Source organism: Colias philodice, chromosome 14 (genome assembly GCF_061535455.1).
Source record: "Colias philodice isolate Cphi_HAF_F1 chromosome 14, ilColPhil1 Martin Lab GWU primary, whole genome shotgun sequence".
Taxonomy (NCBI): domain Eukaryota; kingdom Metazoa; phylum Arthropoda; class Insecta; order Lepidoptera; family Pieridae; genus Colias; species Colias philodice.
Genome location: NC_143099.1, coordinates 2712164 through 2783726, shown reverse-complemented (window position 1 = coordinate 2783726; position 71563 = coordinate 2712164). Strand labels below are relative to the sequence as shown.

Genomic DNA, 71563 nt, shown 5'->3' with positions numbered 1-71563 from the left:
AACTATTTAGATAACTAATTTCAATAAATATTATCAGTAGTCAAGTGTTGAGGCAAAATCTTTTCATATTATTATGTAATTAATAATTGTTGTTGATATCAACTATAGTTGGATTTTTTTATTAGACGAAGCTATCTGACAGCAGCTAATGTCACTTTGTAAAATAATGTTGCCATATTTAAAGTAATAGTGATGAATCCAGTTCTCATTCAATCAGATGAATGAACAATGAGTGTTAATAGTTAATCATAAATAATAATAATATACGGTCATTTCTCCGCAACTCGACGTCAAGCGCCTATTTTGCGTGAGAGAGGGAGGTGGGGGAAACCAGCTAAAACTGAAACCACCGTAGTTAATCATTTCAAACAATAAAATAACATTATTTCTATTTATATTTATAATATATGTATAAAGCTATATAAGATATAAGTTACTAGTAGAATGTAATTACAATCAGTTTTTTATTATTATTGTTACACTGTTTAGTTATAGTTTTTGTATATTTTTTCATTAATTGTAACGAATTACGTTGTAATTGTTGTCATTGTTGTGTTTATTTGATGTTATATTGTTACACACTAAATATTCACTTGACGATTGAGGCAATTTAATTCATTCCGGATTTTTCAATCATTCACTTTGTGACAACGCTATTTTCATTTCATCATAAACTGACAACACAGTAACCGTCAGCTGGCTTTGTTTAATTAAAAATCCGAGTATGTGTGAGCTCTCCGGAAAACAAACATTAGAATTACTCACATCTGGGTAACAATTACTTTTTATTTAAAGATAAATTAACCTTTGAGATAAATGTGTTTATATTCCAATATGAATCTGCTAATATATGATGACATTTATTAACTAATATGAATAGAGATTGAGTTCCACTGAGGTCTTACCTGTAAAATCTGTGCAATATCAGATGGGATGTGGGATGAGGTGCAATTCTTTTGACGTAGCAGGCCAGCAGGCGTGAGCCTGGCTCCCTTTCTTGTTTTTACGCATTCTGCCAAAAGTAATCTAAATCGCCATAGAATTCAATCATCTTGCTCAGAAATCGAGTGTCCATTTTTCAATCGCCGTGGGCCGTGTGATAGTATCGATCCTCGAAATGCCGCCTTACTAATAATACATGCTTATTTCTTTGGCCTATTCTTTGCTAGTGTTTCGTAGTTTTGTACAAGGCAGCGGTCCTCTCTTCTAACAAACTTTGTACAATCGCATTGTCACTAGCGATCAACGAATGACGCACTTCGTGCACCCCTTTACTTCTGAAACATAAACGTGAACAGTTTTATTTACAATGATGTCACGTGTTGTTTTGTTACAATTATCATTATGACTTGCAAGGGCACAAAGAGTTTCATGGAAATCCATACCCGCCCCGCCGCGCTAAATGGGTCGATGGCGCCAAATAAACGTCATTCATGCGAGGGTGAGAACCAAGAAATTCATTCACTGCATTACTACGAAACTACAAGATGACGTTTCATTATTGTTCTAGGCTAATATTTTCCGCGAGAAACGTGCAGATTAAAGATCTACGTGCATTGACATTAATCATTATCTACCTGCGAACTCAACAAACGATGCAATTTCACAAGAAGGCGACAGTATTACATGATACACTTTCACTGGGAATGCGCGATGAACTTCCGGATCCAAAACTTAAACAGTAAATAATCAAAACAATACACAAACTTACCCGTAGTAGTTTATATGGGGAAATTATCATGATAATTTCTATACACACACACCCCGCATGAAAAAAAACATGGCAGCCGCGATGAGTGAGAGTCAAAAATTATAATTTGCGCAACGCCGTCAAAAGATTAGGATGACGTCTCTTCATTGACCAATGATGTGGCTTCGATTTTCGAATATATCAAAGATGGCCGGCTGAGAGCCCGTGATTTTATGATTACATTTTTTCCTCAACGTCATTCGTCGATATGTATGTCTTTGATTCTATTGGGTGACACTTTGAACTGAGTAGCCAATAAAATTCTACACTCGGCGTTTAGCGTAACGATTTTCGCGCTTTTATTGAACCGCCAAATTTAAAAATGAACCTATAAGCAAGTCACTACAATCACTGCTACAATTTACAAATTACAATCTATTACAATAATTAACTATGATCATATTGTACCTTTGTATATCTGAATGCGATCAATTAAAAAATTACCGACCCCTATCATCCATATTATTGGAAAGTTTACAAATGGCAAATAGGTATGTATGCAAGAAATAACCTATAAATACTAGCCCTACTCCTGATTCCTGTGTTCGCTGGCTCGATATGATACGATCAATACTTGAATGTACATTGTACCAATGTCAGTTTTATATTATTTTAATGATCTACATCAAAATTCGCGATATAGGCCTATCGCTCGAAGCACAGTCTCCTATAAATCATATTTATATTATAATAGGTACTGCACAGTAGTAACTCGGGCCCCGGAACCACAGAAACAATAGAAAATCTATTGTGTCTAGGACCGATCGGGCCGCTTGGCGCTCAATGGGGTAGCAAGCAAGCACAGTATTATATATTTTGTATTATTATAATACTGTGTTCGGGGTTTGCTCATTTCCGTATTAATTAGGTAGGTAACCAAACAGGTAGGTACCACAGGTAGGTACATGTTGTTATTTCTCTGTCTATTCATTTCTTGAACGTTTAGTGTTTTAATTCTATTCTACACAAATTATACAAATAAAGGTTTTTTTACAATTTTTTTCTAACTGTCCATTTGATCTCTGGAACGCTTGGACCGATTTAGACGGAACGTTCACTGAAAGATGGCTGACGTCATAACTAATAACGAGTAAATTTAGCTAGGTACTTTTTTGGTGTTACCACAGGAATACTAGGAATTAAAGGAAAATCTCATTGACGCTCATGAAACAGCAGGACTTACTTAGTTTATTCATAAAATTAATCAAGTATGCTTAGATTAAGGATTGGTCTCCGCGCGCGCGCTACGACTAGATACCGCCCCACCTAAAAACAATAGCTCTGTGAGTGCGGCAACTCATTTCTGTAGTGTGTGTTAGGCAATTTGTAAAGACGCTAGTGTGTGTGAAGAATTGGGCTGCCAGCTACATAAATTTTACCTCATAAATGGGAAATCTGGCATCTTGGAAAGAAGTTTGAAAAATATTTTTTTCATCCTGACCTGGCCGGGAATCGAATCCATGAACATGTGACTCAAATCCGCTTGCGACGCTACTATACTACAGTCACAAAGGTTGTTTAACCTTTTGAACGCCAATGACATCTATAGATGTCATGCGCAATCGTGCCCTGTGCGCCAACGACACCTATACATGCCAAGAAACAGATCATAGATAAATACAAAATAAACATATTAAACCTTTACTTTTACGTGTTTTATTTATACAGTTTATGAACTGAATCCCCAGTTACTACATAATTGTACACAGTAAACAAAATTGCCAAGTAGTTATTCAAATATTTGATGACAAAAAATAACTTAATTAATGGCTAAAAAAGCATGTTCTCTCGCGCCAATGACATGTATACGTGCCTACTAGTGATGTAGTGTAATATTCAAGTAACTTCATTAATTTTAAATTATCTATATAAAATATTATAGATTGTTGATTTTTTATTAAGTATTTTTTATTTTCATGTGATATTTCACAAATAAGTACAAGGCTATTAATGAGCATAATAATTATATAGATAGGTAGGTAAATACAAGGCTGTTAATGAACATAATGATTAGATATATATACTTACAATTGTTGATTTTTTATTATTTTTTATTTTATCGTCACAAACACAATGTATGCGTTCTAGCATAATATTTATTGTCCATGTAATGATAAAAATTCGCTTAGGTCCAAAATGTATAAATATCTCTAAAAATCTGTAGGTACTTACCTATTTAGCAGTTTTCAAAATTTATTACCTAATAAGTCTAATCAGTGCCTTTATTAGAATATTCTTATGATACAAATTGTCGCTATGTCATATCAAAATATGGTAATTGACCTAAATAGGTACCTACATATAATTAGTATTTGTAATAACTCAAGTATTAAACTAAATGATTGGAAAATAAATATGTAGTTTTAATGCAATTCCCTTTATTTAAAGGTAATAGTTGTTTTGATATTTACAAATAAACACTCCACAATAATACCTATAGTTCATATAAAATTAATAAATAAACTCGATAAGTTATAATAATATACAGCTACACATCCCTAATCAGAAGCGAGAGATTATAAAAAAAAGGATGGTTGCCCGCGCCATTGGCATGTATACATGCCAATGGGGCGTAACTGATAGAGAATAGTGCTGTAACTTGCTGCAATTTTATATGTATTTTTGTATCTCAAAAGGTTGATTTTTTTTGTTGATAGTTGCTATAAATGTGGTCTTAAGTTTTTACAGTAGGAGATGAGGTTAAATTAATATTATTTTTGTGTTATAAGCTGTTTATTCAAATATTCAGACGTGAATTATTATGTTTATCGATAACATTTTGGACTCCCTACTATTTTCAAGGTTATCTCATTGAATTTGTGGCTTGGCGTGGAGGGCACGGCGATGCGTTTTTGCTCTGGCGGTCAAAAGGTTAAAAGTAAAAAAGCGGAAATAAAAAAAAACATATTATATGAGTCAGTTAAACATGGTTAAACAGAAATAAATTATTGTATTATACTTTTTTATACATGTGTTAGTAATAGTATTGAAAAAAAAAAGTTCAAATTATTGCTAAAATATTTCCTCAACCACGTGTATTTTTTTGGATATGCAATACGGCAACACTGAATGGCGTCGTATTTTCGTAGAAAAATTTTTCGAAGTAAAGGAGAAATTTCGAATAATACGATACTTAGTGATGGTACGTGATCCCAGTGTCTTTCATATTTTTTGTTGTATTATTTTTAAATAGTTTTATGACACAAATAGGCATTTTACTTCAGATTTTGTTCAAAATCTTTATAAATTATCAGTTCACCCTCTCCACACAATGCTTGTGACACGACTGGCTTGGGTACGCCGAATTCGGCGTACTATAAGTTGCCGCATTTTTCAAGTACGCCGGCGGTATCTAGTCGTAGCGCGCGCGCGGAGACCAATCCATAATCTAAGCAAGTATGTATGTATTGTTTGAATTTAAATAGATCTTTCAATAACTCAGGCCCCGGAATCACAGACACAATAGAAAATCTATTGTGTCGTGGACCGATCGGGCCGTTCGGGGCTCAATGGGTTAAACATTGTTTCATATAATTCTGACCATCCATTGAAGGCATGATTAGGTGCCTACCTCGTTATTATCGACCAGTGAAAATTATGCGACAGTTTCTAAACTTAATTAGAACAATAGGAATAGGAAATTAATACATTGAAATAAAACAGACTATTACGTAATCTTACGACATCTTTATTTTCTCATAGATTATAGCTATTCAGCAAGACAATGGTTTAATAACGTATTTTAATTTCACAAATGTTTTCAATAAATACATGTTCAATTAACATTCTCCCTATATATATTACATTGTTTCGATTCTTTTAAAGAACTTGCATTATATGCAAAGTATTATTAGCCCAATGAATGGATCATTGTAATTCATACATTTCAATATTTTTATATCACAACTTAGCATAATAATACTTCACACATCCTATAACATCCGCCCTGTTAATGGTTAAGTGGGACACAGGATTATGAAGATTTTGTGCTAATACTAAAGCATCTACTGAAAAGCGATCACAGATACAAAACAACAAAATAAAAATCTCTGAACCAACGTAAAGAACGAAACATACACTAAAAATAAAATAAAGTTTGTACGGAGTGGAATAGTTATTTACATCAACGCGATTGATAATAATTACATTAACGAGAAATGCTTATTGTCATTAGATTAGGGTAATACATTGAAAACTCTCCTATAAATTGTCGTAAGACATTCACGATACGTAATATTCCTTTATTCTGGAATAAATATAAAAAATACCGATCATATACAAACGACATCCTTGCTAATTTGTCGCAGCAAACCGGCAGGAAAGCGCAAAGCCGTAAAAGGGGAATAGCTTTAACCCTCGCACCCATATAATATTATATAATTATTAAAACGTCCATCTTCTAAAACAACCACAGTATCTAATAAATAGGACAATATATCGAACTGTCAAGATTATTTTTTATCTATGTAAACTTCTAAAAATGACAACACAACTATCTGTCAAAATTATTTTTTATCTTTATTCTTACACTGAACTTCGATGTGCAGTGCAAACTGTTCCCCCAAACGTGACTAATCTAGATAAGACAGCACTTCGCTTCCCATTCATCGTTGAACGGCTATAGCATGAACCAAGAAGCTTATATCTAATACACTGGAGATTGCACTATGACCATTAACTTGTAACAAGAAAATATGACGTTGAATGACGCCTGTATGTTTTTTTATCCCTTTCACACCTAACTAACTACCTAGGTGTGAATGGGATAAAAAAACATACAGGCGTCATTCAACGTCATATTTTCTTGTTACAAGTTCATACTGAAATCTCCAGTGTATTAGATATAAGCTTCTTGGCATGAACAATTAGTCTACAAGTGTACACGAGTACGTTGTATTTACACATTATCTATGGTATCGTTATCAATGGCTCTCAGGCCGTTTACTGCTTTCCTCCGGTTTGACTTCACTCTTTGGTATTGGCTGTTCTCCTAACTTCTCGACGGCTTTTTTCATCTCCCGCCGCTTTTGCGCTTCCCGTATCAAGTCGAAGAGGCTCTGTAAATGTAAATCGTACTTTTTTACTGTTGCATACACAGCTTTTCTATTATTTTTGAACACACAGCCGTAAAAAAGAATAGATAATAATATATGCATGCATAAAAAATTCTTTGTGGAAATTCACAGTCTTTTGTCCGTCTCAATCTACCAATTATGTTATTAAAAAAATTGGATTTTACGGGGTGATACATAAAGTAAACACCTCCTTTCCCTATACATATACATAATAAATACTTGTACACTTGACTGCAACCATTTCACGAAATGATCAATCATTTCATGAAATGAGCAAATCTACGATATGGCCACGATATATCTACAATCATCCTATGGACCTATACATACTATTATTGCACCCACCTTTCCCTCCGATTCACTGGACTTATCCTGTTCCTTAGCAGCGCTGGCCGCTTTGTCCAAAGCCTTCTGTATTTTGCTCTCAACCTCCAATATCTCCTCCTTATCTAACAACTCGATAAGTTCCGCCATTTGCTTTTCAGATAGATTCACGTTCTCGTTGCCTATTATCTCTAGCATCTGAAATTTTTGTAAAATAAATTGTTTAGTTAGAAGTTTGTTCTGGTTAGAACAAACAAAGAAGAACAGAGTGCGATACTAGATGTCAGTTTAAGCCATTGTTGAACCCAACTGGCTGGCTTAAACAGACATCACATAAAATAATAATAATTATTTTAGGGAATATTTTTAGTGGCATCCAAACCAATAACAAATAAATTAACAAACAAACAGATTCTAGTCAGAGTATATGTTTAGAGCCATCTATTAATATATCATGACAAATATAATATTAATATTTCATAACAAAACAAACAGAAAGCATTGGAGCTAAATAAAGGATACAAATTACAACTAAATACATATATTATTTTTCAATAGCTAGGTATAAACAGTTGTAGATTACATATTATATTAGCATATTATTTGATAAAAAACGTCGTAAACGATTTCAGCATGCATTCTTTTCTTTTACAATGATTACTATAGTAATCAGTTCCGTATTAAATCGCAAATATACCTCAATATACAATATAATGTATGATAAGGATACATTATATAAATATATTGTCACGTGAGTCATGCAGTTTGCGTGACCTTGCCGTGATCGAATACACACAAATTTGTTTACCGTGTAGACGGCGCGTCGCGATAACACGCTCGATGCGATTATTATTATCTGTCCATAATATATCTTTGGCCTACATAAGTTTGTTGTAGTGTATTTAAATTTCCTGTAAACTTTTTCTTTATAGTAGTCTCTAAATATAGACTAATTTTAATTAAATTAGTTATCAAAAAATTACTACATAAGTTGTAAAGGTGATATCTGAAGTATGTAATCTATTTAAACATGATTTCAATGTGCATGATAACTTAATAAATTTCCAATTTATATGTAAACTATGTATTATTTATTAATTATTAACATTGAATATATTAATATAATCATAAAAATTTGCTAACATAGATACTGATAGTGACATTATAATATTCAGAGTATAGTTAAGGAAATGCAATCACAACAAAATCAAGTCAATTAAAAAGTAGTTATCTTCATGATATTTCCAATCAATATCAATTATTTCATCATTTTTCGGCGTTAATCACCTGATCTTTGCCTATTATCTTAGCATAAGAAAATTTTAAAAATTATTTTTTTATATCATAACAATAAAAAAATTACTCAGCAAAAATCATCTGATAAATTTCTAAAGATTATTTTCCATCTCCACATTTCTATCTACCTATAGATAACTGAAGCACATTTCTGTCAAAAAAAGATTTGATATCAAGATCCTTAATATGATAATAATGATAATATGATTATGCCTTTTGGGCAAATGCTTTTGTATTACTACTTCTTTTAGCAAACTAATGTTTTTTTCTCATATTCTGTTCAATAAAGAATTATAAATAAATAAATAAATAATTTTGATAAAGACATATAAATAATCATTCCCAAGGATTTGCAATTTCCAGAAAATTACCCATTACAATTTTGTTTCAGAAAAAAAATCGATATTAAAAGCGAGCCAGTATTACCTTCAAAACATCATCAATCTTCAATTGCCCGTCGAAGTCATCGTCCAACCTTCCTAGTACATCTTGAATCAACTTAAGTTTAGCCTCATCGGGCACTTTCTGTAGACTCTTTATGGAATGCATCAGTTCGTCGATCTGAATCAACTGTTCCTTTGCCTTTTGCGGCTCGGTTTTCGTTTGTTCGAGCGTTGTTTTGAGTGTTTTCTCTTTGTCCTCTAGTTCAACTAACGCGGCATCCAATTTGCTGATCATGTTGTTCACTGCACGGTATAATCTGAAATTTTCAATTTAAATCTTTTTTCGTACTCATAGATAATACTATGTTAAAAAATAAGTTATCGGTTTAATACCTATGTCATGATTAAGACATAAATTGCACGCCTCATAAGCGAAGCGTTGAGGTGGGTACTACTGTCACTTCGCGCAAAACATCTGATTTTTCAAACTTAAAATGTCTTTATGTATCATACATTGCACTTGTAAGATAATACATACACACACATATTAAGAAAAAACACTATTTTTAACGTTCATGATATTTTTGATGTCATTTTTGTTATTTAAACTAGTTAAAAAACAGTTTAAAAAAGTTCTGTCTTGGACGTCCGTGTGTCTGTATGTGCGGATCCTTTTTCTTGTTAACACGATAGCGACCGAAATACTTTACTAATCGAGTCTTTTTTTTTCTCTTACGCTTGAGTATGCTCAGGAATAGAACCCTTTCATTTTTCAGGGTCTGATTCGATGTGGTTTAATTGTTATTAAATAAACAAAAATAATAATTAATAAATATTTATTAAAAAAAAATTATGAGGCGTGCACTTTTGGATTTTCCAAATTATTTAATCTAATCTTTTTATAATTTAATCTTTTTATAATTCCGTAGTTTTCTTTAAATTAAAATTTAAATAAAGCTGAATTTTAATACACGTTTTCTTATATACTATAATAAACTTATTATTCACATAATATATTATTTAAAAAAAGTGGGCATTCACAAAAATAAAACAAATTTGATTATTTAAAGTGTGAAGGGACTTATATAGAAATATAATATTTGGGCAGTTAATATTTTGTTTCATCATAGCATTGACAATTTGTTTACCATGGTGAGTCATAATACAACCAAATAAGAATAGATTATCTTTATTATCAAATAGGAAATCTTGTTATGGTTGGAAAATTTTTCATTTTCTGTTTTGTATCATACTGATTGGATCAAATTATTTAATTTCTTAGAATAAGTCAAAATAAAAGTGGAAAGTATTTTTATATTTCTCATTATGTTTATCAGGGATAAAAAATCTTATGCAATAAATATGAAATTCACTATATGTTTGAAATGATGAAAACTATATTGTTTGAAACTTTACTTAGCAAAGCTAATAAAATATCTGTCCCCATACAATTAAATCTATTATGCTGTAAACACAAGACTCGAAGAGGGTGAAATATTTGACCACTATATATGTTAAACTAGTTGTGCCCCGCGGTTTTTCTTGCATTTATGGCTCCTGTTGGTCTTATTATAGCCTTCCTCGATAAATGGGCTATCTAATACATATTTAAAAATAATTTCAAATTGGGCCAGTAGTTCCTGAGATTAGCGCATTCAAACAAACTCTTCAGCTTTATAATATGAGTATAATATAGATAAATTTTCCCATAATTTTTGTGAAAGTTTTTTAAGCTAGCTTAAATTTAAATTTCATATTCTCACCTTCTAGCACCCTTAGTTAGTTTAATATCCGCATGTTTCGTCTTAACAATCTCATTCATTTCCTTGACATCTTCACTGTAGTCAGACAGTTCCCCTTTGAGTTCTTGAATACTTTCCTTTTCCAGTAGCAATGATTTCTTTTGTTCAGCTGTAAATTTCAAAATACAAGTTCACATTTTTAATATTCCTTATAAAGATCTCAGTATAATTTATTAATTATCATCTAAATGAAATTTTATGAGAATAAATTGTTTTTCATGTTTTCCTGCTTGTTTAGTCTTTTGTCACAAAAACGAATGTTACTGACCTCATTTCTAAGAACAAACATGTGCGACACTAGTCAACACTATTTATGAAAACAATTCATTAACATTTGTACTGCCTTGACCGCTAGTAAAATATGGATAATTGCCAAGTTACCTAATTTCTCTAAAGCGTCTTCAATAACCTCAATGTCTTTTGTTGATAGGCCTTCGTCGTCTTTTGGTTTGGGAGCGTCAACTGCGATAACTGGTGCAGGATCAACTAACACTGAACCGATATCTTCGAGAATGGGCGCTTTGTCTTTAAGTTCCTCCTTTTGGCGTTTCTTAGCCTCCAACATTTGTTTCTCTCTTTCTGCTTCTTGCATTTCTTTATTCTCTTCTTTAATTTTCAGTTCTTCTAACTTAATAACTTCCATTTTAGCCTGTAAACATGATGAGAATTGTTTTCATACTTATGCAATCAGATAATCTTATTAGTATGCACATATACAATTAATGGGAAACTGTGATTTTGTTATCAATTTATTTATCTATTCAGTACATCAAAAGAAACATAAAATTTAGAACATAAATTATATGAAACATAAATGTGTTATTTAAAAAGTACAAATATTCTATCTGAAAAGTGACAAAGTTGTATTTACCTTGAAATCAACTTTACCCTCCTTCTCTCCAATGGCAGCTTTAGTTTGCATGGCAACTTGTTCTGGTAGAGCCGAAATGGTTGCTTTCAACTTGTATGTCGTTGGCACATGCTCTGGCACCATCAGAGCTCTAGAGAGCAACAGTAGAGATGGAGGTACCTTCTCGTTCAAAGACAAGTCCAACCAATTCCTCAATTCCTTCCTTAACCTCTCCTCGGAAACACCATAGGCACGCATACCTCTCGCCCGACAAGCTTGTTGTAGCTCGCTGAAATTTAAACTGTCGACACCCTCCTTGGCAATCATTTTGTCATCTGCCGCCAATGACCGCAACTTCATCTTAAGATTAAACCTTAACATGGCACCAGTGCCAATCGTTGATACATTAAGTACTTTACAGAGAGCTACTAAATGTGGCCGCCCCAGTGAATCTAGTGTTATTTCATCTTCAAATAGCTTGGAGAACTTCATAATTTCTTCACTGGTCGCCACATCACCAGATGTCCTTACTTTATTAAAGAATGTAGAGAATTCCTTAGCCAACTCAGAATGTCTGTTGCTCGCTTGGGGAGCCATCTGATCAAGGGTTTCTTGGAAGAACTTTGCCATTTCAAGTTTAACTTTCAAATGTTGCTTTAATTTGGCCTCTTTCTGACTGCTGCTCTCGAATGTAGATGGTAACATATTGGGGAACAGTTTAATGAATAGTGGAAGTGCAAATTCTAAGAATGGGACTGCAATGAAAACAATAAAAGGTACCATTCTGAACACATCTCCAATTGTAGTGACTAACAATCTATGTTCCCTCCTTGTTAATGATTTTCCTCTTAAGATTTTAAAGATCAATGATGCAGAGATACGTACTTCAATAAATAATAACCTAAAACCATGATAATAATGCCTTAACTCATCCATAATCCTCTCTTTTATGCTCTTCTTCTGTTCTTGCTTCTTAGGAAGCTTTTCTTTTTCTTCTATTTCCTTCTTTATTGTCACAACTGTCGCTTCAACTTTTGAAGAGGGCTTTAGTGGTTCTTTTTCAAAATAATAATTACTTGTAGACAAATGTCGCAAATAAAATGGTGAAAATATTGTCGAATTCAGAGGCTTCTGAGTAATATCATGCTGCAATCTTAGTGGTTGGGTTGTGTAATATGACAATGACCTTGAGAGAGTAATATATGGAATATTTTGATATTGTTTTGTCTCCCATAATAATGCTGAAATATACGATTTAAAATTAGATAATTGTAATTTATGTCTTTACTTTATCGTAACAAGGGTGGCTAGTATAATATTATTTCTCTTTTCGTCAGTAACTATATGCTCCCAACGTGTTATTGTTTTTGTATTTAACAATTGAAGAAATGAAATGTATTTAATTAAATCATGTGTACTTTTTAAATACGTATAATTTTATACTGTATTTTAGAAGCATCCGAGTTATAATATGTAAATCGGTAATCGAGGACGGTAACCAAAATCTATATTTAATAGCATAAAATCAATACATGATTAAATGACACAATTTTCTAAGAAGAAGGAGCTATTAATATAATTGTATTGTATTATGAAGTATATTTTAAAAGAAACCACACCATAAACATTGATGAAGTCATGGTGTAATCAATCAAACCCTACAAAAGGTTAGAAGAACAGGATTTATTTATTTACAAATATTATCATTATAATAATATAACTTACTAGATTTTTTAACACATCGACAGTGGTTCAGGATAATTCTGTTCATTTTTGCTGTTTATGTTTACTTATTTATTAATAAGAAAAATATGAAAATTGAAAACAAATTCAACCTTTAGTGCACCATGACAATCTAGAAGTTATACAGACTAAAAATAATTTAACTCATAATAGTTTCAGCTATCAAAATATAACAGATAATAACCAATGCAAATTTAGCACCCCATCAATGGAATTTTAGGTCCTTTATGGTCCCACATTGTTTTTGTTAGGTCCCCTTTAGTTTTTAAAAGTACACTTGTATAAAAAAGTACACTGTTTATAAAAAAAACACTAATAGCACCTCATCCATAGAAAAATTAGCAAATTTTATCAAAATCGTATTCTTTAACGTTAGGTCAGTATAGGTCCTTCATTGAAATTGTTTGCGCATGCGCACATCATACATACATCATATCTAGGTAAACCCAAGGGTAAACCAGAATCTGATGGCAAATAGGGAAATCAAAATTTTGAGTGTGCAACCCTAGGGAAAATGGACTAAACGATCTTGATACTGCGTATTTTTTATTTTGTCCTCAATATCATTAGTTATATTACACAAGTGGATAATACTGTATTTAAGAATGAGATATCCACTTAATATTATGTAGGTACTTATTACATGTATAATATACATATTACTTTTCTAAAGGTAATACATAATATTATGTATTACACACCTATATTTGAATATAATATATCATTATGGCATGTGAAAATATGGATGTAATGATAATGCAGATCAAAACTTATTTACTATATTTAACGATTGTTTATAATTTTTTATAAAATAAAACAAATAAAATCATGTTTATTTTCGTAAGATTTAACACATTAGTATACTTAAAATTGACTTGTACACCTTGGACTTGACAAATAGCCGAATTGGAAACTCCTGTTATAAGTTTTCATAAAATTATATTTTAATCAACAAACAATATTATATACCTATTAATAACATTTTTAATTTAAAGTATCAAAACGGGTAAGTCCAACTTAGCAATAAAATCTTTCACGCGCTTTAAAATTGAAAATTGTGATGAGTTTGACCCTTCTTCATCGAATATTTTTCTATACACATTGTAAACAACACCTCTTGCTTGTGATCGCAGGGGTTTTATCGACATTTAGAAGATTTTGAAGACAAAATCCTAAAAATTTATCATCAAAACAATTAATTTGACAACCAATTTGATAGTTGTCAAATTATGTTGCCACATGAAAATCTTTAATTTTTTAAATATAAATACATATTATGCCATCAGATTCTGGTAGACCTATACATACAGCGCCAAATTTAAATTGGTATAGGTAAACCAGAATCTAATGACAAATTGGGAAATCAAAATTTTGAGTGTGCAACCCTAGGGAAAATGGACTGAACGATCTTGATACTGCTTATTTTTTATTTTGTCTTCAATATCATTAGTCACATTACATAAGTGAACAATACTGTACTTAATAATGAGATATCCACTTAATATTATGTAGGTACATACTTACATGTATAATATACATATTACTTTTATCTATGTAATACATACTATTATTTACACATACCTATATTTGTATATTCATTTTCATTATGCCATGTAAAAATATGGATGTAATGATAATTAATGTAGATCAAAACTAGATTGCTAATAATCTTATATATAAAAATGAATCGCAAAATGTGTTGGTAAGCGCATAACTCGAGAACGGCTGAACCGATTTCGATAAATCTTTTTTTATTATATTCTTTGAAGTACGAGGATGGTTCTTATGTAGAGAAAACGTAAACATGTACCACGGGCGAAGCCGGGGCGGACCGCTAGTTTTTTATAAAATAAAATAAAAATAAAATAAAACTATGTTTATTTTCGCAAGTATTAAAGATACACACATTATAAAATTGACTTGGACAGCTTGGACTTGACGAATAGCCGTATTGGATACTCCTGTAATAAGTTTTCATAAAATTATATTGTAATCAACAAACAATATTATAGTTACCTACTTATAATATTTTTTATTTTAAGTATCAAAACGGGTAAGTCCAACTTACCAATAAAATATTCAAAATTGAAAATTGTGATGTGTTTGACCCTTCTTCATCGAATGTTTTTCTATACACATTATAAACAACACCTCTTGCTTGTGATCGCAGCGGCTTTTTCGACATTTTCGAAGATTTTTTAGACAAAATCCTAAAAATTATTCATCAATTGCAAAGAAGACAAATAATTTGACAACCAATTTGATAGTTGTCAAATAAAATTGCCATATGAAAATCTTTTATTTCGTAAATATAAATATGCCATCAGATTCTGGTAGACCTATATCGTTTCATATTTTATTAAATCAATAAAAAAAATCTATACTATATTCGGCTTGGCGAAAGATTCTTAGAGCGTATACGCACTATGCGGGTAGCCGCAAGCACAATTATGTACGGAATATTCATTTCTATGCGCACTGTGCGGTCTGCGGTAGCCGCATCGCAGTGCGCATAAAAAATGAATATTACGTACATAATTGTGCTTGCGGTCAGCCGGACGGCTACCCGCAATGCGGCTACCCGCATAGTGCGTATACGCTCTTATGGCTGGTTCACACTTTGATTAGTGCGAGTGCAGGTGATGAGTAGTACTACGTGTGGACAGCGACTGTTTAGTGCGAGTGTTTAGTAGGCTGTGTAGTAAAGTGAATAGAAGCGTGTTCTATTTTTTTGCGAGTGGACTGCGAGTAGCCACGTCCCGCGCGCCCTCCCTTCCCCCTCACTCGCAGTGTGCCTGCCTAAACACGTCTGGACAGGAGTGTTTAGTGTTTAGTGTTTAGCGTCGCGAATTTCACCATTGTCCTGCACTCGCACTAATCACCTGCACTCGCAGTTGAATTGGACACTACTCGCACTACACACCTGCACTCGCACTAATCACCTGCACTCGCACTAATCAAAGTGTGAACCAGCCATTAGGACACTGACTGTTATTCTCAAGAGGCAACCTTGTAATGCCGTCATCATTCATAGAAATATATTGGAGGCGTCTAAAAATGGCATTTATGAATTTTAATGTAGCTGTATGCCATTAAATTGATATTCCGTTGGAATTATAACAATTCTTAACATTCACGAGAAATTATTTCAATCTGACTTAACGTTTACGTCCTGTAAAATTTACGTTACGTTTTTTATATTTTATAAAAAAAAAATATTTATAAAAAAACACAAAAACAAAAAACTAAACGGGACCTAACAACCAAATTGTGGGACCGTAAAGGACCTAACAGAGACCTATCTATTAAGGTCATTTTCGACCCAAAATTCTATGTAATAGGTGAAAGTGTACTTTTTTATACCGAAATTTTTAAATTTTTTTATAAAAAAACTAAAGGGGATCTAATAAAAAAAATGTGTCCTACATTTTTTTTAAAGGACCTTACGGGGAATTATCGATTAAGGTCGTTTTCGACTCAAAATTCCATTGATGGGGTGCTAAATTTGCATTGGTCAGATAATAACTACAATTTATATGATCCCAATACATTTTTATTTAAATAATACTGTCAAATACTTTGTAATAGAATTAATTTATGCAATTAATAAGATAAAATTACAAATACAGGAATAATAAAATTTGTATTATCGTGGTATTATCATATTTTAACGTCGCGAAATCTTTTCTCAAAAGGCACGATGCCGATTGCCGGCCACAGTCCACAGATGCGGTCCACTAAAAAAAAAAACTATTCTAACCTACAACCACAGAACAAATATACTCTAGGGAGCCTACAACACAAATAATGTTATAAATTGAAAATTTTTAATTCCGTTCCTATGATCATACATTAGACAATGAACATTTTATATAAATACCTACCTAATATTAAAAACTTAGCATGCGTTGCTATAAGGTCAAATAGTAAGTTTTCATTTCCATGTAATGTACCAAGAACAATAGGGTTAGAACTTATAACTCTCAGCTGTTAACGCTACTCACAGATTTTGTGATAGTAAAATAAATAAATAAAATTTTAGCATTACAAATAAACAGAATGAGTTCATGCAATAATAGTCCCAAAAGTGAAGCTAAACGAATAGTATGGGTCGATTTGGAAATGACTGGATTGGATGTTGACAAAGATCATATCTTGGAAATTGCATGCCTCGTAAGTGATGCTGATCTCAACGTGGTCGCTACTGGTCCTAACATAGCCATAAACCAACCGGATGAAATATTAAACAGTATGGGTGAATGGTGCACTGCACACCATGGTGAGGTAATTAAAACTTAATATGTTTTTATTATGAAACCAATTTTTAATGAAAGCATGTAACTATTGTCCATTTTATAAATTAATCCATCAGGCCCCGGAATCACAGACACAATAAAAAATCTATTGTGTCGCGGTTGGATCTGGCCATTCGGGGCTCAATGGGTTAAACATCAAGTTATATCATATTGTAATCTTTCTAGTTTAATATTAATCTGAAAAGTAGCAGAGCTTGTTTGAACTTTTCTTTGAAAACAAACACACTTCAAACAACATTTTTTTATTAAGTTCCATGTTCGAAGAAATGTTATTTCTTCGTTGAAATAGGCTATTCTAACCTAATAGGTTTTCCTGAACCATTTGATTGCAATAAATATTTACAATTCATTTCCTATATTCTACAAACCCTAAATTGATATTATAAATGCGAAAGTAATTCTGTCTGTCTGTCTCTTGGCACCTCAACCATTGAACTGATTTGGGTGAAATCTATACATATAATAAATCTGTAGAAGGGTCAATTCTGTACATTGAAAATATTGAAAAAATAAATAGCAGGGAGTGTTACTGGATCGATACCAAACCCAAATATGTGATTAAAAAAATTTTTGTCTGTCTGTCTGTCTGTCTGTCTGTCTGTCTGTCTGTATGTGAAGACATCACGTGAAAACTAACGGTTCGATTTCGATGAAACTTGGTATAATTATACCTTATTATCCTGGGCGTAAAATAGGATACTTTTTATCCTGGAAAAATACGTAGAAAAAAAATTAATCTTAATTTTTCAGTTTTATCCATAGACGTTGTTCTGACGCGAACACACGTTGCGTATTATTACAGGCCTAGCCGTATTTGGGTCCAATAGATATTTATAAGATGTCATTGTCAGAGTTACTCAAAATGGAGAAATCAACCATCCACGCGAAGACCGACATCCGCGCGGACGGAGTCGCGGGCGGAAGCTAGTCTTACATACAGCAATAGCGTGAGACCTAAGAAAGGACATAGGATAAGATGTATATGGGAACCATGAGGGTTTCCACGGGTGGAAAGCTAGTCCTACTACTATTATAAAGGCGAAAGTTTGTAAGTATGAATGTATGGATGTTTGTTACTTTTCACGTAAAAACTACTGAATGGATTTGAATGAAACTTTACCACAATATAGCTTATACATCAGAATAACACATAGGATAGGTTTTATCCCGGAAATCCCACGGGAACGGGAACTATGCAGGTTTTCCTTTGAAAACGCGGGCGAAGCCACGGGCGGAAATCTAGTTTGTCATAAACCTGTAACATATACATTTCACATATTTTTCTTTCAGAGTGGACTAACAAAGGCTTGCCGTGAATCTACAATAAGTTTAATTGAAGCTGAAAATCAAGTATTAAAATTTCTTAAGACACATGTACCAGAAAAGAAATGTCCCTTAGGAGGTAATAGTGTATATATGGACAGATTATTTATAAGAAAATATATGCCAAGGGTAAATGATTACTTACATTATAGAATAATTGATGTTAGTTCATTCAAAGAAATAATAATGAGGTGGTTTCCAAAGGAATATTCAAATATACCTAAAAAGAAATTTGCACACCGAGGCATGGATGATATCTTAGATAGTTTAGCTGAATTAAAATATTATAAGGATAATGTTTTTAAGAATCAATGTTGATGATAATTGTCAAGCGTTTTTGTTGAATGCTGTAGTAAATTTTGTTTTTGGCATAATTTTAAATTGAGTGCAAAAAATTTATTTTTAAGACATCAGAATTATGTGTTGCAGTCATATTGAGTCAATTTTGTATGTATAAACTGATTTTTACATGTACAAATATGTAATAGATTTGCAGTATTGTTATCATGTTAGGTTGTTATCTGTTTTTATTTACTTCAGAACAAATGCATATAAATATACTTCTGAAAAATGTTTGTGTTATTTTCTTCAAGCCCCCTTTAATGATAATAAATTATTGAAAAAAATTCAGTGTATTTTTTTCATTTTTACATTTTCATTCTTTATTATTGCGCCATCTGTTAGAAAACCATAAAACTAATGTAGATTCTATAACGTTATTAAATATATTATTGCGCCATCTGTTAGAAGACCATAAAACTAATGTAAATTCTATAATGGCTATTAAATATATATTATAGCGCCATCTAGTTGTTTTAGCGATAAATAATAGTTGAAACTATTCGATACTAGATGGCGTGATTCATGTTACTCTCGATAATAATTAAACAAACCCCGTATGGAATTTTAAACTTCTATGAATTAAAATTTCAATTAGGGTTTAACTGTAATTTGATTCACAAGGTTTGATAAAATTTGTTCGATTAGTAACAAATATCTAATTAACTAATAATTTAATTTAATTTAATTTAATTAACTAGTAATTTACTATTCGTAGCTTATGGTACGGGAGCTATTAACGTTAAAAAAAAAGTCATTTTAGTATAGTTGGTTTTTTAATATACTGTTCCTCTTGCTATTTCGGTTAGAGTCCGGGCTGTCTGGCTGGTCGCAGTGGTTGCGTTTTTTAGTGCGCATCTCATCTGCACAGGATAATTTCCTTAATTTAAAGTCATTTTTTAACGCGTAATTTTTAATATTTTGCCTTTAGATATATCCATCAGACATAATTTTTTTATTGCAAGACGTTTTTTTCGTTGTTAAATAGGTGCCAGACGCAATTTTTTATTTCGTTTTTATAAAAAATTCAAATTATTTTAGAATGTCTGTAAATTTCATATTATGTTCTTCAAACATAATATAATCTAAAATTAATTAGCCAGACGCTAATTCGATTGTTAAGTATTAAATATGTACAAATAAAAACGTAGTGGAAGAAGGTTAGTACATATAACAATTTGATGATTGTGTATATGGAGAGATAGTTTAAAGTGCAAGAGAGATAGAAAGGGTCGGCCGCGAAAATTAAATAACAATAAAAAATAACTTTTTTTTTTCGAAAATATAAGATGCATAGAAATTGAATTGTTCCTACTCTAGGATTCCCTGTGTTGTGGGAACAAGTACCTTCCATTGGTACATTTTATTCCTTAGGCTAAAAAATAAACTATTAGGGTATATCAACAATCTTCTATACAAAACAAATTTTTTATTACTTAACTATTAAGTTATGGGTTTAAATGAAAACAGCGATTACATAAACTTATTTATATTGTTTCCAATAGCACATTGCCTAATACCACACATTACACACCGCGTACAAGAAGAAAAAGAATCTCAGATAAAATACAGTGTTGCCAATACAAGTTAAATTTTCTAATATATATCTAATATTAACTAGCGACCCGCCCGGCCCTGGCCTCGCACGGGTGCAATGCTGATACTAAATACACTACAGAAAAACTGTGAACGTTGAATATAAAAACGTAGCGGCCCGCTCCGGCTTCGCAAGGGTATATCTATACTAATATTATAAAGCTGAAGAGTTTGTTTGTTTGTTTGAACGCACTAATCTCGGGAACTACTGGTCCGATTTGAAAAATTCTTTCGGTGTTAGATAGCCCATTTATCGAGGAAGGTTATAGGCTATATTTCATCACGCTACGGGCAACAGGAGTGGAGCCACGGGGGTGAAACCGCGCGGAGCAGCTAGTAAAATATATAGCCGGGCGGCCGGCCGGTACCGCCGCAAACGCTACGTCCCGCAATTTTTAAATCTGTAATATCTTCGAAAATATTCACTTAAATCATACGGTGTAAAGGGCCATATAGATCTATATTAAATGAACAATATATTTAAGGTCTTTAATTGGTTAAGGATTAATGCTGTATTGGTTAAAATCGCTTCGAAAATTAGCCATTATTTGTCGTAAAAAGTAAATGACAAAAAAAGTTATTGTGGGTTATCCATAAGAGATAGACATATACCATCACGGACTTTTCTGTAGACCTTTTCAATGTGTACTATAGTTAGTACATTATTTTGATAAAACTCGTAGGGTGCCTGCGTTTGCACTGTAAGTGGAAAAAATGTAATTATTTACGAAATCACATTAGAAACCTCAAAAATAACAGTACTTCTCCACTATTTAATGGATGTTATTATACATATAAACCTCCCACTTGAATCACTCTATCTATTTAAAAAAACCACATCAAAATCCGTTGCGTAGTTTCAAAGATTTAAAGAGACATAGGGACAGAGAAAGCGACTTTGTTTTATACTATGTAGTGATGATGATAACAATATTAATTCATTAATCTTAATTCTTAATATATATACATAAATCTCGTGTCATAATGTTTGTCCTCAATGGACTCCTAAACCACTTAACCGATTATAATAAAATTCGCACACCATGTGCAGTTCGATCCAACTTGAGAGATAGGATAGTTTATACATGTAGATACCACGGGCGAAGCCGGGGCGGACCGCTAGTATACCTATATAAATTCATGCTAACTACTTTAGTTAAATTAAATACAAACTTAAACATACTAAATACACTACAGAAAAACTGTGAACGTTGAATATAAAAACGTAGCGGCCCGCTCCGGCTTCGCAAGGGTATATCTATACTAATATTATAAAGCTGAAGAGTTTGTATGTTTGTTTGAACACGCTAATCTCAGGAACTACTTGTCCGATTTGAAAAAATCTTTCGGTATTAGAGATAGCCCATTTATCGAGGAAGGCTATAGGCTATATTAGGTACATTATTATATCATCACGCTAAAACTGTGGCTAAAACCAACAGGTGCGGAGATACGCGAGCGAAATCGCGGGGCGCAGCTAGTAATCTATACTTAATATTATTTATTATCTATACTTAATATTATAAAGCTGAAGGAGTTTGTTTGTTTGAACGCGCTAATCTCAGGAACTACTGGTCCGACCTGAAAAATTCTTTCGGTGTGATAGCCCATTCATCGAGGAATGCTATAGGCTATATGTATATCATCTCGCTAAGACCAACAGCAATGCGGGTGAAATCGCGAAGGATTTTACGAGGATTTAATCTCTAAAGCCATTTTGACGCAATTGGTAGAGAGTAGAGACACGCTTAATTTCCAACAGGGTAAATACGTTTTGGTTCATATCTTTCGAAGTTTATGCGATTTTCACATGTAATAATACGTGCGGTTTTCAAATGAAATAAAAAGTGATGTGATTGATAAGACGATTCAGGCGCCTGCCGCCTTCGATTGAAATTTACCTTATAGACTATAGAGGATAAATGTTATACCTACATACATGCTAAGTATGTATTTATTTTAGTTCAAATATAAAATGCTGTATATTTTCAAGTAAGAATTCGAAGGTGAATAAAAAACTGTATTCATTTATTTAACTACCTTTAATCACAAAACTATTTTAGGAATTTGTCTAATCATACATCTTATCTGTGTTAACTAACAATTAATATAACAATAATACAATTATTAATATATATATTATGTAATTCCCTTCACTAATTATATTTATAGTGAATTATTGGCAACAATCAGAAGAGGCACTAGTTTTACAATTATAAAAATAAAGTTAGATACTAAATAAAACATTCCAAAAAGTATTTATGATAGTTACATACAAATAAATCGAATAGAAAAGAAGTACAATTTGAAAAAATATCTCACTTAGTTTTTGGCTACGTATACAATATATTCTAATACATATACGTTTACATAACATTTTTATAACTTAAAAAAATAAACATAACTTAGGTGTTGCGTGCCTTTAGTATTACGAAATCTAAAAGGTCTCACGAAAGCTTATTCAGGCTAAAATTCACCAAAATAATCGATAGTTGTAGATATTTCAGTACATATCACAGACAGAACATAATCATGCCAAAATATAACTATATCGAACTTTTTAATTAACATAACACAAATATAGATATGCATTCTACAATTCTTTATTATTGCTAGAAAATAATAGATGAAAAAAAGCAGTTTTCATATAGGTACTAGGCGTATTTATACTGTGTACATATTAGGTATGTATTTAAATGTAGGTATATAGGTAGTATTTACAGCTATTACTTATTAGTATACCATAATAAAATATATTGTAATCTTGAGCACGGTTCCCGTGTCCCCACTGATAAAATAACGTAGCGATTCGAAAAAATATAATATCTACATTCTGTAAAATAAACTATGTAAAATAAATTATCTAAGTAGTTATGTAAAGGAAAAAAAAGGGATTGTATAAATATTTTTGTTGTTATATCCAAAGATTTTCATTTTAGCTTTGTTATCTCCGTTAAAATACATATATACCTATTTCACAAAACAACGGAAACAAAAGAGAAAAAACCACACTAGGAGAATTAAAAAAAATTTAGGGTAGCGGTAGAAGTGTTTCTTGAATGAGCTTCGTACCTATATATTTTTCATGTTTCTAACTTTCCAAAGAGTCCGCGTGAAATACAAAACACTAACTGGTAAATATTCGCTATAATACCTTTAGATTCTATTAGTCCATGATAATACGTACCTACATAATATCTTGTTAACAATTTATAACCACTCAATTTTCTATGTAATAAATTGTTTCTATTATTTTTAAACTATGCTCTATATTATTTAATTTATTACGATTTTCTTTGACTATTTTAATAAGGTACGTGTGTCGCGCTCAAATTTACATTTTTTGTAAGTATACTATTGAAATCCGATATGAACTATTATTATACAATTGATTACACAAGTCAAAGGAGATAATATCACAACACAGGTCAATATAATATGTATGTATTTTCTATCAATTACTGTTTAAAACCGTACATGATACATACAGCGTTTGGCAAATAGATACAATTTAATCGAAAAATATAATTTATACGTACATAAAGAAGTAGGATCTAAAAGTTTAAGAATTTTTATAATTATAGTAGAGAGTACAGCAATATTTTAGATTAGATCTTGCGTATGTCTAGCTATCGTTTGAGTCGGAGCACCGGAGGCTCAATTGAGTATTTGAATAAAAAAAAATTATTGATTTTTTTTATGTATTCTGAAACTTTATTATTAATAATATTGATATTTAATACAAATAACTTCAAAAAAATTTTTTTCCGTTAATTATAAGCAATTAAAAATTGATGAAATTTAAATTAGAATCACGTGACTACAAACGCGCCATGACTGGTCACCACAGCTGTTGTGACGTCATATTGTTATAGCTATTAACTGCAGTACCTACATAGGGTTTACGGGATACACGTGATTAGACAATAATATTGAAAGTTTATTGCTAAAAATTAAAATACGATTTGTTAGTTGGTTCCGAATTAGTTAGTTAGTTACGAAAATAATATTCTTGATGTTGATATATTTATGATCACCGATTTTTGTCAGGAGTTGCCTTTGTAGTATTCGTACATAATGGTACAAAACGATAACTTTTGAGGTTCGCCATTTTTAATATAAATTTAAGTAATATAATTAACAATTAATATAATTAATATGTAATTTAATAATGACAACAAAATTAAATAGATCAAAACACTGTATTTATTATTCACACGCTTTTATTAGCTTCACCTGTATGTTTGTATGCAACCGACTCCTTTCGAAGTTTCGACTCGATTTTGACCCACTTAAAACCGACGGATTTTGTTCAAATTTTGAACACTTATCAAGGTCCGATGACAATACAATAATATCATAAATTTATCCTGATAAGGATCGCCAGGATCAGCTTAAAACATATGTTTGTATGTAACCAATTCTCCTTTCGATTCGATTTAGACCCACTATAAACCGACGGATTTAGTTTAAATTTTGTATACTTATAAAAACCCGGTAACAATACAATAATTTCATGAATTTATCTTATTATCCTGTTTAGTTTTTCAAACTATATTTATTTTTCTATCAACTGTAATGAGTGAAAACTAACATTATGACGTCACACGCGCTCGGGTGACGCTTCGGGAGTTGTCGGCGTGTCTTCGGTACTGGATTCAAAGACTAATTTTTATTTTGAAATAACTTTTGAATTATTGCAAAAAAAATAAAAATAAAAACAGTTTTGTTATAAAACTAATATATAATCTTTCCATTTATCACAAAAAAAAATTTAATTCAAATACTCAATTCCCGTACCCCTCCTCATTAATTCCTTTTTACTCTTCACAAAATTCCTTTTTCCAGACCAAGATTCTATTAAGGTCTATTTATTTATCAATGTGCTCGTATTTCCTAAACAATGCATAAAACTATGAAAAGGTTTACAACTACAAACATTTTTATAATTTATACATTTTAATATATTTTAACTATGTTTTACACCTATTTGATATATGAATACAATTAAGGTTCTTTTTTATCTACATTCTATATCTAGTTAAACATTTTTTTATAATAAATATAATTTTTAGATCTATAAATCTGCTTTTATAAAGATTACGGTCTACTCTTTTAATACATTTTTAATATGTATGTATTGCAGTCCCAAAAATTATGAAAGAGATCCTATACAATGCATTTTAATTTAATAATGTTAATAAACATCTAAACATAGTACTTGTATTTTTATTTTGAAAAAAACCGCGAATTGCGGTTTATAGGTTAACGATTTTATAATCAGCTGATATCTATCACATGGGATGATTATTCGCGTACAAAAACAAATTCGTTGTAGTGGTTCCAACGATTTTCCTCTGAATCGACACCTGGCTTGAGTTCAGCGGCTCCACCGGCAGTGCCGCTGCCACAGCTCGCCGTCAACTTGAACCCTTGCTCTTGAAGCATGTCGAACGCCTGCTCTATAAAGGAATGCTTCAGGAAGAAACGCGACGTGTACCTGTCTGCCAATCCATGGTCAGGATCCCGGGATTCGTTCAATGTCTCTCCGAATACGTCCCGACACAGCGTTACTTTACCACATACCAAAATACGAGACAGCTTCCTGAACTTGACATCGGCGAGCCCGTCTCGGCCGAAGGCGAAGCTGCCGCGATATCCCACTGTGATGCAGCCGCGTTCCCGGTTCGGGGGCCGCGGGTCGGCGTCTCTGACGGCATTCTCCAGGCCGGCCAGGCGGTAGTGCTTCGCTTCCCGCGCGAGCCGCTTGTGTTCGCGGAAACATTCAGGCAGCACGAGGCCGCCGTCGCGGAGGTAGTCTAGCACATAGCGGAAGAGAACACCGTCGCGATCGAAGAAAATGCGGCCGCGGGCGTCGCGAGGATGGTCGGGATCTTGCAACGCGGCCGCCGGCAGCGAGTCCGGCTCGCGCAACAGCGTTTCACGTGTAGTGGCATAGTGCACGCCGCCTACGTTGAGCTCGAGCACTTCGGGCGGCACGTCCGCCATGGTCGGAGGCTGGGAACGCAATGCCGCGGCTGCGCGCCCCTTCTGACCCACTTACCGCCGCCCGCCCGCGCCCATCAATAACGCACGCCCGGGTTACTGACTTGGACGTAATTATTTCCTACCCCTTCGTTCTAAACTCGTGAAAACCTTCAAGGTCGAAGTCTATTGTTAGTTAACAGATGCTTTAATATTCTCGATACTTTGGGAAGTTAGTAGTTAGCGCACTTCGTCGGTTTCGACTGTTTACCTTGATAATGACTTTGGCATGAATCAACAATTGGAAGTCAAACTCCACGCGCGCTCGGAAACTCCACGTAAGCGCGCGTAACAAGAATTCTTTGCGAGTAAAACAGTCGCAACTTATCAAAGTTTAATGAAGTTTTAATGAGACTGTACCGAGTTTAATCGCGGCTTGAACGAATTTATTACACTTTATAACTTTGATGTTTCTGATTTCAACTATGGATTTGAGTATGTATTTGCTATTCTTACCTAGGTACCGTACTTACCTACTTTATGTACATATTTCCGTAAGCGTTTTACGAGCATGCTTAGTATAAAATATATGTAAGTACACAAATTCCTGTTTACTTGCATATCCTTCTTTTTTCAATATTTACAAATAGCTATTTACTAATCTGTAGTATTATATATACCTAGCAGGTATTAAGTGACTGGTAAGTAGTTATTTTATTAGGTAAATGGGAAGCTAAAAAAAGCAGTTCCTTGTAGAGATAAAGTTGTGACGTATAATTCGTCTATTTATTCGGAAACTGGGCCAAATTAAATAATGAGTAGGTACCTAGCATTCAGAATTTTTCTGTAATTGAAAAAAAGGGCCGTGTTTGGTTGAGAAAATAAGACTTCCGGAGCGAAAGCTAATGAATTGAAAACTGGATAAATGTAAGATATTTTAGGACGAAATTATATCAGCGATTTGTTAATTTTGCACCTTTTCCAATTTCTTGTTGAAACAATGTTCCTTTGTTAACCGTCGGGGACTGCGAAAAATTGAACAAGTCATAAAAAGTCATAAAAATACACCAAACATTATACAGGGAAAATGTGTGCACTTTCATTCGCCAACTACACTAAAAGCTTGAAATTTCGTATCTCTCGTTAAAATTAAATCATACGGTGATTTAAAACGCTCTTTGTTGAGAAGGTTGAATTATATAACGTTTTAAAAGCATCCCCATTCAGTTTTCACGCACTTGTATTATAATGATGTAGAGACTGTTCTATTTGCATCTTCATAAAATTTTACAACGACCTTAAAAACAGGGTGCCCTAAAAATTAAGTACCTACCTAACTAATTATTGTTACTATTTTTGTGTACATCTGGTTGTTACGCTTTTAAGGTAAATCACAGCATCAATTAAATGAAAATAGTCAAGTTCACATAAACATGCAGTAGGTACTTTTTTTAGTAATCCAAGTCCAAAATGGTTGAAATTCAGTATGAAAGTATTTGTTTTATCCGCGAGTAAAACCGTGGGGCACAACTAGTATAATAATATAATATCTTTACGTAAATAAGAAATCACATATTTTGTGAACTCGAATAAATAGCTCTTCCAAATAGAGCCAACGTTATTACTGCTTCGTCACAAAAACCGTGAAGATTTTACGACGATCTTATCAAATGTGATTTTCTCCGAAGATGAGATATTTTATGTAAATTCGACACGATTTCCACAGACAGATTTTTATATTTCTCTCTTTTGATTAACCTTTTCAGTGCGCTTGGTTATGTTACTACTAGTTACTTAATAGTAATATTGCGGTAATACGAAGCTAAAAAGTATGTTTGAACGGGCTAATCTCAACATCTATTAGACTGATATCAAAAATTATTTCACGTTTGGAACTTGGATATGCAACTACGTGATTCCTGAATGGTATTAGCACAGATTAAGTTACTACGTAAGTATATGAGGTACTTTGATATATACTTTTGCCACCAAAATACAGAAGATACACTAGTGCTAATTTATAAAATGTTACAGATCTTACTTGACATAGTTACAGTACACTTGAATGATCAAAAAAATGTTTGCAAGCTATACCTAACATCCATTGAACATCTCCTACTACAAACTACTACTAAAATATAATAAGGAACTTATTAGAGCCTAAAAAATTCGTGATGATTCCGTAAAAAATTACAAAATATGTGATCAATTTTAAAACAAACTCCGGTAACCAATTATTATTGTTCAATGTAAATAAAAGTACATCCATTTGTCGAACAATCATTTATTAAAACAAGAATACTGTTGAATACATTTTGTAACGTTCTACGCATGTTAAATTAACATCACTCGGGATTTCGCGAACTAATACGGGCTAATGAGATTAAATAAATAATGCTGGTGTACATTAGTCATCTCGCCGTATATCGAAGCTTTTGAACGTATATTCGGATAGTTCCTTTTCATTTCTGAACTCCGCTTTGTCAATCTTGCTGCTTGGACTTCCCGTGGTTTTCAGCCAGTGCATCCTGAAAATATAATAGCATTAAATACAATATTTGACCGCCTCCTTGGTACAGTTGCAGTGGTTGACTCGTGAGCGTAGAACCGAGGGGTCCTGGGTTCGATTCCCGGTGGAGACGAAGAAAAAAAAATGTCTCGGTCTGGCAGGACACAGAAGGCTGATCACCTACTTGTCCCTAAAGAAAATCGATCAGTGAAACGGATGTATGAATAATGCATCTGCCCCTTACCCCACTACGGGGACACGGGACTTCACACATACAATATTTAATTGTGTGGTTGGTCATTATTTTTAATATATTCTACAATAGTTAGATAGTAGTTAGAAAAAATAATTAGAAATTCGAAAGTTTGTAAGGATAGATGTATATATGTATTATGTATGTTAATCCCTATATCACAAAAAAGCTCCTGGACGTAGTTGGGATTGTGTTGGCAGCGATGTGGCTTATGTATCAGAATAACACATAAGCTATAGAAATACTTGCTTTTGCCCACGGGTTCGTCTGCGGGTAAGTAAAACGCCATGAAACAGCTAAGCATATCAAATGGTAATAATGTAAACCAGCTATATGTAATAATGATCAGCATGGAACCGGGATAAAAGTAGCCTATGTATCTCTGCCAAATTTCTAAAACTTCGATCAAGTTCGGTTTTTGAGTGAAATATTAACAAACATCTGTCCGTATCCAGTCATCCATCATCACAAACTGACACGTTTTTATATTAGAAGTACCTACACGGAATCTCACACGTATTGAGAATTTAAAAAAATCATCAAGATCATTCTGTTAGGTGGGTATAAAATAAATAATAAATATTATAGGACATTATTACACAAATCGACCTAGTCCCACAGTAAGCTCAATTAAGGCTTGTGTTGTGGTTACTAGGCGACGATAAATATAATATTTAATAAATACATAATATATAGATAATAACACCCAGACCCAAGAACAAATAATTGAGTTCATCACACAAATATTTGCCCTGACCGGGGATCGAACCCGGGACCGTCGGCTCAGTAGGCAGTTACTTTACCACTGCGCCAACCGCGTCGTATATTATAACATTTTATTTTTTCTTTATATTTTTTATAATTTCTAATATTTTCATAGTTAATAATTTATCAGCAAACTTATAGTATCCCCATATCATTGAATCTACGTAGTTTAATGGTCATAAACGCCAAGGGTGTGTTAGTTCTGTCCATATATGAATATTGGCACATGTTATTTAATAGAAGGCAGGTCGTTTGTCAAATGACTTCCACTTCGAATATTAACAGCTAAAAGGTGGAATTAATTCGGTTTTCAGTGATAAATGGTTAGGAATAAGTTTGTTAGAATATTGGAAACGGATATTGTTTATTCAGGGGTTCGGTGAACGGATAGACTGCAGATTATTTTATGCAATTAGTTCCCTGATTGCGTCAAAATGAATATTTTCCAGCAATTGAAAAGACACTGCTGAAGTATTTTGAACAACATTAATCGAAAACATGTCACAGAAAATGTACTACCAAAGAAAATTTACCGCCTATTTGACGTTGAGACGCGAAGGTATTCTATCCACCCTATTATGAAATACGCTATTATCAAGAATATATTCGCATAATCCATGACATGCCAATTATGATATTTCATAGACAGCCTGTATTTTCAGGCAGAATTTCATGAAACATCTCATTATCTTTTTGATGTTACCTCGCTCAAATGACACATATTCAGGCGAGCGTTGTGAGTGGCACTCCGGAGACCTTGACGGTCAAGTAATGTTCCACATTAAGACCTTTTTCATAATGAAAGTGCCGCCGAGGGTGTGCCGTATAACGTTACAACGTGGGATTGCTGACAAATTGAACATCTTGCTTTGACCTTTTCAATATGTACTTATTCATTTTAGAAATTGGATCGCAGGGGAGCGGAAACGGCATTTTAAACGAACGTTTTGTGAGGAAACTCAATGAATAGAAGGCAGATTCGATAATTTCTAACCCTATATCATAATATGAAATGGTTAATCTGCCTCTTTACATTATATTCTCATCTAAAATAATTTATATGTACCTAAATCACGTTTTTATTCTAAGAAAAAAAGGAAATATTATTAAAATTGACGTTCCGCTATACAAAATTTATAAGTACTTATTCACTATTCATGTATGTATAAAGTTCTAAAATTGTAAAAATGACTCAACATTTTCGAAACAGTTATTTAACTAGTTCAGAAGTTAGAATAGCTTTCTGAATCTTTGTAGGTATGTCTCTGTGATTCCTGAAAATGCTATGCTTTGAATTATTCTCTTGTTGATTTTACTTGTAAAATACGTTGATAAAGTATAGAATTTCTAAGGGATTTTAAAAACTATTTATTACTAACTAACAAGTTCTAGAATATATTGGTTATAACTTCTAATATAGGAATATCATTTACTTAATATACATATTATTTATCTCCCCGTCGCGTGGCCTCGCGGTGTAAATAATATTCTGGATAAATCGTACATATTTCTCTTCTTTGTCTCTAATTTGAGTTTTATTTAAAATAAGGTTCGGAACCAATAAATAAACAGGAAGCTTTCTTTATAACTGTCATACATCAAAACTTCTAAGAGCGGCTGTACACGGGTAGATTGAGCAGTCGGTCGTTGACTGCTCGAGGCCTCGAGCTGTCGCTACAAACCGCGCAGTTGACGGCGGTCGCGAATCGCGATGGCTCGAGCCGTCCGTGTACGGCAGTGAATGAATGTCTATAGTTCACCGCGGTTCAAGCTGTCAGTCTCAACTGCTTGAAGGGGTCCGTGTACGGCCGCCCTAAGAGTAAATTCCGATCCGCATCCTTCTTCTTCTTCTTCTTTTTCAAATGGTAACTCCCGATCCCAGTGAGGACGGATTCTGCCAATGTCAAGTTTTGAACGGATGGTCAGTTTAAGTTAATGCTCATGTTAAGCGTGCTCTGTGCTGAGGAAAAATCACGGTTGAGATGATTTACTTTTTATTTACTGCTGGCGTCTATTCTTCAAACTTATGACACATTGACAGTTCAGTGTTATGGCCACAGATAATATTATAATATGTACTGTTGAATATGCTCTAGGGTGGCTCTAGGAGTATCTTTTTTTTAAATAGATACTGATACTGTTTTAAATATATAAGTAAGCAAGGACGTAACGTAATAGGTGCATTTCTGGTAGAAACAGGTAAAGGACAAAAATAAATAAAATTAGCATGAAGAGATACCAGTGTTACTGTGAACTTTTAGTAGTTAGAACTTTTAGTAGCTGGAGAGTTTGTTTGTTTGTTTGAACGCGCTAATCTGAGGCACTACTTGTCTGATTTGTATAATTCTATCAGTGTTAAATAGCCCATTTATAGAGGAAGGCTATAGGCTATATATTATCACTAGATTTCCGCCCGGGGCTTCGCCCGCGTTTTCAAAGGAAAACCCGCATAGTTCCCGTTCCCGTGGGATTTCCGGGATAAAACCTATCCTATGTGTTAATCCAAGTTACCCTCTATATGTGTGCTAAATTTCATTGTAATCGGTTCAGTAGTTTTTACGTGAAAGAGTAACAAACATCCATACATCCATACATCCTTACAAACTTTCGCCTTTATAATAGTATTAAGATCATGCTAAGACCAACAGGAGTGGAGCAATGCAGGTGAAACCTTAGAGCACAGCTTGTTATTATTTATATTGGACCTGTATGACTGTTAATGCAATAATAAAACAAAATTCACAAAATAGGATTTATAAGTAATGAAATTGTCATTGTTAATCACAAAAAAAACCACTATACTTATTACTTACCCATTTATTGAAATAAAAGACTAATTTCTAATATTCCTCAATATAAAAAAAATGAACCGAATGAAGTTTATGTCAAGAAATCTAATAATAATAGTCAAGAAATCTAATAATAATAATGATAAGGGCGTAGGGATGTGACGACCCCATCGCCCACGGTTGGAATATCTATTGTTTACTTGACAATAGATATTCCACCCGTGCAATCAGTCAACCCGCAGGACACCTTGTGGCGGGGTGTCGGGGAGTAGCGACCCCGCGGGAACCGAGCGCTCCCGGGGGAGGCCCCTGTCTTCATCTCCGGCTTGCCTTCACCGGCCGGTCGGAGTGAAGCCTGACGAGGACAGGACCCCCACCTCTGGCTTGCCTTAGCCGGCCGGCCAGAGTGGAGTCGCGAGAGCTTTTAGCACGAAGGGTGGATGCGAAGCGTAAGTGGCGAGTGGGCACGTGATGCTGGACCCTCAGGGAGCGCGTGATCGTAGTTTAAAGTCCAGGGACGCCTCTCCACCCTTAGCTGCTCACAATATGTTGCCCCCTTGTCGCACTATTGCAGCGACTTATTTCGGGGGCCCATACAGTGAGAGGGCGAGTCACCACCTGCCAACATATTTTTACTTTCTTTTAGTAGAAAGGCAGGTGCCATAGTTTCCCATAGTCCCCAATACCAGTCCATTTAGCATCCCAATCCATAGCCCAATTATTAAATTTCCATACCCTGCAATAGTCCTACATCGGCCGCGGACTGCCTAGGGCTGTATCTCTATAGTGCAGTCATGGGCAGGCTGCGGCTGGTGACCCATAACACATTAAAATTCTCGAAAGGGCCTCTGCGTGTTGGATCCGTGTCCCCACGTAAGCCTTCCAAAGATCCGGGTACTGTCCTTCTGGTGGTACCCGAGTATTATGGAAATGAGAAACATAATAATGATAAATAATATGTTGCCCCCTTGTCGCACTATTGCAGCGACTTATTTCGGGGGCCCATACAGTGAGAGGGCGAGTCACCACCTGCCAACATATTTTTACTTTCTTTTAGTAGAAAGGCAGGTGCCATAGTTTCCCATAGTCCTCAGTACCAGTCCATTTAGCATCCCAATCCATAGCCCAATCATTAAATTTCCATACCCTGCAATAGTCCTACATCGGCCGCGGACTGCCCAGGGCTGTATCTCTATAGTGCAGTCATGGGCAGGCTGCGGCTGGTGTCCCACAACACATTAAAATTCTCGAAAGGGCCTCTGCGTGTTGGATCCGTGTCCCCACGTAAGCCTTCCAAAGATCCGGGTACTGTCCTTCTGGTGGTACCCGAGTATTATGGAAATGATAAATAAAACATGAATACATAATACAGCTTTTCGGAATTCACTACAACAAGGTAGTAGGTACTTTTGCATTTGATTTAAAATTTATTTTAATGGCCCAGAAAAATAAATTTTTATGAATTCAATAGGTAATTTACAACTCATTGTCTCATGTCTATATCAGCATTCTTTATGAGAATAATATTTGGATGTCAATTCTATATCACAATAATATTTTTCTTTAACTCCACCACCAATTCCGTTGAAATTTAGAATAAAAATAGTTTAATACTTTTTTACGTTTTGGCCCTACTTATAACTATGCGGCACAGCTAGTCATACATGTTATGTATGCTAATACACTGTAAATGTAATATTATGTTTTAAGAGTTTGTATTTAATATATGACAATTTAATGATTTGTATATACTTACTGTTATTGCATTTTAAGCATTCAGTTTATTGAATTTTATCTGTCACTAAAAAGCATCCCAAATACTTAACATTGTTACAATGCTCTTACAATATGTATAGTTCTTTTAAGAAAGAAGCTTACATGGATTCCACCTTATCAGCCGGCCCTTGCATTTGTCCCTGCACAGTGCCATGAGAAGTATTCATACACCATCCTTTCAATCCCAACTTTACTGCTTGTTCTTTCGTGTACTGTTACAAAACAGTTACTATAAATATCTGGGTATTGATAGTTATTTTATGTAACTTTTTGAATACGTTTTATTTTCTGCTGAATTTTTTTCTGGCAAGCTATGTTCATGAAAATGTTAGAGTGTGAACCCTTACCCTTACCTTTCTGAAGAATACACCTTGTACTCTACCAAACACTTCAAAATCAACGCTTTGTAATGCCATTGAGATAGCTGCTGTGCAATGATTGGCTTTAATACAACTTGCTACAGTTGTTAATAATAATAAACGTAGCATTTATTGATATTTAACAGGATTCAGGAACCTGAATATTTAGTCCTGAATATCAATTATTACGAATATTTCCGCTCTCTTTTCAGATTGATTTTTCCGGATTTTTCGGTGTTTTTAATAATTGTCATTTCTCATTAGTCAATTGTCAATGTCAGTTTAATAAAATACACGTGCGCGGTGCGACTTTCGCTCGCTCGATGCTTTGAATGCCTGTTGCCGCCTGCCTGTTGGGTGAAGAATCAGCTGTTTTTAGGCTTTCAGATTCCTGTGTTAAGTTCTGGATATAGATTTTAAAGTGCATTCAAGTAATTATTTAAAAGTAACTCATTTTCTAATATTTTTTTCTCATGTTCGATTTTATAACATACTATAACAATTTTTGCACTTGGCAATAAAACTCAACGTCATGCTTAGACCTTGGGAAATGTGTCTGAGATATGTCAATCAATTGACATATTCCATTCCTTCCAAGTTCGCACGAGATATAAAAATTTAATTTAAAAACAACAATCGAATTAAAGGGACACGAATAGACGAATTTGTATTAGTACATACATTTGAAAGTAAAACCTAACCATAAGCAAAGCTATGGCTTTTTACTGTTGTGGCAGGTATGTTTACCTCTCTATATTATGTAATCTGCATGTTTCGCTTTAAGATTGATAATACGTTGTTTTGTTACAGATTGGGCTCCAACTCAGTATTGGGTAACTTGGCTAAGTTCCGCACTGCATTGGGCACGGCTCAATATGCGCAATCGGCAGCTGTACCTAAAGTCAGTATTAAGAAATATGAACCACCCAAAGAGGAACACTACGATATAAGAAATGCTCGTCTCCAACGCCCAATGTCTCCTCACCTTACCATCTACAAACCCCAACTAACTAGTATTTTATCTGTCACCCACAGAGCTGCAGGTAATTTTTTTTAATGTTATTTTTCAGCGTTATTGCATCTCTGTTATTTATTAATATTAATCTAACATACAATTAGCCTAAATGGGTTCATTATACGTCTTAATTCAGATAACAAAGCAATCTTTGTTATTTATAATACACAATTATATGTTTGTTTTAGGTATTATGCTATCAGGGTACATTACTGCACTGGGCGTTGGTGCACTAGTCTTGCCTCATGACGTTGCTCACTATGTAACAATGATTGAAGGATTAAATTTATCTCCGGCAACTATATTCCTTACAAAAGCAATCTTGGCAGCTCCATTTGGATATCATTTTGCTAATGGAATCAGGCATTTATATTGGGACACAGCTAAAGGTTTGACCATCAAGGAAGTTTACTCGACAGGATATGCAATGTTGGCTGGCGCAGTAGCTATTACACTATTTTTAGCAGCATTGTAAGTAAAATAATTAGCAAATGTTCTGAGTATTATTTATTGTTCTTATAAGTGATGTAATAAATTTTCTTTAACAGACATTTGTTTTTATTTCTAAAGTTCTTAATAGCTACAAACAGTATAAGAAAAATTAGGCAACACCACATGTGTTTAATACATCATGAATAGTTTTGAATTTTTCAAAGTCCAGTTTCTCCGTAGTAGCGAGACCCTTTGCAGCATTCTGGAATGAAAAAATATATTAAAAAACAAATTTTACTCATAGTATCAATATCATCAATCATCAATGTAAACAGTGATATACTTACATTGAAAATAACATTGTTATTCTTAAGGAATTCTCCATAAATGTTAAACAAATCTGTTCTTGTGTCGAGTAATTGTGCCAAACTGAGTGGTGTGTGTGCAATTGACACATCAGAGAGGAAATCTTTAGCTGACAGCCATGTTCTGGAAGGTTCCATTACTAAGTTGCAAGTAGCGAAGTTGCTCAATGAATCTCTACCGCCAGCATCTCGGTTCAGACATATTAGTTCATATTGAGACGAATCAAAACTTGATAGATCAGCACCTGGAAAAAAGAAGTTCATTAGACATATTCATTAACTAGCTGTTCCCCGCGGTTTCACCCGCATTGCTCCGCTCCTGTTGGTCTTAGCGTGATGATATATAGCCTATAACCTTCCTCGATAATTGGGCACTAACACCGAAAGAATTTTTCAAATCGGACTAGTAGTTCCTGAGATTAGCGCGTTCAAACAAACAAACAAACTCTTCAGCTTTATAATATTAGTATAGATATTATAAAACATAATATTAGGGATTTTTACTGTAAGAAATGTGTAATATAAACGTACTTGAAACGAAGGCAACATCGCCTCTGTCTTCTTGCAAACACTTTGCTGCATTGTTGTCTCCAGAGCATTGTTTCTTCAATTTGGATACATCATCACCTGAAATTTATTTTCTTTGATGATTATGTTCTTAAAAACTATGAAATTGTGTGCTATTTGTATTTAACAGAAAAAAGTTTATAACTTTACTGTTTTTGTGATTTAGTTTGAGTTTTATTTAAAATTAAAATGATAAAATAAATTCTTATTAATGAGTGAAAAATATTTATTCAATGTAAGACGGATGAGTCTTTCTATCTACATCCTACTTAATGATATATGTAATTAAGTAGTACTGATAACCTGCATAATATTATAATTGCATATTGATTTTATTAGTATTATTAAATTGTGATACAATGTTGTTAATGATAGTGTGCCAAAAGTATATGCATATTAGCCAACAAATCAACAATTAATTTGATACTTAACTTGGCACTCACAATAAGTTTATAATTTTATATGTATTTTTATGGTGTTACTAGTCAACATATTCTTTTTGTAATTCGAAAAAATATCGTTATCATTTAAATAGCATTAAAAATATTAATTGGTATTGGATGATTAAAAGTAATTTTGTATGTATCAAATTAATTAATTATCTTTGTCAGTGTAATGACGAAGGAAAAAATTAAATACTTACCTCTAGGATTATTCTCTGCCTTGTCCACGCCAGGAATACAAGAACCCGCGAAGAAATCACCCAAATTTTTTATACACTGAAATTGAAATACAAACTAGAATTTCCAGTTCACAAAATGAATATAAATTTCATGTTCATGCAAAATTCACAAACCTGATCGGATTTGATGACCTTTTTGTTGATTAAGTAATAAAGCGGGGCTTGCAAACCGCTGAATGTGCCGTATGAATTGTGGCAGGAGCTGCGAAAACAATTCATTTTACATTCACGCTTAGTCCATTGAATGAGTCCCTCCAAGGGGGGTCTAGAGTGCGTGAGTTAGTAACGTAAGATGTTTCTTCGGAAACATGTCAAGAGTCCCTAGGTAATAAACATACTAAAACCCCGGGCCACTAGGAGGAGCCCCGGAGTGGGGGGAGGGGGGAAATGGGTCCATTTTTTCATTTTTCGCTTAAATCTCAAAAACGGTACATGTTAGAGAAAAACTTTCAAGCAAAAGTTGAAAGGCCATAAAATTATCTACAAGTTGTACCTCAATCATTTTTTCCTATATCCTACCGTTTCTGAGTTATACGCAGTAAAACATGATTTTGGCTCAAACAATTTCCACATAAATCGATCAAAAAATATTTCTTTCTTCCAAAAAACTCAAATGTGCAACTTGTGACCAGTACTGATAGATTGCTCTTAATTAGGTCTATAATTGGTAAAATAAACACATTCCTCCATGGAAGCCTTTAGGAGGAATCGATTGTCAAAATATTATATTATGGTAGTTTGAGTTACTGAACTTGATCTTTTTATTTTTTTCTTCCAAAAAACTCTAAAGTGCAACTTGTGACCGGTACAGATAGATTGCTCATAATTAGGTCTATCATTGCTAAAAATACCGGATTCCACCACGGAGGCGTTTACGGGGAATTGAATTTTATCAGGGTAGTTACGATACATGAACTTTTTTTTTTTTTTCTTCCAAAAAGCTCAAAATTCAATTCCCCGTAAACGCCTCCGTGATGGAATCTAGTATTTTTATCAATGATAGACCTAATTATGAGCAATCTATCTGTACCGGTCACAAGTTGCACTTTTGAGTTTTTTGGAAGAAAAAAATAAAAAGATCAAGTTCAGTAACTCAAACTACCATAATATAATATTTTGACAATCGATTCCTCCTAAAGGCTTCCATGGAGGAATGTGTTTATTTTACCAATTATAGACCTAATTAAGAGCAATCTATCAGTACTGGTCACAAGTTGCACTTTTGAGTTTTTTGGAAGAAAAAAATAAAATGATAAAGTTCAGTAACTCAAACTACCCAAATATAGTATTTTGACAATCGATTCCTCCTAAAGACTTCCATGGAGGAATGTGTTTATTTTACCAATTATAGACCTAATTAAGAGCAATCTATCAGTATCGGTCACAAGTTGCACTTTTGAGTTTTTTTGGAGAAAAAAAATAAAAAGTTCAAGTATCGTAACTACCCTTTTTTTTTTTTTTTTTTTTTAACGTTGGGAAATGCTTTTACGCATCCCCCTCTACAGTTTTGCTGTATGAGGGGGTATGTGGGACTCGCAGGAAGCCATACCCACTAAAACCCAACGGTGGCCACCGTTCACCTTCGGCGACAGGGGTTAACAGCTAGGCCTTATACCCCCGCCGCCTACGTGGTGAGTGCCGCAACTTGGCGACCCGACCAAATCGTAACTACCCTAATAAAATTCAATTCCCCGTAAACGCCTCCGTGGTGGAATGTGGTATTTTTATCAATGATAGACCCAATTATGAGCAATCTATCTGTACCGGTCACAAGTTGCACTTTTGAGTTTTTTGGAAGAAAAAAATAAAAAGATCAAGTTCAGTAACTCAAACTACCATAATATAATATTTTGACAATCGATTCCTCCAAAAGGCTTCCATGGAGGAATGTGTTTATTTTACCAATTATAGACCTAATTAAGAGCAATCTATCAGTACCGGTCACAAGTTGCACATTTTAGTTTTTTGGAAGAAAGAAATATTTTTTGATCGATTTATGTGGAAATTGTTTGAGCCAAAATCATGTTTTACTGCGTATAACTCAGAAACGGTAGGATATATAAAAAAATGATTGAGGTACAACTTGTAGATAATTTTATGGCCTTTCAACTTTTCCTTGAAAGTTTTTCTCTAACATGTACCGTTTTTGAGATTTAAGCAAAAAATGAAAAAAATGAACCCATTTCCCCCCTCCCCCCACTCCGGGGCTCCTCCTAGTGGCCCGGGGTTTTAGTATGATTATAACCTAGGGACTCTTGACATGTTTCCGAAGAAACGTTAAGTTACATATCGCTCATTTGCGACAAGAACGTGTTAACGAGCATATGTATCGTTATGGAATAATGATACAGTAGAATCCGTCGCATCGCGCTCTACCTGCTGCTAAAACGCGATATTTCTAGCTCCAAAAATGACCGAGTTATGAGGGAAAAGGTCGGCGACTATCGGTTTAGCGAAATCTCTTTTTGCTCTTGAATTTAATGCAAGAACGGTTTAAGTCAGTTGTCGCTGCTCCCTTGAGAAGGAAACTGTTGCCCGATTGCGGTAAAAACGTAACAGCTTATTGTATCACGGTTTTGCTGAAAGGTAAGTACAGCTTTTTGTTTTTTTACTGATTTATATTTGCAGCTATAACGGGACATTTGTATGTGGGTCATTATCGTAGTAAAAATAGTATTCGCATGCTACGGTTTACATAGGATTGTCCCGTTTTTGCTGAAATAAACAATGTTTTTTGTTGGTTAATTTAAGATGTTCCGTTACAGTTGATAATAAAAGTACAAAATGTTTGGTATTTTTGTTGGTTATCTCAAGTTAACACATTCTTGATAAAAAATAATACATTTTTACAACGAATACGCTACAATGTTGCATTATAAATGATAAAAATGTTGTCTGATTACTTAATTTATTTTTCAGATGGAATCACGGTCTAGGAAGCTTGTAAATCTTGTACGAGAAAATATTCATTATTTTATTTTACATTCACTTAAGTTAGAAAAACGAAAAGATCATACCGATTCTCGAAATACAAATGAATTAAACAATCAATTTATTTTATAGCATAAACGAGTAAAATATACCACTGAATAAAGAAATATGAAAAAAAAAATATTACAAATTAGTTAAAAAATGCAAGACAGTCCTACGAATCGAAAGCATCACAAAAAAAACTGTGCCGCCCCGTCAACTAAAAGAGAATCCTGCAAGGAAACCTGCATTTTCAAGTGTCAATTTTTTTTTTCCGAAGAACAACGCCGTGAAATACTGAAAGATTACTGGAATTTAGGAGAGATCAAGAAGCTGTCTCGAGACATGAACCTGTGATTTGTTTTGCTAATATGTTTATTTGATTTATGTATGACCGGGACCCGCAATAAAGATTATTTCCCTAATATTACTGAGATAAGCAAAATATAAAACATTGTCGTTTTCCCCGGCCGAATGCGTTTTGCAATTTTGATGCAGTTTTTGTTAACAGATAAAGTGATTCAAGAGAAAGGTTTATATGTATATTGTATAATTATAATAGCATCCATAAATAGGTGAATGAACTGTTATTTTTGACGTTTCTAATGTGATGCTGTAAATAATTACATTATTTTCCGCCTGCATTGCAAACGCATTCTGAACCCTACGAGATTTATCAAAATAATTTACCTACTAAGTATTTAACACATGAAAAAGTCTTCAGAAAAATCGATGGTATCAGGATTGCACCCGTGCGAATTCGGGGCGGGTCGTAATATTATAATTGCCAACGTTTGTGAGTAAAAGTAAAACAAAAAATAATTTGGAAAATCCAAAAGTGCACGCCTCATAATTTTTTTTTAATAAATATTTATTAATTATTATTTTTGTTTATTTAATAACAATTAAACCACATCGAATCAGACCCTGAAAAATGAAAGGGTTCTATTCCTGAGCATACTCAAGCGTAAAAGAAAAAAAAAGACTCGATTAGTAAAGTATTTCGGTCGCTATCGTGTTAACAAGAAAAAGGATCCGCACATACAGACACACGGACGTCCAAGACAGAAATTTTTTAAACTGTTTTTTAACTAGTTTAAATAACAAAAATGACATCAAAAATATCATGAACGTTAAAAATAGTGTTTTTTCTTATATGTATAAAAAGATTTCTACTACAGTAACACGTTTTAATTAAAATTTCCAATACATTTAGGTTACTGATTATCAATAAAACGTAACAATACGACATAACTTGTAAAGTTTTAGATTTTTATTCAATTTTTTTTTCAAGAAAAATGACACATATCTGTTTGTAACGCAATACTGCACACTTTTTACAAGAAAAACGCAACAAGAAGGGCCCTTTATGAAATAAATAATCATAATAAATTTAATAACCGACTTATTGTTCTGAATACAATTTGATTCAAAAAAACGAGAACGTTTTAATATGTTGTATTGAGCTGAATAGTCTAAGCATAATAATTAAAAAGTTACAGGAATTTTAAACTTTCAAATGCGTTTTCCCAACAATTGAGATTTTGACTTTGTCACGTTATAGAAGCAAATGTAATATTGACATGATTTAAAAGAGCAACTATGGAGTTTCTTGCCGATTCTTCTCCGTAGATACTGCTTTCCGAATCGGTGGTAAATGTTAAAAATACTTATGTAATGACGATTCGAAAGTGCTACTAAATAGTAGTCTAATTGAATAAATGAATGTTTGAGTTTGAGTTTGAGTTTGAACATCTTACGTTACTAACTCACGCACTCTAGAACTTTTTATTCAATGGACTACCTGCTAAATAAAGAGAATATATTGTTAAATCTGCTATATCGTTATTTAGGATTTTTATTTCAACACGACTTGCTTTTATTTATAGATAGATTATTATGAAGTGAAGCATTTTTATTTGTTTGACCTTATTTAATGCTAGTGTTTCGACCCGGCTTCGTTCGCTCGTGGAACAATATAGTATATCAAGGGATCACAAATAGATACATATAACCAATGGTGAAGGAATGTTGAATTCAGTCCAATAGATGGTTCCTGAGAAAAGCGCGTGCAAACAATCTCTTCAGTTTTATAGTACTTATAGAGGCTATTTTTTTATTAAATTAAATTAAATTTATTTATTTTAATCATCACAAATGCACAATATATATACATTGTTAATCTATATAATATCTGGGATAAGTGATTATAAAAATGTTTTTTTTTTATATTACTTATTATAATATGATAATCATTTCGAAAGTAAACAGATATCGGTAGATATGTCCCATCTACTTTGATTTGGTCTTGTCTATAGACATGTAGATTGTAGGTATAGATAGATAGACAGATTCGTCGAGAATTACGTCTTTTATTATGAAAAAAAATGAAGGTGATAAAGAGAAGGTAATTTATAAGGGGAACTATTATCGCAAAATTTTATAACATACTAACATTCACATACATGTTACGTATACATATACATTTGAGTTTGGTCGTGGGCGGGAAGCTATTTTCGAAATAAATGGTAATAAGTAGTTGAGTATACTTGTAATTTATATTAAGTTTCTTGGAATAAATGTCTATTTAATTAGAATGGTTCTAATTAACTAAGTTAGTTATGCAGTCGCGACTTAAATGGATCTTGATAAAATGAAGTTTTTATGCATACATAATTAGACTAAGTAGCATCTAAGCAGGTACCGGTAAAACCTGCTAGCTTTGCCAACGGTTGCAGACTTTGCCATAGCCAACTTCTGAGGGAAAAAGTGTAGTCACATCTTAATATCAGTTTTTTGTCATGTATGCATGCCTTTATAGTAAAATTTATGAGTTAAATGGCAACACCGAATGAGATGTGGCAACCCAGCTTGTTTTTGAGATGTCATTTTCGGCGGTTACTTTTTTCGAATGTTGGCGGTATGAAACTTAGTGCTCCGGAACTTTTACAAAAACAAACGGGAAAAGCATTGCCTACGTAAGTATTTTTTTGATATTATGTTAACATAATGTTCTTTAGCTAAATAAAAGCTGATTTACTGTGCTACAAGCTACCTTTATTTCGCAATTGGTATTGGTAAATTCAACAACCCCAATCACAACGTCTGTGATGGTGACTTTGCCATGTTTTGTTGGAGGTTAGGGCTGCCACAAAATTTCTGATGAATATTTTATCAAGTTTAAAATAACAACAATTTTTATATTCAATCAAGTTTAAAATAACAACAATTTTTATATCATTGTTTAAATCTTTTAGGAATGTCGTGTAATGTGTGATATTAAAAAAAAAGTAAGTTAGTAAACTAATGAATGAATACTACTATTTTTTTTTGTTTTGTTATGTAAAACAATTCAAAGTTAAGAAACTAACTAGAAGTAATTGATTATGTTTTTTTTTTTACTTTTACTAAATTGTTCCTACTACGAAAACATTTTTATTTGACAACCCTAACCCTAACTTCTTCTTATATAGGAAATATTTTCGAAAGGTTGGTGAATTTGCCACCTTCTTAGAGAGTTAAATTACCAGTGCTAAATAATATAAAGTTTTTACTTCATTTTACGGGATATAGGAAGAGTGCAAATATATTACTTTTTAACCTCATAAAGTCCAAAAATTTCATTTTTTCTTTCATATGGCAAATTTACCAGAAGTGACAGCTAACTTTGCCATAATTGTTTTTATGCTTAAAATATTATAATTTACAAAAATGAAATAGATATTTACTTAGTAATAATGTAAATTTTCATGAAATTTACTACGTCTAGGTGCAGGTTACTCATTACGTTTTCATACAATTATATTTTTTTAAAGCGAATCAAACTTTTTGACACATGAAAAAGTGGCAAAGTAAGCAGGTTTCACGGTACTTCAGAAGTAAGAAAGTTAAGAAGAGAAGCATTTTCATTTGAAGGTGTTTCAAATAACACCAATCAACGATTTAATATTAGTTATGTATTTTACCTCTATATAAACGAAACACTTAAAACTTATATTGACAGTGTACCCTGTGTACATAGGTACCCAAATTACGCGCCTGTTTGGTAGCTATAGCTATATAAAAACGTAACTTTATAGGTAGACCGTACACTTTATGAACAAAATTAATTAATAATTTTCAGAGAAGGGTAGCTTTTTCTTTTTCAACTTTAATAACTTTTAAAAGAAAGTTCTCAAAGCAAGTAGAGGCAATGTAATTGATGTTAAGATGGATGGATCTCCAACGCGAGTTGAATGAAGCCATCAATGTCTGTCTATTTTGCAATGGTAGCTTCGCAATTAATCCTTCTAAGCTTTTGCTGTTTCTTTTGTAATGTGTAGTTTGTAGTAAAGTGCAAGCTTTGTTTGATTTTATATACCTATTTGAAAGCAGATATTTATTATTCTCAATTACTATCTACTAAAATAATATATCATATAATGATGAAATGATGAATGATAGTGAAGTTAAAAATAACCTTAGGTAAGGAAGGGCGGGGCTATTTTGTCGGCGGGGCAATCTTGTCAGAAGACTTTGTAGCCTACAGTTTAATAGATTTCTAGTAACAACATCTTTCGGCAGGTAAAAAATTTAATTAACTACGCGATAAGCTAACAGATGTTGCTGTAGGATACATGGTTTTGGAATTACAGCTATTCTTCTACAGTCGCCATTTTAAATGGACACAACATAGATGACGCTCCGCAAATTTTATTTCGTTTTACGTGTAAAAAGTAATTATTGTGAAATCTGCCCAAGGTAAGTAATAACTTTGAATGTTGGAGATTCTTTCTAAACTATTTATTTTATCTTACGCTTTAAATAAAAAGTGTTATTAAGTCCGATGTCATAACCACAAAAAATATTTTGGCGGGGCTATGTTGTCCATTTTTAAGACGAAATAGCCCCGTCGATTTTGTATGAATTTGCAAAAAGCTAGTGACGTGCTACGATTGGCTTTCTTATCGACATAAGCATAATTAATGTTGAGGCAACTGACATTGTGTTTTGTTATGAGTACACATATTTAACTTAACACTTATAAATTAATTACTTGATGTAAACATAATTTATCCAAAATCTATTTTGGGTGAATTTCAGTGGTATTACACTTATTATTATTAAGTATACCATATAAGTAATAAATATTTCACTGTAATAACAATAATACATTTTTAATTAGTGAAGAGAGTGCCAAATAGCGTCAAGTTAAGCCACTTAACTTTTCTTATTCAAATTGATTCCACACAAAAAGTTATCGATATTTCAAAAAAAATTGTATCGATATTGTGTGCGCGTCACTATCTTGTATGGACGCGAGACGGAATAGCCCCTCCAAAAATTTAGAATGATTTTTCTCGAAAATGAACCTTATGTCTGCGTAACTAAATACAAATTCAAATAGGCAGCGTCATCAGTATTGTATATTTCTGAGTAAAATGGAAATTGCTCCACAGATGTCGTTCTATTTAACTCTTGACGAAATAACCCCGCGCGGGGCTATTTTGCCCAAAGTCAACTCCTATTAGAATTTAGCTATTTTCTTAGCTACTGCAATCGTTTTTCACGTTCTAAATATGATGAATAGAATAAGAAATAACGGCTTGCTTTGATGTAATTGACAAATTTTCCGTAGCTATTATTTAAGAAAAAATACAGACGTTTTCTTTTTTGAGTGTTATTTTTCGGACGGAATAGCCCCGCCCTTCCTTACTTTAAAATTTTACATAAGTACCTACCTAATAATTTTTTTGTCCTTAGTTTTTGTCGGACTACTGTCTACTTAGTTATCTAGGTAGATATCTAGGTAGATAACTAAGTAGACAGTAGACTTGAAATTGTCAATTTGCGATTTCTTCTACAATAATTTTTAAATAAGAATTGTAACCATATTATATTTAACTCACCGTTTTCCTCTAAGATCTTCAATTTTCGAGTGTGGTGTGTTCTTCTTGACGACAGCAACAGCGTAATTAGGTATTTTAGAGGCTCCATACACTTCGTGGAAAACTGGGTGCAGATTGTACTTTTTGGATGCTGACGCTACCTTCATACCGTCTACGGATGCTAAATCTGAGCCATTGTCTTGAACCTGATGTATTCAAATTTAAAAATACAACCTATCCCTTATAACATCTATAACAACCATAGATAACATAACAACCCTTTCTCTATGTTCTATGACTAACCTACTTATATAAATTTAGAATAACCCAAAAATTATATTCCCTAATACCTACCATTTTTTAGACAAGAATAAATTTTTCTAATGCTATATAAAATTACTTTTTTTAATTAATTTTTATACTTACGCTCTTCAAGCAATCTTCATCAGAAGCTTCTTGCACGCAGTCGAGTTTGGGACGAATGTCTCTGCTGAACGCGAACACGGACATCGAGCGGCATTTCGCTAACGCCACGTTTGATGTTACACACATCCTGGGTTTTGGAGTGAATAGTTAAAAAAATTATAATAAAGATTAAGAACAATGATAAAAAGTATTACAAAGGGTTTGGGTGTTGGCGATTGGCGAAGGTGGGTAGTTTAAAAATCGAGATTTTCTAGTGGGAATATGATATATTTATCAATCACATTTAAAATTTATAAGCACACAATAATGGTAGAAAAGTATGCAATGTACATTTTTTTGATAATAGCATTACAATTATTTTTATAGGGTTTGACTACTTTATCTACTAGTAAAGTATCAATATCAACATTTTTGATTCATGATATGAATATTACAAACCATAGTACTTACTGTATTGTTTTAATTATAAATTAATTAATCATCTAGAATCTACGTTCAAATAAATGATCCTAGCCATTAATCAACCCGTTTCTAGAAACATCCATGAATAATGTTTTAAGATTTAAGCGACGCTTTTAAACATTAATTCCACAATCTTACCTAACAACAGGCTCTGGGGGTCCATGGCCGCGTTCAATAACTTCAGTATAGTTGGCCTTTTGTAAGTAATCGACTGGTCTGATCGGAATATTATCAGCTACGTGGTGAATCTTTTCGGAGAGACCTAATACGTTCGTGAACCAATCTGGTTTGGTACTAGCACCTAAGATAGTACAAAAACATTAGTAATACCATGGACCAATATATATCAAGGTCATACAAAGGAGCTGTGATTTTTTGGAACGTTCAAGAAGATGGAAGATTTTCAACGAAGATGCAATAAATACATGTACTTAAAAAGTAACAGAAAGGCTGTAAGGGTTAAGAAGCCTTTAATTTCTAAAAACAATGTTCAATGCAACATTTTTTTATTTACTTCCACATATTTTTGAACGATTTATAACTTATTTTATGTTTCTTATAGCCGGTAATTTTTAGTAAGTAATTATCTTTAGTCCTTTAAGCTGTCTCTATGGTTTTACAATAATTTATGTATATAATATACATGAAGTTAGTTTTATTTATATTTTTTTCTACTTATAATTATCTACTAAGTTGAGACAACGAAAATTGAAACTATAGATACTAATAAAAGGGAAATTTAAACATAACAATCAAAACAAATTACCCGAAAGCAATCTACAATAACGACACTACCTAACTCAGAGCAAATTACAACAATTTACAATAAAATTAAACCAGTACTTACCAGCATCAGCTAATTGCTTAATCTTTTCTCTTAACGGCGACAATTTAGCGAGCACATCGTGATGGCCGAGCAATCCTTGCCACGGTCGGGCCGCCCAAGAGCAAGGTTTCTCCCTAATCGGTACTTTGGAGCCGTCAGAACAAAGATACGCGAAGTCATCGGGGTTCTCTGAAGATTGGCTGGCGGGGGTTGTTCCTACTGGGAGCTATACCAGAAATTACTATTTGGTAACTACATAATGTACTATAATTTTTGCGAGACCAGGCTCGCGTATCAGCCAATGTTAATTATTTTTATGAGTAAAGCAATTTGTAGAATGAAGCGAGATCAATTAGAAAGAGCGGCAGCAGTCAAGTAAACCCACTCTAGGTATATTATATATCTTTGCTAGGACTATTATGATAGGATATATCAGGCAACTAAATTAAAGTTCTAATTTGTAATGATCGGGCCGCCCAAGAGCAAGGTTTCTCCTTAACCGGTACTTTGGACCCGTCAGAACAAAGATATGCGAAGTCATCGGGGTTCTCTGATGATTGGCTGGCGGGAGTCGTGCCTACTGGGAGCTATACCAGGAATAACTATTAGATAACTAAATACTCTTTGTGTAAATAGGATTGCGTATATCGCGAAAGTTTATGTTATTAGTAAAGCAATTTGTAAAGAAGCAAGATGGTAATTAGAGCCGCAGTAAAGAAATCCCTCGTATACATCTCGTATATTATATATCCTTGTCTGGCTGATCAACATCAGACAAGTACCTACCTTGACTTCTACTTTATAAATTCCATAGGTACTAAAATAATGGAACTTATAATCGATTATATTTTTCTGAAATCTTGCTAGTTACCCTGATTATGTCTACATTTAGATACCGTACCAATGCTTCTCGAAAAATTAATTCGCATTTTATAAACATGATATCAAAGTTAAAGTGAAGACTTGAATTCACTATATTCGACACATTTTCAAAGAATCTGATTGTATAATATTATGGAAGCAGAGTTTTATAAAAGCTTTTAACGGGTAATGGAGAGAGCTTGGGAGAGGATTTCAACCGACTGTACCGATGTAAAGTTAATTCATTAGATTACCGATTTCACGGTACGAGACTCACTCGTATTTCACAATAGTTTTACATTGCATTGACACTGACGGATATTGATCTGACATTCATCCGGATATCGGAAATTCCATCACTTCGACCCATCTCAATATAATTACGACGCGCTAAGAGGAAACATTACCTGTTATGGTCTCTTAGTGACTTGTAATGATAGTACGTACCAATAGTTTAGTTGAACCGCTAGTAGGGCCGTTCCGCGTTCGCCATCGTATTGATGAGATTTTTTTTAATTCAAACTACTTACTATATATCTATTATTGTGAGTACAAACACGAAATTAAGTGTTTTGAGTGGAGGTGCTAAAGTTTGCTACTATAGTTACATATGCCTATAGGTTTATAAGCAAAAAACGGCTCAATCAATAAACCATTTCAGCGAAATTGCAATTAATTTCATCCGGCGCACCAATCAAAATTCAATTTATACACAAATTTAATTTCCAAAATTCGAAGTCATGCAAAATATGAAAATGATAAAATTACAAATATCGCTTAAAAATGATGAAATGATTACACCCTAATAAAATGCGTATCCCAAAGAATTTCCGGACTTAGATAACCTGGAAGCCATGCAAAATAATATGACGAATATAATACAATCATGAAGCCCTAATAGAATACGTACCCCAAAGAACTTCCTCACGTATATAACCTTGGTAAATGCAACCTCCCCCCCATTATGTGCAAGGCATCTCAAAGCGCCCTCATACCCACTGAAGTTGTCCGGGTAATCGCATTTGTCCGGGTGTTCGCACATTGCACATAGTTGGCTGTATTGCGATTCTGAAAGTGGATTTCAACTATGTGCAATCTGGGTTAAACAATATTCCAGTAATTACGGCAGGGTTTAAATACGGCATTATTCATAAAAAATCGTTTAATAAATATATAACTACCTATACTTAAATAGTAAAATTTCAAAAAATAAGACTGAGAAAAACACAGAAAAAGAGGTAGTTAGAAAAATATAATGATTTAGTGAAAATTCATAGTTGTAATATAGTTTCACTGGACGTATAGAAATAATTCTTAACCGGCCAATGTAAAAAAATCTAATTTCTTAATAATCACTGTTTGAACTTTGAATACTGAAACATCAAATGCGTCTACGAAAATATTTATATTGAATGTTTACAGTCGTAAATGCGAGACGCTATAAAAATGGGTTAAATAAACAGGTTCGTGATAAAAGAAAGTCGAGAAAGTTAATATCGTTACACTGATCAATCAGTCTGTCATCTTATTTGTGTAAATATAGAGGTTCTGTTTCGAGCCTCCTCCATCTCTTTGATGTGGGAAACCTCTTAGTTACAAGTGATCTCAAACAACATCAAAAGTTCTTTTATTTTTCCGGAGAGCAACTTGTTGCTGTAACCTTGTTTGCTATTACTTTCGTGTCCAATTTTACTTATGCACATAAAATATTAGATATAAACAATTGAGCAGAATGCTTATAGAGACAAATGTTATCTTATAGTACATGTACAAATAGTATGACGATGTATGTGTTTATTTAGGTCGTGCCATTAACAATTTTAATCAAATGAAATAATATTATGGCTATTAGCAAGTAAACAAAATTAAACCTTCTCTTGGACGTTGGTGGCCTATTGTTTAATTTTCACGTAGAAAGCCTTCGACTCTGTTTTGCTTAGACAAATGATAAATTATACGGTCTACTGTTTAATTTGGGACATCAATTACGGTAAAAATAAAGTAATTATCAAAAAACTTACTCCAAGCAGAATTAGTTTTTGGATCTGGTGACCATGTGCCAACAATACAAGACTTCTTGAAAAATGTCGATAAAGCACGCAGTTCATTTTCTTTTGGTGAAATACTTCTATCCGTCATTTTAGGGAAGATTTCCCTTTTCATTAGCATCGTAAGAGGAATCTAAAAAAAATGATAAATATAGGAACAACATGCAGAGCCAATGTACCTAAGTTGCTAAAAAGTTACATATTTTATTATTGACTATGGTTGGAATAACGATCTCTACAATGTACAAAAAAGTTAAATTGCGGTGCGTAGCTTATAAGAACTCATAATAACTTGTCCCAAGGGCAGAAATTCCATCCAAACAAAATATACGTGAATCTATCGTGTACCCTTTTCATTATATGTATAAATAAAATTTCCTACACACAATATAAAGAACTTTTTATATTAACCACACTCAAAGATCAGACTTCAATATACATTTATTTTAACCAAAATCAATTTCGCAATATCTAGGGCGCTTCTTTTATGTGACTTCCCAAGCAATTTTGCTCTGATTAAATTGAGCAATATAAAGAGAAAAAACTGATTATTTTTTCTTGGATTTATATTTCAATACCTGAAAACCTTTACATGACTTTCAATGATATGCATTCCAGCTTTGATGAACTTTTTTGTTTCAAATAAAAATCAGTCTCAGGAAAAGTCAGTCATAGTTCGTAGTTAGTTCGTTATAAAATAAGTCTATATTTTTATTATAGAAACTAGAAAGTATTGACTATGTATTACTTTAATGCAGGTGTATCTATTATCTTTGAAAATTTACATATTCTTTTAAAATTGGCTGGAAGTAAACTTACCTTGTAACCAACATTCCTGTTAACACCCGTATGGCAGGACTTCAGGCCTTTCAATTGATCCAAACTATTTATGTTTAGATCTTTATGTACCACGATAACTGCTTCATAACGGAATTCCGCTAAAAATAAATTATAAGCTTAATTATGTATAACGTTTTCGGTACCCACTTTATCTACAAGAATTTATAGCCTACAAGTATAAAATAAATGTTACTCCAGACAATGAAAAGTAAGCACGACAAAGTTATGGTTTCCAATTATTCGAGAATTAAAGATATAATTAAGTTCAGTGAAAGCACGAGATAAAGAACTTCCGTAATCGAGTCTGGCTGAATGAAAGAGAATTTTCTAAAGCCTTACACCGCACGGGACTTGCGATTCGTTAATTATCATCTCGTATTGTGCAAAACAACCAAATATAGCCTTTTGTCCTCGAGGGATACCATAATGGTCTTTCGTTTAATTAAACGCCAGTTCCGTGTTTATTTAATAAATTAATTGTAATTACGGAAATTCCATTAGGACGCGCAGTCTGTCTGTTTTGGGAAAGCTTAGATGTAATCCGATGTAGAGCTGCAGATTTGCGAGTATTATGCAGCGTTTGCCGGTCGTGTCCGTCTTTGCGTGGATTATTCGGTATTCTAGTAATACGTTCATTATTATGAAAGAAAACGCTAATGGTTTTCGTCTTGCATATTTTAGATTTGAAAATTAAATTATTAAATAATGTCTACACGTCACCAATTATCTATAAATATGGAATATAAAAGCTGAAAAATCTTTATTTGCTATCATATTGTAATAAATAGAAAAAATTTGGAAAATCCAAAAGTGCACGCCTCATAATTTTTTTTAATAAATATTTATTAATTTTTTATGTTATTTTTTATAAATTTTTGTTTATTTAATAACAATTAAACCACATCGAATCAGACCCTGAAAAATGAAAGGGTTCTATTCCTGAGCATACTCAAGCGTAAGAGAAAAAAAAAAGACTCGATTAGTAAAGTATTTCGGTCGCTATCGTGTTAACAAGAAAAAGGATCCGCACATACAGACACACGGACGTCCAAGACAGAACTTTTTTAAACTGTTTTTTAACTAGTTTAAATAACAAAAATGACATCAAAAATATCATGAACGTTAAAAATAGTGTTTTTTCTTAATATGTGTGTGTATGTATTATCTTACAAGTGCAATGTATGATACATAAAGACATTTTAAGTTTGAAAAATCAGATGTTTTGCGCGAAGTGACAGTAGTACCCACCTCAACGCTTCGCTTATGAGGCGTGCAATAAACTTCTGATTTGCTACATGGCGTTTAACAATAAATAAACTTTTCGTAGGAAAAAACGTTCATTGAAATAATTCAATATTCTATGAAAAATATTATGAAAGAATCTTTGACATGGAAAAGAATTTATCCTTGTAATTTGTACCTAAATTTCAGGAATAAGGCTCACGTCCTTTGAACCCTTATTAAAGACGGCTATCTTTTCTGAATCGTTCTGATTTATAGCTGGTCTAAAGGTATTTGGGTTAGCCTCCCGAGGCTGCGTACAATTCCCTGAATTTTTTAGCTTTACACATTCATTGATTTAGTAGCCGATCGTAAATTCTGTTATTTGACAGACTTTTTATACATCTATCAGACGGTGGGTTATTTATTACATTGATGTGTATCCAATGTCAATACTCAATAATAAATGTATGAATGAAAAGAAAATTGCATTTGTGTAGGTATAATGTTACATAGAGATATCATGGGTTGTGTTATGTTCTGCTCATGGAATTGTCCATACGACAAAATTTAAACCTGATTGGTGCGTTTAGACAAATCCAAGTTTACGTATTGCTGAAATGCAACAACGCTTCGTGTCTGCTCTATTCAGTCGATATCAACATTCAGCGAGTGTCAAGTATGTTTACACAGCGTTGAATTGAAATTTTCCTCTTTGTGAGCCAACAGTGCTCTGATTTCATAGGCACTTTTTATTCGCAATTGAAGGCTGAAGCATTCCTCATTCATTTCATTTCGGAGAACTCTGTGAAAAGTGTCGCATTCACATTTCAGGGTTAATTTTTGTCTTAATTGGACATTTTACTTTATCTCATTTTAAATATTGATGACGTAAAAAGTTAAAGTATTTTATTGTGAAAATACTAGTTATATTGGATAACTGACTAATGACTATATAGAGCTTCATTAGATCGTTTGCATATCGCTTTCCCAATTTCATTGGAACTGCAAATACCTGATTAATGAAGTGCCCACAAATGCACAGCATTGAAACATTCAAAGCTTCGATCTGTAAATGTATTCAATTTAATCAAGAATATTCGAAATTTCAGAATGTATATTGTAGGTATATTATATGTAGCTAAGCGTTGAGTGAAATAGCGAAATATTTCCATCAGTATTATTGGATCGAGCGATCAGAATATTTGAATTGGAAACGATCCCGATGAGAATTTGAGAGCTATCTAAATAAATAGGAATTGTAAATGGCGCACAAACAGGGAATTGTCGATTTACGAAATATTCGGTAGTAGGCGTAAGATTGTTGACGTTTATTATTAAAAGGTTGCAGAAATAATTTGATTAAAATACTCTACAAAATAATGAAAATAGATTTATATTTCATATAAAAGAAAATGAGGAATACTGTATTATAAAGGAAGGTTACGTTCCTAACCATAAAACAATATCTAAATTTTCGTGTGAGTTAATGCCGCAGGTTAAATTTATGTCACAGGCTTTAGGTTTTCAAATTTTACTTTATGTTCAAGTTTATGGCCCGTTGTTCCAGCAATAAAATTTTAATCTTAAACCCGCAATAGAAGTTACGTTTTGCTTCAGATAACATTTTCGATTTAACAAAATCTAATTTTGTTATGAATGTAAATAAAAATTTCAAAATTATAAAGAAATCTTAAACTAGTAATTGTATAAAAAGTAAAACGTTGAATTCTTGAGAATGACTTATTAAGATTAGGTAATACTGTGAATATATCTGTTAAAACATGGTTGGAATGCATTACCTAATACAGTGATAATGTACCTCAATATAGGTTCGGTTACCCGTCACATTTAATTAATTCCATTCTATTAGTCAAACGGGTTCCGATCTTCCGAAGTTCTCTCATAATACCGCACAATATCAATTCCCTATCTAATGCGTTCCTGCATGCGGTCATTAAGTTAGAGAATGTTTGTTTAGGATGTTATGAAACTCTTTGGATATTACGAGATCTTGTTTGCATGGGAAATGAACTTTCTGTAATATAACCAGAGTTAGCCAAGGGACATATACGTTTACGCTTATGAAAGTTATTTATGAATTCAACTTGTTGCAGTTGTTAATGACGAGCAAAGAATTATGTAAATATATAGCTATGAAAAAAATAACAAAAAATTTATGGCTATGGAAAATAGCCATGGAAAATACTTGTCTTGTTATAAAGAAACAAACATACAATAATTTACTAGACTTCATAAGTAAAAATTTACCTATATATTATTTCTGTAATATTTTTTTTGACAGATTTCTCTGAAAAATTTTTTTTGATTGAATGCATCACGGTACTAATTGATTAAAATAGCTTTTATGTTGCGCATTATTGGCACAATAATTAAATTAGTGTGGATGAAAGGCATGGGTCCGACAATGATGTCAGTAATGTAGAGCTAGGTAGAGCTATTGTCGATTTTGTAATATTTCTCCTTTATGTAGGTATAAATAAATTTAATTGTCAATAAAAATACCTATCCATTCGAGTAATTAAGTAATAAGGGAATATGTTTATATGTATATGGAGGTAGATTCTAAGATAAATTGCAAGACGGAGTACACGCACATCCTGCGGTTTTCAAATTAACGTCAAAAGGTCAGCTATTAGCTTCTAATAAATACCGTGTGGGAATATCTTTGCGTTGTACTGCATACAGTGAGTTTTATTACGGTGTTTATCCGATCGTTTGCAGCATAGTATCGTCACAGTATTATAATACATATTTAGGGATTGTAATACTGTGGTATCGTACTTTAATCGTCGTAAAGAAACTACCTCAAGGATCTTCTTGTATCTTCCCTATACGTACTTTTATAATAACACTAGCGGTCCGCCCCAGATTCGCCCGTGGTACATATTTCGCAATAAAAGGTAGCCTATGTTTTTTCTCAGGGTCTAAAGATTATCTGTGCCAAATTTCATCAAAATCGGTCCTGTAGTTTATGCGTGAAAAGTGAAAACCATACATACATACATACAAACCTTTCCTCTTTATAATATTAGTATAGATTATTTTTACGTGTTGTATTATCGAGCTTAAAGATATTTTCATATCACCGACAATATTTTCTTTTATCTACTTTGGCAATATAACTAGTTTGCAAGAACTACCTACGAACTCTACAACAAATAAAGCATAGGTACTTATTTTTTCAATCTTCATTTCTATACACTATAATTCAATTTCCTTACCATCCGGTTCTTCGTCAGTTCTATATTCCTGGAATACAACGAAATCTTGATTCGGGATTTTAGAGGCGACGTACATATCCTCTGGATCCACGGGCACTAAATCAGCCTGCCTTTGCTGCACCTGAGTGAGGCATTCCACTCTGTAACAATTATTTTATTTATGGTTTAAATTACATTTGTACATTTTTTTATAGCTTTTGAAATGGAAATATGTAAACTCTAGGAGTTGTAAGAGCTCTTTACTATGTATGTTTTTTTTTAAATAACGTATAACGTTGTTGTACGCTACACAATCCCATACGTTTACCTACTAGAGTACTAGCTGAATAAAAAAGCAGATGAAAAATTGGTTGTCTGTAAAGTCGGTTTACTGACGATAGTTGAACGTGACAACGGCCTATTGTGCTTCTTTGACGCTCGTTCCGCGCTCTCGCTTGCACTTCAAGCCTACATGGAACGCCTCAGAGCGAGGTAACGCCGCATGAGTCATGTTTTTTCGTGCGTGCAGCCGGCTATCGAATTATAAGACGTTGTCACGTCAAAAATGACATTCTTAAAACAATTGTATCTTTCCAGTACTCCATACCGTCCACGTTTGAGTTCAGCATTACATGCTTTAGAAAACCCTAATGAAACAACGTATTTGGCCAATAAATATTAGAAAAAGGAAATAAAACATTTTCTCCTGTAATGTTGGTCCGCTACAAATCTTCAGAAAAGATCTAATTCACGTGGATTAATGATCTAGCCCCAGTAAAGCCCTGAGGACAGATTGGAAGATAGAGTGAGATTTATATGTAATTCGAGATGTGTACGACTGTTTATTGGAGTCTAGACACGTTCAGGTTGGTGCTTAAATACATCTGGGATTTTGTATGGCTGTTGAATCGTAAATTAAAATAGTAATTATTATTGATATTGGTGTTCATTTAACGTGTGGATACAGATCGCGTCCTCGTATTTTAATATAATTATAATTTTCTTTGCTTAATTCATGTTAGGAATTGATATTTTTGTTTTATCATCACTCTGATTGGGTTTGATGTTGTTTCTGAAGTAATTGGAACCGATTGGTTGCCGACTCTAACAGAACGCTCTATAGGGTATACCAATATATTGTGTAAGTATGTTTTTGAGCATGAAAATAAAATTATATTTTACATTACATATTTAAACTACAATAATGTAAACACACACATCCGACAGTGTATATTGATATAACCACTAAAAGAGTAAATATCATACATATCTTCATTGAACAGGAAAACGTATTGAAATAAAAAACCATTATTCTTATTTAGTTTAAATAACGTGGCATTCTCAGAGGAATCATAAAATAAATCTTCATAGTGATACAGAACAGAAGTCGTAAAATTCAAGAAAACTGCATTTGATGTTGTTCCACAAAGCATCGGAAAATTGTGTTACCATAACGCTATAATTCTTTTGAGATTAAATAAATATACAGTGTTATATCGTAATGGTAGCATTGATTAAATTATTGTTTAATAAAGGCGATGTGTGCGATGCTGACATTATTTTGGGATGTCTTTGATATTTATCCATTCATTTGTAAACGAATAATAATTAAATATTTAAAACATCCTCAATAGGGCTGATCCCTCCATTTCGAAATAATTTAGGGACTGGATATTTCAATAACCCAATGGTTATTGAAATATCCAGTCCCTAAATTATTAAGCAATTTTAAATAGACAATGTTTCAAATTTTCAAACAACACGATTCAAAGCTAAACTCGTGAACGTCGTCCTATGTATTTAACAATATAATCTGAAAATTGGCCACGAATAAGTACCTACGTACTTACCTACCTATTTTTGGTTGGTTGTTTCAATTGATCACTTTAGATAACAAGCCACATCACCAACTAATGTCATATAATTTGATAAAATTGCTCCAAGGCAATTGAATCCCATTCGAGGAAAAGGTCTTGTGAGTTGTGGGTAAATTTTGGCATTGGTATGAAATAAGAATTGTCTTAGCACAGCGATAATATTTTTGACTTATAAACAAAAGGGAATGTTATTTTTATACTAATTTATGTACAACTATAAAATGTATATTTATAACATTTTATGTTATTAAATATCTTATCTTCCTAAATTAGAGTGCTTCTTCGTTAAATGTTTACAAATAAAAATATATAATATACTTATGAACATGTAATATAATATGAACTCTTATGCTTTGTATGTATGTACGATATCATTATAGTACCCACATAGATAATAATATAATATTGACTATTAAGGCTTGGCATTCTTTATTATGTTTTGCTACACTATTTACTTACAAAGAAGGAGCTTATACTATAACAGTATACAGAACGTTATTACTTCTCTCATGAAAACGTTTTTATTTATTTACAGTACCTATATCCCTAGCCATACAGCTGGCTTGAGATTAAAATATCCACCTTCTTACAAGCCTCAAAAGAATAATAAGAATTTGCAATCAGTACACGTTGTGGATAAAAATAAAATAATGAATTCTTTGTATTTTCCTGTTCGGGCCAACGTTGGTACCGGATAGACTATAAACATAATCAAAACTTCGATTTGCCACTCAAGGAATACATATTTTATGAGGTTGCCGTGCAGATTTTTAAATAAATCTTTACATGTGTTACCATTTTTGTGCGTGCGTCACTAAACTTCTCCTGAACGGCTGGATCGATTTTAATGAAATTATTTGTGTAGTTTCAGTTGAATGAGTTAAATTTTATTAGCATGTACTAAATTATATCCACGATTTTGTTCAGTCTTTTGCTAATTGGAAACACTACCCAGAAGTTTAATAAAAATTGTAGTACATAATATTGATAATTCCTAAACAGGTTTTATTTTATTTCATATCATATTGTAGTTGCAATACCTATCTAGCTATAATATTATATTCGACGCTATAATAGCGTAACTTATTAAAACCGGGATAACTCCTGGGGGACGTTTCTCGACCTCAACACGTAGGACTAAAGTGTGGGTGTATTCTATGAGTTGAATTAAATAACACAGACAAACTTTAATATATAAAACACGAGTCACCAACTCACCACGCTTGACCACGCGTGACCAAAAAAGTTACGAAGTTTAAAAATTATGCACATTGAATAAATTGAATGAATAGTAATATGATTATTGTCTTACCTGTCTCTTGCCGGAACACATTCTAATAAAGCTTTGCTCTTCGTAGGGATTTCCAGCATCTCCTCACAAGATTTCAAATGCTGCGTAGGCACACATATTTTATCTAAAACCCATGCCAGTGAAAAACACATTAACACAATGACACAATTTTATTTCACTGTTTACTGTTTCCGAAAGAAAATAAACAAAATAACTGTAAGAAATATTAGGAACTATATAAATTAAACTGAATTACTAATTTTATTATTTAGTAAAAACATTTTATAAATCTTTCGTAACCAAAGTTCAAAAAACAAATGCAATTATTTTTTTTTCAAAAAGTTCTAAATCCAAAGACGTATTTTTTTTAAATATTTTTTTTTTAATGTTGCCACCATTTAATACAGCTAGATGCAATTTGCAGCCAGAAAGTTCTTAAAAATATTAAAGTAAATAAACATACATGCGGATTTACAGTTGACATTTAGCGAGGTCAAGGCTAACAAAAATAATATACTCGTATATTTCAAAGTCATGGTCAAGCAGTTGACCATGCGCGGATGTAAACACGACTGGACGATGCTTCGTTGTGTTCTTTTATATATTCATGTGCTATCAACATTATTATTCTTCTTTTTGCAATCTTGGTGTAGATAAACAATAATTAACATTGTTTTATGAGAAAAAAATATTTTAATAATTTGATTAACTTGATAAATTATCAGAAACTTACACTTACAAGTAGGTACTCTATTTAGTTCATAGTTTGCTCTACAAACGCGTCTGGTATGATTTATTCGAAATTAATCGTGACAATGTTGCCTTTTCAGATTATTTGCGAGATTTGGTTTGTATTGTTATTATTAATTATTATTTATTATGTTCTTAGACTATAGTCAATTATTCGACAATAGTCGGCGCGTAGTAGAGTAACGTCTAGTCTGGTTAGTAATACTTTTATTGTACCTAAGTATGTCAAACTAGTTTCACCGAGTATTTTGTTTATATAAATACCTACCTTGCAGGAATTCATATTAAGGATGAATTAATTTTTTATTCATTGCTCATTAATCCTTATGTACAATGTACATATGCGATTAAATAACAATACGAACGCCGTTCTACACTCGCGTATTTTATTGATTGCATTCTTTACAGTTTTGTACTGAAGCTTGCTGACATTATTTTGCACTCAAACATATATTTATATACTAATTGTACTGTTATTAAAATCGTATTGTAGAAATTATATATAAATACTTAAAAATAATACATATTATTTTTATTTTTAATTTAGATTAAGACTTTATGTTGTCAAGACCAAGAAAAATAAAAAAAAAATATAGCCCGCCATTTTGAATTTTAGAATGGCGCGTATTACCGCGAATCGAAATACAATGAGCAAAAGTAAACAATGCTGTTAATAGTTTTAAATCGAAAATCGAATAAACTGTCATTTTTTTACGCGAGGAATGGATTGGATACATTGTAACAATTGTTTTATTCAATTGGAACCCGGAATAACTTTACACCTAACATCATGTGGTCACATGTTTTGCAACAATTGCTTGAACAATGGTGAATATCGTTTATTTTCAAATACCTACAGGTGCAAATTGTATGTTGTGTTTGTGGATAATATAATTGTTAAAATACATATTTTATTACTATAGGCGCAAAAGAAAATACATGTTTAGTATGCAGGGCACCATGCTCTATGATGAAATTGGTACCTGACGTGAGTAAAACCACAAAATTTAAATATTTAATGTCGGTTAAATAATTCAAAGTAAATCCTCAACTATATTTATAGATGAACTCAGACATTCAAGACTATTTTACCGACCCAGAGGAAATAATAAAAAAGAGTTGTGAAGTAATACAATTTCAACGACAGCACAGGCGTAGACTTTTATCGTATTTATTACAGTCGGTAAGCAAACCAGTGGATTAAGTATAGAATATAAATAATTTAAATACAAAATAGTTTATGTAGTAGATGTTTGAATATTATGAATAAGATATTTCAATAGAGCTACTTTAGGTTGTTTTTCTTTACAATTACATATATAGGTTGTTTTACTCTTACCAAATGATTTGATACGAATTTATAGCCTTATCACAAACTTTCTAGTATAATCAATTTATACCCTTTTCTGTAGCTTGTAAAATATCTCTCACATTCGAGACACCCAAAATTAATTCCTTTTAGGGTCAAAGGTACACAAATAGTTATTAGTATCAAAGGTTATTTATCTTTCACCGTAACAAAACGACACTTACCGCAAGCTTTTAGAGCGCCTCAGAACCCGTACTCAGAACTTAATTAACTTTGCCGAATTAACAGACCCTTTTTGTAAGCGAAATTTCTAACGCCGCTCTAATTTGAGCTTTAAAGGAAAATCGGTACAAGCGATATTTTTGGAACATCAAAGACACGTAAAGAGTAACTTTTTGTTTAAATATTTTGTATGATATGTATGAAAACTATTAATAGAGGATCTTTGTTTGATAAAAAATAACGCATTGTATCTATTGAGACGTACGTAGTACATATTAACTCAATGATTGTATCTGCATAATATATTTTGGATTGTTGCCTCAGTAGTTGCGACATCATCTATCCTGAATGCTGAACATGATGTAAAAGAAAGATTGTAGTTTTTGTGATTAACTAAAAACTTAATAAAAGTAGAGCTAGTGAATTCAGTGCATGTCGTTATTTTTCTATAAATGAAAACAGCTTAAACCTTCATAAAAATACTGAAGACCAAATTTAATAAAAAGTTCATACTAATTTATGTAACTGACGTGAGAAAATAAACTCTTTTTTATTTATTTAATTATATGCAAGCCATATCTAATAATGGGTACAGACGGTATTTTAAGTAGCATGTACTATCTTTGTGTAACTTAGATTGTGTAATCCCAGTTTACTCTAAGTCATTGAAACTAATTTTCGTCCAACAATACTTCTTAATTAGTTTAAAATAAAGTATAAACTGTCTTACCACAAAAAAAACTTTAAGACAGGGTTTAACTTCAAGCGCGGGTTCTCTTTAATCTGGTTGTGTCGTATTTCACATAGACAACTAATAAACTGACAGAGAGTTTAAAGTTTAGACTGTGTTTAAATTGTTTTGTGCTAATACCATAAGCGTTTCACAGACGAAGAAGTTTTACGCTGCACGAAACGAACTCAAGCGTGTGACAGAACTGTGCCAGAAACAACATAAACAAATGAAGGAATACCAGAGGATTATAAAAAAACTACAGAGTCAACTCGAGAGCCAGTCTAGTAAATTTCGCTTTGATATTAATTACAATAGGCATTTTGTTGAAAATAGGTCATAATTATTGTTTTTGTGTTTTGGTAAAGAGAAAGGATGGAGGCGTTTCTGAATATTTACAGTAATAAAAAACTTTTCTATTTTAATGCTTTAATTTCAAGTAACACTGTTTTCTTCATTGAAAAATATATAAATACGAAAAATTGTTATACTCCTACAGGAGTTTCTAAATTTTGTTGCATTCTCTTCAATTAATGTCTTAAATATGAATGGTTCGTTAAACATAAAGTTATATTATCTTCCTCTTTAATTTATGTGTTTCTTACGTATTTTTGTATCTATATATTTTTGGGAGTTGCAAAAGACACATCTGATGTAGAGTCCTCCTAATCAACTCACTTTAATAATCTTCCATTTTCAAGTATTTTATTTTTTATTCATTTGAAAACTAATTTGTTTATATTAGAACAAACATCACCCTTCAGTGTGCCCATATCGCCAGGCAATAATATTTCTCCCGGCTTCATACAAGCAACGCCCACATATAAGCGGCCTGCAAAAAGCACTCCGTATAGTGTAAGTATTCTTTGAAAAATCTCTTTATTATATAGAAGACGAATGTTGGGTATTTTTGTATTTTTATATTTCTTTGATGTTATACTTTGTTACGATTTTGTATGTAAGGAATGTAAAACCAGTCTTTATTCGCAACAATACACAAAGTACCAAATATTATTTTATGGCTGTGTTGTATATCTCTACTAATATTACCTACCAATTGATGGATATTTATATTATTTACTGAATTTTCCTTTCATCCTTTTCCATTTCACAACTCTAGATGTTAATTTTCATGCATTTTACTGTACCGTTTTTGCAGTGTTTTTCACCAAATGAAAGGAAAATGGCATGATAACGTGAAATGTTCGCAATCGAAGTTTGCGAAAATTTACTTTATCCTAAAATCTAGATTGTTACCTCACTACAGACACTAAGTTTAGGTCTCACAGGCATCTTTAGGATAAAACCCAATATAAAACTATCGTTATTGCCTAGAATATTTATTTTATACTTCGACTACTGTAATCTGTAGAGAATATAGATAGAATTAACGTCAACACTACATAAAGAGGTTACAAAGCTTATCATCTGTTGTTGTTTTAAATTGAAAGGAATACGAAAAAATAATATAATATCATTCTTATATTTTTTTCATAATTGCTATGAGGAAAAATAAATAGGGAAATACACTAGATTTTGCATCAATTTATCTATTAATATCAAGAAATATAATAATATCACTATCTATATGTATTAGGGTATTCCCTGACATACAATAATATTTATACATATATTATATTAAATTATATTTAATAGTAGTTTATTTGATAGCAACCGTATCAGTCGAACCTCGTGACCCCAACGCGGATAAGCAAACAACGATCGAGTAATTTTAGCTCCCAGAGTCAGGTAAGTTTGTTATTTACTTGTATGGCATTTGATAAAATTAATGTTTGTGTGAACTTTTTAGATATTTAACTGTTATATTTCATTTTATGTAGTGTAATTGAAACTCTAAATTCGTACTTTCACTTAAAATTGGATGCTAATAAAACATGATTGTTATACGACGTAGTTTTCAGTTAGCTCTAGATATAAAAAAATACTTTTGATTATACATGAAAAAGTTTGATTTTTTGAGCGCGACAAATAATAAATCTGCTTGCCTTAAAAACTTAACAGTATAGAGTATAGACCTATATAATTTACGTAATATTTGTTTTTTTTTTATTAAAATTTATCTTTAATTTTAATTTTTGTTTTTTTTTATCTCTATTACACAATTTTATAATTTTCCCTTCCAGAGGTCAAACACGTCTAATAAGATATCGTCGACCGTGTTCACGCCGCCAACCCCCGAGTCGGTCGGGTACAGCCACTTTTTAAAGAATCTTTAACGGTATTATTTGTATGTGGGAAGAATCGCAATGCGAATGAAAATATTAGCAAAATTTGTTTTGCATTAGATTTATTTTTACATTATTTCACTAGTTTGACCTAGTTACTTCATATAATGATAGAGTTCGGAAATAGCTAGATTATGTAATATGTGATTTTTTTACAGGAAACTGTACCAAATACTCGCCTATTATTGAATTATTAAAAAAACCTTAAACGCTATCTTTAATAAGAAAACTTACAAAATACACAATATTTTTACAGCAAAAAGCTTGCTGGCTCTTAAATTATTGACTTTCATTTTAATAATTAACTACGGACACCTTTCAACTGTTTCCATATTTCATTGGATCGCTTTTTACTTACTGTGAAGCTATTAAAATTGCTATCAATATTTATTACCTCAAATATGGATATAAAATTTACTTGGCGCCGCATTATTTATCCATATTTGACTGGATCTCGTGTTGTTTGAATTTTTGAGCTATAATTTTTTGTAATATTGTTTTTGCTTTTATCATTCATTCAGTAAAAATTCCTACAGAAATAGCCAGTGAAATATTCTTAATTCCATATGGAACAACATGATATTTCTTTAAAATACATATTTGAATTATTTCCAAAGTATATTTTCTTGCTAATATGTGAATGTAAAACATGAAAACAGTGTGTATTTATAGCCTATAGGCATATTGTATGTACCTACCTATAGGCTATAATATAATATAGGTTTACCTTTCATACCAGTTCAATAAGATAAATTTCGTTTTATCTTTTAACATGCTTATAATTTTTTACTAAAAACACATGGTTTCTTAGATACACGTTTCTATGTTCTAAAAGAATCTGTTCATCCCTTAGATTACTTAATGATCTAAGGTTCATCCCAATAGTTTTTGATAGGTCATTGGCTTAACTAACCCTAAAAAACTGTTTTCAAATACTAATGAAATACTGCAATTATTCATACAGTCTACGAATACCATCCATTAATATTTTAATGTGTTATTTTAAGGTGCATTTTGACTCAAGGCAGCGAGTCCGGTTATTCATCCAACAGTCCTTGGACGAAATCGCCGAGTATTTTGTGAAGCAATTGCGATGCAAATTTGCGTTTAACAAGAAGTTTTCTCATTTTGTTTTGTTTGTAATTACATTTTAAAATAAAATTTTTGTTCAATGTGCATGTTGTCTGAATAAATATTAATTGATTGATATTGTTGTTTTATTTTCCCGTGTTGTTCTTTAAAGTAGTAGGTAATAACAGACGTCTGTCTATATACTGAAAGTTGATACTATTTGCATTAAAATATAGATTGGAAATGTATTCGCAACTTTGTTTATTACGAAATACGAATGCAACTTTATGAATATGCTAACAATAATTACCATGTCTTCTTAGATTTGTTTAATGGAATTTTGTTAATTCTTTAAAATATCAAGATAAGAGATTTAATGTAAATCATCTTATAAATAAATTAGGTAATCACTTCCAAATCTTTATTGACATAGCTTCGTTTCTGTATTTATCAAGGTACATCTCTTTAATAAATTTAAGATACAGATCTGTTTGATGTTAAGATGCTTACATATTGAATTGATAATGTCGAAAGTATGAAATTATTGTGTTCTTTACTTTTAGGGTATAAAACTAGTCTGTGACGATGGATCATATTTAACTTCATGGCAGACTTATCACTACCTATTTTAAAACTAAGTCGCTTTCTGCCGTCTCTGAGTTTCTATCTTCAAAAATTTGTAACAGATTTTGATGAGTTTTTTAAATAGATAGAGAGACTCGAGAGGTAAGTTTTAAGGTGTTACCCGGCAATTTCGACTATGTTCAACCTCTATAAAGTCTGGTACAACATAAAGCACAATACCGAAAAAAATATATAAAGTAGGATGGTCTTTGATCTTTAATTGCTCGCGAGGATTTTTTTCCAAAGTTAATAGATTTCTAGAAAAAAAATGTGCCGTGGTCATCGATTTTTCCGCAAATACTCTATAAACTTCGTAACCTGCCGACTTAGAGCTCTGAAAATTTTATGTTTAATAAATTATCAGTTACACAACAGTACCTGACGAGGATTTTTTGTTTCACTGATTAGTATCTTTTTAAATACAAAATGCGAGGAAAAAAGAAGGTGCAGCGGGAGAGGTTTGAGATCCGTCTAGTATGGTCAAGGTTATTAGCGCATGTATAAGCCTTAATATGTAATTTGTTAAGTTTTAGACAAAGTGGGTGAAGCCGCGGGCAGAAAGCTAGTAAGTGATAAATTCTAAAATTCATCTTTCACGATAAAAACACACATAAAAAACATATTCGTATATTTCAAATCCATTTCAAACAAGAAAAGCAATAATTTCTTCGTGTATCGTGCAGTTCATACATTTCTCAGTGTATAGGCAATATTCCTTTGTTCTGTTGATAACCACCGCTTGCTTCTTGGTGACCGTGCACGGCTTGCGCACCGAGGTTATTGAATTTCTCCAGTAATTCTGCACCTCCCTTGTAACCCTTTTGTAGAAATTCACCCTGTAACGCAATAAAAAAGTATAGGTAGGTTTATTTGGCACACTTTAAACTATTAGAATTTTGGGATTAAATGGGAGAGCGGAATGATGTTTTCACCGACCTTTAAACTCAATGTTATACAATATTTTTAGTAAAGTTACCTCTCTAAGATTCCACTTTTTATTTTTAATAACGTTTTGATGTTGAAAAAGCGAATTATTTTTTTATGAACCCAATGTTAATATAACACGAGTAGGTATTACAGATTACAAACTGCAAATCCATGAAACAATGAATCGTTTAATATCATACAAACCGCTCGGATTAGACGAGATTGCAAAGACCCTATTCTATGAAAAAATACATCCCACTTTAATAAAGTAAAGTGGTTTACATTACTCAGATTCCCGCAAAGAGATTATGAATATAAAAAAATCTAAGCTGCAATTCCCGTGTCACTTTTCAGTTAACTTGAAATGCAAAAGAAAGTCTAAAGATGCAGCGGAGCATTGTGTTCTATAAAGAATTTTCAATAGCGTATACAAAGTGCTTTTTCTATTTCCTATTATATACTTCGGTTCGCAATTTAAGTACAGTTTCACGGTATAAATAAAAACCACAAACGTAACACTTTTATGCGGACGTCCTTCGTAATACAATACCCTGAGATGAGGTTAAGGACATTTTAAGACGGGATTTACAAACTAATAGTGTCTGGTATGATTGCTAGTAGGTTTATTTAATTATTTTAACAGGTATTTTATAATTGGATTGTGAGAGCTGTTGCCTGCGCCTTTGTTTCTATAATGAATATGGAGATGGTTGCATAAATAAGAATTAATGATATCCGGGAATTTGCCAAAATATAAAAAGTGAGTGAGGTAAGTAAATTTTAGACTTCTATTTAAAACAATAACAATTAATATATCGCGAACGACCCGTATTATCATTATAAATGTAGTTAATTAAAATAAGAAGTTCTGTATGTCGTTAAATACACAATATTTCCACTACATCAATAATATTTTCAATAAACAAGTGACAAGCAAATGTACAATATCAATTATTCAACATGAATACACAAAATGTATGTACATATTATATCAGTAAAGTAAGAACGATTGCTTCATAAAATATTAGCAGAGTTCAAATATTTACTCTCACACGCGTTAAAACGTTGGGAAAACTAATATTGGAAAAAAAAATATTAGTTCAGGTAAAACTGGATATTTAAAGAAAACTTTTATTACCTTATTTGCCTTGGCATCGTCAATCTTTTGTTCTGTAAAGTGATGTCCTTCCTTGCCTTGGGCATTGGCGTCGAGGACCTTTTCTTCGTGAGCGCCTTTGAAGCCTTGCTGGGAGTTCTCGCCGAAAGAACCAGCGTTCTGTCCGGCCAGTTTGTGGTCAGCCTCGTCGTGGGCTTCGTCGTAGAAGCTCTCAGACTTTTCCTCTTCATTCTTGCTGCTTGATGACTTAAAACCCTTGCTCACGTGACCCTTTTTGTGGCTTTTTGCCTTTTTCACTTGCTCTTCGTTTGCTCCTGTTACAATATATTTAGTTTTATTGAAAATAAAATAAATATTGCTCATGATGTGGGTTTTTAACATGCATCTTTTCGTCGTATCATTGCGATACCAGACCGCTCAGCTACCCATGAATTTTTTATTCAAATTTTTAAAATTTAATGTTACTTAATTTAAATACTGTTATTTTTATTTTAAACGTCATTCATCATAACAATAACTAAAATAATAAATATCAAATGAAAATGATCATGTACCTTGTTTATTAACCTTCTGTCCACCTTCATAGAACTTTTCATCTCCGGCAGCTTTCTTTTTTGCTTCTTCATCTTTAAAGAAGCTCGATTCTCCCTTTTCAGCTTTAGCTGCTGTGGCACCTTGTTGGAATCCTTCTTGTCCATGCTTTACTTCTTCTTCAGCTTTCTTTTCCAGCTTTTCTACGTTGTGATCAGCACCCTTCTTCTGAGCAGCGTCATAGGCATTCTTGTCGACATATCCACCTTGAACTTGTCCGCCTAACACCGGGTGGTAAAGCAACCCATTTCCATAGCCGATTCCGCCAACACCGATGCCTCCTAGACCAGGGTGAATCAATCCATTCGCGACTCCAATTCCATTTCCAATTCCGTTTCCAATTGCAGCTCCGTTTACCCCACCAAGACCAACAGCACCAGCACCTCCTAATCCGATCCCGTTACCGATCCCACCGATTCCCAAACCACCAACGCCCCCGAATCCTCCCAAACCGATTCCTAATCCTTGACCAAGTCCTAGTCCACCTAAACCTCCAAGACCAATTCCTTGACCATAACCAATACCAGATACAGCGTTGTGTATTGTGGATGCTGCTCCGTTTAAATTTTCAGGATAGTCTTCACTTTCTTCAACTTCGTATGAACTTGATATGGGCATTCCACTCCTTGCGTCCACCAACATTGAATCTAGTTTTTCCTTTACATAATCATATGGTGTTTTTTCTTCTGCTAGTTCCACTTTCACCGACTGCGTCCCGATTATGGAAAGAAGAGATATAATAAAAAATGCTGACGACATCTTATTGATTGCGTCGTTATCAACGTGCCACTACTGATGTCATTTCGTAAATGCTGTGTTTATTTATAGTGATGTTAAATTTGGTGGAACGAAGCCGTTTTATTGTTGGCGTGATAGTTTTCACGCGACCGTTCGGGTCTTGGTGGTTTCCTTCCTGTGTTATTGTCTTAACTAATCTTAATGAGAACGTTACTGTTAAAAATACAATGACTTAGCTTCGACCTTGCTTTCCAGTTCATTGGAGGTGGCAGTGGGCCGATTTACGCAACGTAAAGTTTTACGTTTTCTCGAATGTCTGTATGAAATTTTACCGTTCCTATTATCGTATCAGTTCTAACTTCTAATATGTGAAATTTGTCTATATTCATGTTCTTTTAGAAATATTAATAAATATTTTGAGTGTTATGATATTAATTATTTAGAGATAAATATGGTAGAACCAGATGCAACCTAGATAAGTAGAGATTAAATACCATCAAGCAATAAATTTATTTTTATTACATGGTGATGCTATTGAACGTATTTTTTTCGGAATGATTGAATAAACTTTTTATTAAGAAGACCTTATGACTGCTTTATTGTTATATTCTTGTTAAAGTTGTCTCAAATTGCGACCTTCTTCAAAAACCGATTTCACGTGAATTTTTACGGTTGAATATATGTCGAGGGCTCAAGTTAAGGTTATAGCACTGTCTATGTCACTGAGTAATTAGTCAACAAACAGATAATTAATCATGCGATAATTACCTAGACTCTAGAAATCAGAATCAGTTAGTCGTAGAGTATTAAATAGAGCTACATTGATAAAATAGCAAGGCAATGTTATGGAATAAAGTATGAGGCGAAGTTATATTTTGATTCCATGTTTGTGTAAAATTATAAGTATAGGTATATATACAAAAAACTATTAATTTTATTTTCACTCGATGTTTGTAGAGCTTTATCAATTTAATATTTGACGCAAACATAAACCAAATGAGAATACAATGTATTTCATTAACTTTGTAAGG

At 32.7% G+C, this 71563-nt stretch overlaps 9 protein-coding genes across 12 annotated transcripts in view; 3 read left to right on the top strand and 6 right to left on the bottom strand.

Annotated features, from left to right (window-relative positions):
- Positions 1-1870, bottom strand: part of LOC149482698 (uncharacterized) — a 4711-nt gene extending 2841 nt beyond the window's left edge. For both annotated transcript variants that reach the window (XM_089703276.1, XM_089703277.1), the window contains exons 1-2: positions 1712-1870; positions 906-1277 (exon numbers count right to left, since the gene is read on the bottom strand). The gene's annotated coding sequence lies outside the window, so the exon portion shown is untranslated. The remainder of the gene's footprint in view (positions 1-905; positions 1278-1711) is intronic.
- A 3547-nt stretch (positions 1871-5417) lies between these two features.
- On the bottom strand, positions 5418-13342 carry LOC149482697 (mitochondrial proton/calcium exchanger protein-like). Its single transcript, XM_089703269.1, has 7 exons — positions 13206-13342; positions 11502-12721; positions 11012-11279; positions 10592-10739; positions 8872-9145; positions 7171-7347; positions 5418-6807 (listed from the first exon to the last, which is right to left on the bottom strand). Exons 1-7 carry the CDS (start codon positions 13249-13251, stop codon positions 6673-6675), a joined length of 2268 nt encoding a protein of 755 aa, XP_089559395.1. The 5' UTR covers positions 13252-13342; the 3' UTR covers positions 5418-6672.
- Positions 13343-17021: 3679 nt separating this feature from the next.
- Positions 17022-19435, top strand: LOC149482696 (oligoribonuclease, mitochondrial). 3 transcript variants are annotated; one of them, XM_089703478.1, is made up of 3 exons: positions 17022-17149; positions 17266-17507; positions 18830-19435. In XM_089703478.1, exons 1-3 carry the CDS (start codon positions 17083-17085, stop codon positions 19178-19180), a joined length of 660 nt encoding a protein of 219 aa, XP_089559604.1. In that variant the 5' UTR covers positions 17022-17082; the 3' UTR covers positions 19181-19435. The 3 variants fall into 3 exon arrangements, with proteins under 3 accessions (XP_089559604.1, XP_089559607.1, XP_089559606.1); XM_089703481.1 differs by having other exon boundaries at positions 17266-17502; positions 18830-18962; XM_089703480.1 differs by having other exon boundaries at positions 17026-17149; positions 17230-17507.
- Positions 19436-24727: 5292 nt separating this feature from the next.
- Positions 24728-26814, bottom strand: Ktl (BTB/POZ domain-containing protein Ktl). Its single transcript, XM_089703477.1, has one exon. It carries the CDS (start codon positions 26804-26806, stop codon positions 26105-26107), a length of 702 nt encoding a protein of 233 aa, XP_089559603.1. The 5' UTR covers positions 26807-26814; the 3' UTR covers positions 24728-26104.
- A 2232-nt stretch (positions 26815-29046) lies between these two features.
- Positions 29047-35476, bottom strand: LOC149482694 (acylphosphatase-1-like). The gene is made up of 3 exons (XM_089703476.1): positions 35228-35476; positions 34977-35086; positions 29047-29310 (listed from the first exon to the last, which is right to left on the bottom strand). The coding sequence occupies exons 1-3, from the start codon at positions 35360-35362 to the stop codon at positions 29190-29192; spliced, it is 366 nt and encodes a 121-aa protein (XP_089559602.1). The 5' UTR covers positions 35363-35476; the 3' UTR covers positions 29047-29189.
- Positions 35477-35782: 306 nt separating this feature from the next.
- LOC149482693 (succinate dehydrogenase cytochrome b560 subunit, mitochondrial-like) lies at positions 35783-36797 on the top strand. The gene is made up of 3 exons (XM_089703325.1): positions 35783-35970; positions 36044-36276; positions 36437-36797. Exons 1-3 carry the CDS (start codon positions 35948-35950, stop codon positions 36721-36723), a joined length of 543 nt encoding a protein of 180 aa, XP_089559451.1. The 5' UTR covers positions 35783-35947; the 3' UTR covers positions 36724-36797.
- Positions 36739-60826, bottom strand: Tsf1 (Transferrin 1). Its single transcript, XM_089703272.1, has 15 exons — positions 60671-60826; positions 60229-60331; positions 57061-57200; positions 52574-52692; positions 51728-51887; positions 50617-50774; positions 48867-49071; positions 48158-48320; positions 47558-47684; positions 47153-47337; positions 38409-38496; positions 38256-38331; positions 37577-37672; positions 37028-37290; positions 36739-36942 (listed from the first exon to the last, which is right to left on the bottom strand). The coding sequence occupies exons 1-15, from the start codon at positions 60759-60761 to the stop codon at positions 36850-36852; spliced, it is 2067 nt and encodes a 688-aa protein (XP_089559398.1). The 5' UTR covers positions 60762-60826; the 3' UTR covers positions 36739-36849.
- Positions 60827-61532: 706 nt separating this feature from the next.
- LOC149482691 (E3 ubiquitin-protein ligase RNF212B-like) lies at positions 61533-66656 on the top strand. The gene is made up of 8 exons (XM_089703471.1): positions 61533-61785; positions 61881-61945; positions 62021-62140; positions 63376-63505; positions 63964-64073; positions 64890-64967; positions 65363-65457; positions 66472-66656. The coding sequence occupies exons 1-7, from the start codon at positions 61680-61682 to the stop codon at positions 65453-65455; spliced, it is 702 nt and encodes a 233-aa protein (XP_089559597.1). The 5' UTR covers positions 61533-61679; the 3' UTR covers positions 65456-65457; positions 66472-66656.
- A 1116-nt stretch (positions 66657-67772) lies between these two features.
- LOC149482690 (uncharacterized) lies at positions 67773-70717 on the bottom strand. Its single transcript, XM_089703294.1, has 3 exons — positions 69758-70717; positions 69225-69517; positions 67773-67995 (listed from the first exon to the last, which is right to left on the bottom strand). The coding sequence occupies exons 1-3, from the start codon at positions 70551-70553 to the stop codon at positions 67855-67857; spliced, it is 1230 nt and encodes a 409-aa protein (XP_089559420.1). The 5' UTR covers positions 70554-70717; the 3' UTR covers positions 67773-67854.
- Between the last annotated feature and the right edge of the window lie 846 nt (positions 70718-71563).

Coding starts and splice junctions, on each gene's coding strand:
- LOC149482690 (XM_089703294.1), bottom strand. CDS start 70,553: ATGTCGTCAGCATTTTTTATTATATCTCTTCTTTCCATAATCGGGACG. Junction 69,518..69,757: donor ACAGAAGGTTAATAAACAAG/GTACATGATCAT, acceptor ATATTGTAACAG/GAGCAAACGAAGAGCAAGTG. Junction 67,996..69,224: donor ACGATGCCAAGGCAAATAAG/GTAATAAAAGTT, acceptor ATTGCGTTACAG/GGTGAATTTCTACAAAAGGG.
- LOC149482696 (XM_089703478.1), top strand. CDS start 17,083: ATGAACATTTTATATAAATACCTACCTAATATTAAAAACTTAGCATGC. Junction 17,150..17,265: donor CGTTGCTATAAGGTCAAATA/GTAAGTTTTCAT, acceptor ATAAAATTTTAG/CATTACAAATAAACAGAATG. Junction 17,508..18,829: donor GCACTGCACACCATGGTGAG/GTAATTAAAACT, acceptor TTTTTCTTTCAG/AGTGGACTAACAAAGGCTTG.
- Ktl (XM_089703477.1), bottom strand. CDS start 26,806: ATGGCGGACGTGCCGCCCGAAGTGCTCGAGCTCAACGTAGGCGGCGTG.
- LOC149482694 (XM_089703476.1), bottom strand. CDS start 35,362: ATGCTACGTTTATTATTATTAACAACTGTAGCAAGTTGTATTAAAGCC. Junction 35,087..35,227: donor AAGGTGTATTCTTCAGAAAG/GTAAGGGTAAGG, acceptor GTTTTGTAACAG/TACACGAAAGAACAAGCAGT. Junction 29,311..34,976: donor GCTGATAAGGTGGAATCCAT/GTAAGCTTCTTT, acceptor TTATATTTTCAG/GATGCACTGGCTGAAAACCA.
- LOC149482697 (XM_089703269.1), bottom strand. CDS start 13,251: ATGAACAGAATTATCCTGAACCACTGTCGATGTGTTAAAAAATCTA. Junction 11,280..11,501: donor AGGGTAAAGTTGATTTCAAG/GTAAATACAACT, acceptor TCATGTTTACAG/GCTAAAATGGAAGTTATTAA. Junction 7,348..8,871: donor AGATTGATGATGTTTTGAAG/GTAATACTGGCT, acceptor CAAAAATTTCAG/ATGCTAGAGATAATAGGCAA.
- LOC149482693 (XM_089703325.1), top strand. CDS start 35,948: ATGGCTTTTTACTGTTGTGGCAG. Junction 35,971..36,043: donor GCTTTTTACTGTTGTGGCAG/GTATGTTTACCT, acceptor GTTTTGTTACAG/ATTGGGCTCCAACTCAGTAT. Junction 36,277..36,436: donor TGTCACCCACAGAGCTGCAG/GTAATTTTTTTT, acceptor TGTTTGTTTTAG/GTATTATGCTATCAGGGTAC.
- Tsf1 (XM_089703272.1), bottom strand. CDS start 60,761: ATGGTCAACTGCTTGACCATGACTTTGAAATATACGAGTATATTATTT. Junction 52,693..57,060: donor AACTGACGAAGAACCGGATG/GTAAGGAAATTG, acceptor ATTTATTTTTAG/CGGAATTCCGTTATGAAGCA. Junction 47,685..48,157: donor CCCCCAGAGCCTGTTGTTAG/GTAAGATTGTGG, acceptor TCCAAAACCCAG/GATGTGTGTAACATCAAACG.
- LOC149482691 (XM_089703471.1), top strand. CDS start 61,680: ATGGATTGGATACATTGTAACAATTGTTTTATTCAATTGGAACCCGGA. Junction 61,946..62,020: donor TGATGAAATTGGTACCTGAC/GTGAGTAAAACC, acceptor CTATATTTATAG/ATGAACTCAGACATTCAAGA. Junction 64,968..65,362: donor ATTTTAGCTCCCAGAGTCAG/GTAAGTTTGTTA, acceptor TTTCCCTTCCAG/AGGTCAAACACGTCTAATAA.